We start from the raw sequence: 72089 nt of genomic DNA, 5'->3' as shown, positions 1-72089 counted from the left end.
AGGCGCTAGTCAACATATCTGTAATACGATGCAGGGACTAGTAGGGAGCAAGTCACTGAGCAATGGGGAGATGATTGTGCGAGTTGGGAACGGCACTAAAATCTCAGCAAAAGCAATAGGCACCTACATGCTTAACCTACCCTCTGGGGAAGTCCTGGAACTTAAAAATTGTTTATATTTTCCTTCATGTATAAAGAATTTGATTTCCATCTCTAAGCTTTTACGAGATGGGCACTCAGTATTGTTTGACAAAATGAGTTGCACTTTATACTTGAACGGTCGTATTATCTCTCATGGTAATATGATAGAGGGACTTTTTCACCTAGAGACGAATAGTGGGTTGCACTGTATTGAAAGCGGGAATACCTCAAAACCCAAAAGGGCTAGAGAAGAAGTTAACCAAGAAAAGATGTGGCATCTCAAACTTGGACATGTGAACCTTGATAAGATTCGCAAGATGTCGAAAGACGGATATTTCCGCCCATTAGGTGATGACCGGATGGGTACTTGTGAATGTTGCTTGAAAGGGAAAATGACCAAATCTCCATTTACTGGAAAAGGAGAGCGTGCCACTGAAATTCTAGGGTTAATCCACACTGACGTATGTGGACCTATGTCTACTACGTCGAGAGGAGGCTTCTCCTACTATATCACATTCACCGACGATCACTCTCGGTTTGGCTATGTGTATCTTATGAAGTACAAGTCAGAATCCTTTGAAAAGTTCAAAGAATTCAAGAATGAAGTTGAGAAGCAAACTGGGAAACAGATAAAGACCCTAAGATCAGATCGAGGGGGTGAATATCTGAGTAATGAGTTCCTAGATTATCTCAAAGAGTGTGGAATAATATCACAGTGGACTCCTCCAGGAACTCCACAACTTAATGGAGTTTCTGAAAGGAGAAATCGAACCTTGATGAACATGGTTCGTTCTATGATGAGTTATGCTGATCTACCAGTAACATTCTGGGGATATGCTCTATATACAGTAGCTTACTTGCTTAATAGAGTACCTTCCAAGTCAGTTCCACAAACGCCCTATGAGATATGGCATGGAAGAAAGCCAAGTCTTAAACACATTAAGATTTGGGGTTGTGAAGCATATGTCAAGAAGCTTGAAGCTACTAAGCTTGAAGCGAGATCAGTAAGATGTTATTTTGTGGGATATCCTAAAGAAACTATGGGATATGAGTTCTACCATCCTGACGACCAGAAAGTCTTTGTCGCCAGAAATGCTATGTTTCTTGAAGAACAATTTGTTCTCAAAGGAACTATAAGCAAACAGATGGAAATTAATGAGATTAATAATGAACCACAAACAAGCACTCGACATATTGACAACCCTGTTCCTGAACCCCTAGCTCCACGTAGATCTGAACGGGTTAGTAAGCCACCTAAGAGGTATGGCTTAGACAATGACTTTGATGAATTGTACCTTCTAGGTGACAATGAAACAAAGGAGGACCCTAGAGACTACAATGAAGCAATGTCCGACATTGATTCAAAGAGATGGCAAGAGGCCATGAAATCCGAGATGGATTCCATGTATCAAAATCAAGTCTGGACTCTTGTAGACCCTCCAGAAGGTATTGTACCTGTTGGAAACAAATGGGTCTTCAAGAGGAAGATAGGCGTTGATGGGAACGTGGAGACTTATAAGGCTAGACTAGTAGCCAAGGGTTACAGGCAAAGAGAAGGGATTGACTATGAAGAAACCTTCTCTCTTGTAGCCATGATTAAGTCCATTCGGATTTTGCTTGCGATAGCTGCGTACCATGATTATGAGATCTGGCAAATGGACGTGAAGACGGCCTTTCTGAACGGCTACCTAGAGGAAGAGCTCTATATGACTCAACCCGAAGGTTTCATGTCCAAGTCTGAAAAGACTAAGGTATGCAAGCTTCAAAGGTCCATTTATGGACTTAAGCAAGCCTCCAGGAGCTGGAACATTCGTTTCGACACTGAAATCAAAACGTTTGGTTTTAATCAAAACGAAGACGACAATTGTGTTTATCAAAAGGTCGTTGGGGAAGCAGTAGTATTCCTAGTGTTATATGTAGATGACATATTACTATTCGGGAATGACACTGCAGTACTTTCTTCTGTAAAAGTGTGGTTGTCCAAAACCTTCCACATGAAAGATTTAGGAGATGCATCTTATGTACTTGGGATAAAGCTCTATCGTGATAGATCCAGAAAATTAATTGGATTATCCCAATCTATGTACATTGATAAGGTGCTAAGTAGGTTCGAGATGGAACAATCTAAGAAAGGCTTTCTTCCTGTAAGACATGGAATTCACCTTTCTAAGTCCATGGAACCTAAGACTCCTGAAGAGATAGGGCATATGAGTAGGATTCCTTATGCTTCCGCCATAGGAAGTCTCATGTATGCCATGATATGCACAAGGCCTGATATCGCATATGCTGTGAGCATTACTAGTCGATATCAATCTAACCCAGGATTAGAACACTGGGCAGCTGTCAAGACGGTCCTTAAATACTTAAGAAGAACTAAGGACATGTTCCTCGTATATGGAGGAGCAGCAGAGTTACGAGTGGAAGGCTATACAGACGTAGATTTCCAATCTGACGTCGATGATAGAAGTTCCAACTCCGGATATGTATTCACTCTGAATGGTGGGGCTGTCAGTTGGAAGAGCAAGAAACAAAGTGTAATTGCTGATTCCACAACAGAGGCTGAATATGTCGCTGCAGCTGAAGCCGGCAAAGAAGCGTTCTGGATGAAGAAGTTCATCACTAAACTTGGGGTGGTTCCAACCATTACATCACCAGTAACTTTGTACTGTGATAATAGTGGGGCGATAGCTCAAGCCAAGGAACCCAGGGCACATCAAAAGAACAAGCATATTGACAGATGCTTTAATATCATTAGAAGATATGTTGCCGAGGGGAAAATCAACATCCTCAAAGTTGCTTCAGCCGATAACGTAGCAGATCCACTGACAAAGCCAATGTCTCAGATCCAGCTTGACCGTCATATGGAAAAGATGGGTATTAGATACATGGGAAGGTGGCTTTGAGTGCAAGTGGGAGATTGTTGGAAGTATGCCCACAAATCCACTCATTTGATGTAATAGCTTTTGGAATACTTATTGTATTAAACTTTTATATGTTTAATGAAGGGCAAAGCTTATTGTTAATCACTATTTATTGTATCATGTGTTTAAGCAATAAGGGAATCCAAGGAATGTATTTGATCTAAGAGACAAGTGATCTAAGTGAGTTAGATTATCGAGACCATTCTCTTATGTTCATTCCTAAAACGTTCCTAGCCATAGGATTGCCAATTGGGCATTGACAATCCGCTAAGGTTAGTATGTGTTATGTTGACTCAAACGTGAGTATGAACTAGTCTCAAGTCATTTGGTGTTGGACACTAAGACAAACACATAGGTGCTCGAAAAAGGTAATCGAGTACACTGAACGACGATCAAAAGAGAGTTCGAACATACATGTCATGTATGAACTCTAAAGTTGCAATATGCAAAGTAGTCCTTTGACCTGAGGCATCATAGATGTCTAATGGTTAGGTCCTTGATCTTTCATCATGTCAATGACATTCTTTCGGATTGTCCACGGCATTGTTGGGGTCAAGCTATCTAGTCATGTAGGCATATGAATGCACAACAAGGGATCTCTAACCTTCCATGGTGGAAGGAGAATACTCTAAGATATGATTCTAAAGTCTTTGGCCAAAGCATATGAATATGACTTAGGAAGTTTGTTCCAAATCATATTCAAAGGAATCATATAGGAAAGTATCACATTGGATAGTAGACATGAAACAAACTATCACTTAAACAATGTGATTAAGAGCATTGTATTAGAGAAGGACCGTATTGCATTGTAGTTGTAACTGGATAGGTTCTCCAACCAATTCTACTTAGCTTGGGTAACCATGATATGCTGCTAGGTGTCACTCATGGTTTGTGGAAGCCCTAAAGATTAGCAAACACTAATCTTAAGGGAGAATTGAAATGTGGTTTCAATTCACAATCGATCGTTAAGAGTAACATCGCCCACTGCCTCGCTAATTGGAACCTAATGGATCGCACACCACATAAGGATGTTAGTGAAGAAATTATATGAAATGGATAAGCAATTAAATGGTTTAATTGAAGAATGGTCAAAGTTAATTAATTAGTTAATTAATTATACGAAAGGTTCGTATTGGGCTTTTAAGTTAGTTTGGGCTTCGGGGTCCAAAATTGTTTTGGTCCACTAGGCCCATTATGTTTAAGTTGTATGACAACTAAAACAAATATGGGTATTAAGCCCAATAACAAAAGGAGGCCGGCCATAGTAAGGGTAGTGGGAATTTTTGCTTAATTGCAAGTTTGCCACTAACCTAAGAGATGAAGTATAAAGTCATCTTTATAGCTTTGTTTCTAATTAGGGGTTTTCTAATAGAAATTGGGTGAAACATTTTCTCTCATTTTCTACATAGAGGCCGGCCACTTAGAGGATTTTTACTAGCATCTAAAATCTTTCTAAGTCATCCATATCATCTTCACAATATACATCTTTGGTGAAGAGACTTAGAGACATCAAGCTTTTGATGTTTTGGAGAACAAATCTTTTTTCCTCAAATCATCAAAGGAGCACTAAAGGGAGGAAAACACAAGGAGGATTCAAAGAGCTTGGAGGTGACTTGAAGGCCCTCCACTTGGGTGAATCCCTTGTGTAATCAAGGATGAGCTTCAAGGGTAAAGAATCACTTAATCTTTACTTCTCTTTAATGTTGTTAAAGAGTTTATTTTGGTTCACCATATACTAGGCTTTGAAAGTCATGGGTTTTTATGAATTGTTTTTGGATGCATGCCTACTTTAAAGTGTTAATAGGTTGCATGTGTATTCAAATGTTCATACTTGTTCTTAGCTAGGACAAAATTTTTCCTTCATATTGAGGCTCCGAATAATCACCCTATGATGCCTCCTCTTTCTGGGGCTCTGCCGACTGCTGAGACTTCTCCTGAGCAACCTTTGTGAAGGCTCCCTCTTGTTTGTTTATTTTGATTCATGTATATGTACATATTTGTAACTTATCGGAGATATCAATAAACAAGTTTTGCTTCATTTCAACGTATTCTTTTAAATACACCAAGGCCTTCTTCACTAAGTTCTTTGAATTTTTCCTTTTGTTGAAGCTTGTATGTTGAAGCTTTGTTAGTGAAGCATGTAGGTTGAGGCAGTGCTCCCTTAATTTCCTGAGTGAGGAAAACTTCTCGATTGGAGACTTGAAAAAATCCAAGTCACTGAGTGGTCGTGAGACTTCCAAGTATCAAGGTGCAGTAGCATATGGTAGGAGTCCCCCAAGTCTCCAGTCGAGGGAGTTGACGAATGAGGTGTCTTGCTAGTAGCCAAGTTTCCAAAGTAACAAAACTTCACCATATTCCTTTCTAAGTGGTAGCCCAAAACTCCTCCTTCATATATATTTGTTATGAAAGTTATTAGGCCCAAAGAAGAGGAGGCCTAGGCAATTGTTTTTTTTTTTTTCAATTTTTGAATTTTCTAATTTTCGAATTTCTGAATTTTTGAATTTCCAAAAATATATATATTTTAAGCTTTATAGGTGAAGCTTTGAGGTTGAAGCCTTGTTGGGTATTATGAATTGATTTTGCTTCACACTATCTTGATCAAGATAGTGTGAAGCTTTTGTGTTGAAGCTTTTGTGGGTGAAGCTTTTATGGTGGGTGAAGCTTTTGTTCGTGAAGCTTTTGTGGGTGAAGCTTTTGTTGTGGATGAAGCCTTTGTTGGTGAAGCTTTTGTGGGTGAAGCTTTTGTGGTGGGCGAAGCTTTTGTAGGGGAAGCTTTTGTGGTGGGGAAAGTGATAGGAGTATATTTATACAACTGAGTTAGCTTGTTCTCATGCATTTATGTTGTTATTTCTTAGTTAATTATGTATTTTAAGCTATTTTCGTCTGTTTGTAGGTCCATAGGCCTTATAAAGCAATAAGATGCATTTTGGTGCATTTTGGAGCAGTTTTGGGCTTGGAATGAATAGCACATGCATGGAGGAAGGTGGATGGACGAAATTGAAGGCTAAAGAGGCTAGGAATGTGTTAAAGAGAAAGAAGAATTAATGTAAAAATGACAAAGAGCTCAGCCACAAAGGGGTGTCACTCCACCATTCACCTTTCCATCATTGCTGTGCACCACCATTGCACTCCTTTTGGATTCCTATGTCGTGCATCATCATCCATGTTCCCTCCATTGACTCATTTGTTGCATCATTCCACTTCCTTTCCTTTGTCTACCATGTGCACAATATCCTTTCACCTCCTTGCACTCAATGATTCACCACTTACTCACCTTTCCACCCATGCCATGCATAATCACCCTTGTCCCCTCCATCATTTCAGATTTCATCCATCATTACATTGAATCATTGCACTCAATTGCTACACCATTCCTTGTTCCCTCCATCATTTCAGATTCATGCATCATTACATTGAATCATTGCACTCAATTGCTACACCATTCCTTGTTTCCTCCATCATTTCAGATTTCATGAATCATTACATTGCATCATTGCACTCAATTGCTACACCACTCCATGTTCCCCTCCATTGCCACGGACTTCCTCTATAAAAGGAAGTGTGTGTAACATAAATTTAGTTCATACTGGGTTAGATCATTCACACCCATTTCAGCACAACCTTCATCCAAACACATCCATTCATCCATACAAACAAACCTTCAAACACTCACCAACACCTTGTGCCGTAGCAAAGGAAGGGAAGGAAAGTGCTTAGATGTGCTTGCTGTCCAACTTGGATCGTTGGAGCGTTTAGGTGTTTTCCTTCTTTTGTTTCTAATGTTTAAATTCATTTCCTTTCGTTTTGTTGTAAATATGAGTGGCTAAACCCTTCTTGGCTAGGGGTGATTTCAAAGCCATGATTATGTGTGCAATATAATTTGATAAATTCCAGTTATGAACTCTTGAATCGTGAATGCAATTGGCTTAACTATTTGATTGATAACTTATTTGTATTTGTTAATTAAGGGTCGACACTTAATTGGCATGCATAAATCCGTTGCTAGAATATAAGGAAGTTTCACATAATTGTTACAAACTTATATTCACATGTAGTGAAGGTCGCTTATAAACGATCGCGTTAAGTTCAATTCCTAGCATGAGTGACATGATGTCATAGTTGCAAGTGCTTTGTCAATGCTTATGATTTTCATTAAACGTAATGATCTTTGAATGTATCTCTATTATGATGTCATGCAGGGAACTTTAGAAGAATGTTTTGGGTTGTCGAATGATGTCATCCAATCCAATAAAACAAGGAAAATCTGAGAGTTAACTAGTGATGTCACGATTAATTTGGAGCATTGTCGTTCATAATTCAATGAAGTAGTAACTGGAAATTAAGTTAGTTGCATACATGTCATGTGTGGAGAAAAAGCCTCTAGCTATCCCATCCATCATCTTATTTCTCACATTCGTTTTACAATCTGTCTAGTTGTTCATACTTGTTTGTTTGTTACAACTTCATCCAAATCAAAACCCCCCTTTTAGTTTCTTGTTTCAAAGTGTTTCAAATATGTTTTAGTTTGTGTTTTTAAGTGTTTTGATTCAAGTAAAAGTCAATTTTCGTCCAAAGTCATTCCTAGTGTCTGGTTTAAGTTTATTTGGTTGTTTTAAGCTATTTTGAGTATTTTAAGTTTGCTTTGAGTCTTGTGAATCTTGTTAAGTGTTTTTAAGTTTAGTTTTATGTTTGTGAGTCAGTTTAGAGGTTACTAGCAAGCCCTCCTAATCCCCGGTCCAGAACGATCCTTACTTATACTTATACTACAATTGTCAAAAGAGGGTTAAATTTGTGTGTTAAGTTAATTTTCGCATCAAGTTTTTCGCACCATTGTCGGGGATTACAACGTTGCTAATCCCTCGTTATTTCTTTTTCGTGTCTTTTGTTTTAGTTACTGACTTTGTTTCTGTTTGTGTCTTTTATTTTTACTTTTGATAGTTGATTTAGTTTTGTTGATTTCAGGTACTAGAGAAGCAAGACATGGATTTTACTACCATTCAAGCTCAATTGGCGGAACTTACTTCTCAATTGTCACAATATGCCGAAAGGACCACAATGCAAAGTGTCCCTACATGTGGTGTGTCATATGGGCAAGGATATCCAACTCAGCAATATTCTCAATTTGCTGCGAATGAAGATGCTTGGGGTTATCAAGGCCATAGCCAATCATGGGACAACATGTTTTCCAACGCTTACAATTCAGAAAGCAGTCTGTTATCTTTAGGAGTGACAAGGTTCCGGGCCACCACCGCAACGGTCATATCATTCTTCATCACCGAATCCCTAATGGTAAGAGGACCAGTAGGGGATATGAAGGATGGCCGCCATATGTTGTCTGGAGAAGGCATGGCTGCCTCTTCACCAAGGTTCAAGTCAAAACGACGGTCGGAGGGGCCGAACATTTTCAAAGGTGTTGAAGAAAGAAGATGTCGGACAAGTCAAGATCGTAGAAGTGCAAGAAGGGAGTTTCTACAGGCAGAAATTCAAGTGTGCTTTGAAATGTATTGCGCGCCTCTATAAAAACCAGCACTTGATGGGATTTCAGAGATCGAAGAGGCGAGCTCAGAAATCGAAGAGGCCAATTCAAAAATCGAAGAGGCGCTAGCTTTCTCAAAAGCTGGGCTTGCTCAGAAACCACGGGCCAATCTTCTTTTCTAGATTTGTCCGCACTTGTCACATGCAACCTCTGCACTCGACAGAGCTCAGAAATCGAAGAGGCGAGCTCATAACTCAAAGAGGCAAGCTCAGAAATCGGAGAGGCGTCTGCTTTTCCAGACGTGTCAGCATTTGTCACATACACACTCATCTTTGCGAAAATCACGGGCAGTTTGTCGAAGCGCTGATTCCAGATATCGAAGAGGCACTTGCTTTTCCAAACGTGTCAGCGCCTGTCACATGCACACTCAGTCTTGTGGAAATTACAAGCAATATGTCGAAGATTTCTTGTGAAGTAGAAGGCACGTGAAGTTTACTATTAAATCCTCCAACAGTTGCCGACAAGAGTGAAAGAATAGTACCGGTTATTAATTCCTATAAATGTCAACCTTCACCCTCCATTGCAAGGCAGACATACATAACCTTTCTTCATCTCCGAGAATGCCTTCCCAACGAAGCCTCTCGAGTCACTCAGTGTTCCGTATTCCTTCGGGTACCTCTGCAAACAACTCATCCAAAGCAAAAGTATTTCATATCATGAAGGTTGAAAGCAAGAGTATCTCATATCATGCTTTCTCCCTGTCCTTCTCCTTGTCGTTGTTTTCATCTGCAGGACAAGGAAAAAGAGAGCAATCAGCCAGCACTTGGTATCAATCTTCCGATCTGGAACCGACTGCTTGAAACCCCTTCCTGATTGCTTGCCTAGCCTTGCTCTCGGGTACTCATCTTCAACATCTTATGCTTCCTCTTCGTCTACCACATCTGCCTGGGGAACAAATAAGGGAAGTGAAAATGATACCTCGAAGCATGTGGAGACAATATGCTAATTCATCATCAGCTAGGGACAAGGAGAAAGAAAGCAAATGGTGGGCACTTGGAAAGATTGAAGAAAGAAACAGACCATCACCTCTACCTTGTGGCTGCCTGCCGTGCAGAAGAAACAAGCAGAGAAGAATGCAGACTGCACAATCAAATCAACCTAGCAGAAGGAGTCTGATTTGAAACCAAGGAACTCTGATATTCCTCGCTCAGAATTCCAAACCAGTTCGAGATCAAAGCTGTGGAAAGTCAACAAGATCATCTATCTCCAAAACCAGATTTGCGTTCTTAAACTCTACTCTGTCTGGTTTTTACTTTGCCATACTTGTCATGTTTATTCGTTGTTTGTTTGTTTGCTTGTTTTTGTGTGAGTTTATGCTTGAAACATTGAGGACAATGTTTGATTTAAGTGTGGGGGGGGTAACCAAGTTGTTTTGCATGAAATACGTAGGAGTTTATCACCCATTATTTCTAGTGTTGTTCCTTGCTGTATTTAAGTGTTTTTAAGCTGTTTTGGAGTGTTTTTGTGTGTTTTGACATAAAAATCCGAAAATCTCATAAAAATTTGAAAAATTGTTTTGAGAAACCCAAAAAGAGTTGTTTTTGTGTGTTTATTTGTGTCTTAGGGTACCTTCTATCAAAATGATGAGGATTTGGTTTTTAATTACATGACTATTAAAGAGAGTTATAAACATGGATGAAAATTTGATTTACTCTTTGGTGTATGCTTGGTTGTGGTTATAATTTATGAATTCACATGCAATCATAAAGGAAAAATCAGTTTTTGTAACATGCTTGAAGGAAGGAACTCAAATGAACACTACAACCTTGTGAGACTTGAGCCTAAACGTTTATTTGGAGAGTTAATAATCTGTTCACCATTGTTTTCTAAAGTCGTTGCATGATCTCATTATTCTTTGCTTGGTTGCTAATTAGAAGGCGTTTCATCATTTAGTTCCAAATGGTAGAACTCATGCCTATTTCATTCAAAGCATGCTATTGATTTGCATAACACATATTCAAGATGAAGTTGTGTAGTGACCACCAAAGCCAAATTGCCATGCCCCTATTTCATTATGTGTTTAAGTTTAACCCTGTTGAACCTGTTGAACCTTGTTAAGCCTATGTTCTTTGTTAACCCACACTATCCTTATCTCGCCTAGTTTTAGGACCATCCATACCCTTATTCTTGAAGCATAGTAAAGCGTGACTTAAAATAAACTCCTTTTTTACCAATGTATTGGAGAAAGCAAGTGTGGGGAGAGTGATTCTTGTGTGTGTGTGTGTGTGTGCCAAAGTCCTTAATAAGGCACGGGTAGAAAAGAAAAAAAAAAGAGTGAAAAGAAAAAAAGAATTGAAAAGAGTATGAAAAAGAGCCCTAAGTTTTGCATGAATCTTCCTTTTGTATTTAAAAGTTGATTCTTCATTCTAAAGTGAATTCCAAGTGTCTATTTCATTGCTTTGCTTGCTATCGCTTTAAGAACGTTTGTTATTCCTATCCTTTCTTTATTAGCCATTACCCCCAAGCCCTATTACAACCCTTGACTTCAATCTTGAGTGTTGTGTGTTTCAATTTGTGGAGTTCGAAATTGGTATGAGCATATGGTGTCACTGGTTCTCACATCTAAGTAGTAGCATTCCATTCATGAGATCATATCTAAACATGCTTAATAACTCCAGAAAATTGATTTCTTTGTTATAACATATGTGAGTCCTAGTCTTTCGTGTTTACATCAATCTTCTCACATATACTTGTGTAGGGTGTGTAGTCAGAAAATGTGTGTGAAAATAGAGAGTATCTTGTAAGGAATTGAGCAAATTCTCTAAGGCATGTTACTACATTCAAAACATTGTTTTAATTAGTTAATTGTGAACTAGTAAGTGGTGACTGTGATTAAGTATGTGCTCAAGTGTAAAGATGACCAAAATCTGTGGGAATGATGATTTTTAACATGTCATGTTTCATTAAAAATCCTTGAGGCAAATGTTGGAAGATCTAGGTTGTGTTTTGTTTGTTTTGTTTGTTTTGTTTTGCTCGAGGACTAGCAAAAGCTAAGTGTGGGGGAATTTGATAGGAGCATATTTATGCAACTGAGTTAGCTTGTTCTCATGCATTTATGTTGTTATTTCTTAGTTAATTACGTATTTTAAGCTATTTTCGTGTGTTTGTAGGTCCATAGGCCTTATAAAGCAATAAGATGCATTTTGGTGCATTTTGGAGCAGTTTTGGGCTTGGAATGAATAGCACATGCATGGAGCAAGGTGGATGGACGAAATTGAAGACTAAAGAGGCTAGGAATGTGTTAAAGAGAAAGAAGAATTAATGTAAAAATGACAATGAGTTTTCACATATAGGGATTTCAAAATGACTAACATGCATATACAAATCAAATTTAATATACGAAAGCAGCGGAAGCAATTATAACAAATTATCAAAGCTATAGTCATGCAAATCCCCTTCAAGGTTCATAGGTTTATATATAATGCATAAAAAACATTTAACTTTAGAACAAAGACAAGGAATAGATCTATACCTCTTGATCTTGATTTTAGACCAAGGATGGACCACCTCCAAGCCCTTTGCTCCTTGAAGTCCTTGAGCCTAGCCTCCCTCCTTGCCTCCTCCACTTTGTTAGTAAGAGTGCTCCTAGGTTCTCTCCAAGTTTTCAAAGTAGAAAACCTCTAAAGATCCACACCCACTAGTGTAGTGAGATGGATGGAGGAATAACCAAAAGGGTGAAAAATGTGTTAGTAAAAACACCCCTAAGGTGGCCGGCCTTTGTAGTGTTTTAGAGAGATATTTCTTTTGCCTCTTTGTTGTTTTAAACACACAAAAAACCCTAATGAACAATATCTCTATAAAGTTCCTTATATAGACAAAAGAAACCTAGTCAACAACTTGACTAAATATCTCACCCTCTTCACCTTAAAGTGGCCGGCCCTCTTTGTGTTGTTTGGGCTTTGGACTTTCATTTATTTCAAGTCATCCAATGCTTGAATAAAAGCCCAATGGGTTTAGGCCCAATGGGCCCAATTAAACCCGAACGTTTCTTTAAGCCCAAAACGATCTTTATCGCTTTTATGATTTCTTTAGACTTTCTAAATTAATCACAACACTTAATTAATCCAATTAATTATTTCCATCATCCATTAATTACTCATTACAAGAGTGTATCGGTGTACAATCATTTTAGGTTCTAATTAGCAAGGCAGTGAGGTGATTGGCATCAATCCAATTGATTATATTTAATTCAATCACTTAGTGAATTAAAACTTCATTTTAATTCACCTTTCTTCTTTGATGACTACATTTAATCATCTAGAAAAACTCACAAGCTATGAGTGACATCTAACCATATGTCATAGCTACCCAAGCTAATGTAGAAGTTGTTCGGAGAACCTATTCATTTGGAATTACAATGTAATTCGATCCTTCTCTAAAACAATACTCTCAATCACATTACTAGGGTATGGATATATTATGTCAAACCCCTAATGTGATTATTCCTTCTTATATGATTCAATTGAGTCGTATAGGAACGCTTTCCTTTATTACGCTCGATACTTCGGCCGAAGATTCCCGAATCATATCTTAGAGTATTCTTCCTCTCTTATCGAGGATTAGAGATTCCTTGTTGCGCATACACTTGCCTTCATGACTAAGTGGCTTAACCCCAACTATGCCGTTGACATTCTGATAGAGTGACTTTTAACATAATCAAAGATCAAGTACTTAACCACAAGACAACGACGATGCCTCAGGTCAAAGGACTACTTACATTATTCCAACCATTAGAGTTACTTGCTTGACATGTGAGTAGACCTCCATCCAAGTACTCTCGTTCGATTGTGTTCAGTGAACTCATTCCCTTAATGAGCACCTACATACTTGTCTTAGTGTCACCACACGAATGGGATGAGACTTTCCATCCTTCCAATTGAAGCAGACACAGTATGTACCGGTCTAAGCATTGTCGTATCCCTCCGACAATCCAATGACCAGGAACCTTTTGGACATAATGGTTATGTGAAGAAGGTATCTGTTGTCTAACATCATTAGATTACTTCTTCAATCAATCCATTGTCCATGGATTCACTATTTAGGACATATATCGTTTATGGAGATAGTCCTAATTAGTATCTTTGCCATTTGATGTATAAGAGTCATCTATACATCGATTCATTTGTCCTGAAAGGTTTCTTCCAAAGATTGACTTTCAGGGCATATTTCCAACAATCTCCCACTTGCACTAAAGTCAATCACTAGTGTATCTTATACATGGTAGTTGAGAGAGCTTATGCTCGTAGGTTAACTTGGTTATGTATTAATCCTTTTTATTTCAAAGGGATTTTCTTATCAAATGTTTCCAAAACATTTGATGATGTCTCTTTATTGTGTTCGAATACTTTGATGAGACCTTGATTCCATGGCTTGAGCTATCGCCCCATTACGTCGTAGTATCCTACTAACGACCTTATGGTTTGGATTCAATCATTGGTTCTATAAGAACCCCTTCATTCAAAACACCTTTTTGAAGCAGTTTCTAAAACAATATATCGTCATATATTTCGTTTGTATACTTTATACAAACTTTGCTCCAACCTTGAGACCATTGTAGTACAATACTAACAATTCATTCATATGATTAGTACTTCATCCATTATGAAGTTCCATTTGTTAAAATGGCTTATTTTTCACTTTGGTTAATAACCTAAGTGAATGCACGCTTCCAGAGTCCCACTCTGATGTTTCTTTCTTAAAGGCAATAATACTCTATCAGTTGCTTTGGTTCTGATCCTGAGATATAGTAATATCTTAAAGTGACAACCATGTGGTTCTTCACCTTTGGATATCTACTTCACAAGTCTATACATGTGTCCCTTTTGTGATTTTATGACATATTCATTATAAGGGTTATGAAAGTGATTTTCTATCACATAGGAAAAAGCTTTCTTAAATCTACAACATTTGAGATTTAATTCCCATATAACATCATTGAGATAGCCTTGCTATATCAATAAGTCCAATTTCAAGTCTATACTTCAAAATTGACCATGTCATGTTTTGTCATTTTTCGAGTAACATTTATGTTTTATCAAGTCTATCAAATAGACTTTATTCACATCATGTTGCTCAAATTATAACATCACTCCCACTGGCCTTGTTGTAACTTAGGATTCATTCAAAAATAACAATTATATTTTCTTGATTTGAATGCATATTGCTCCCACTAACTTAAATGAATCACACACAAGAATTCCTTCTCAAGTAATTCCATTTGAAATGTGTGACTTGTTCCATTAAGTCTATTCATTTAAATTATATGGTGTCATACACCATACTTCAAGTTTTAGTCATACTAAGAACTTTAATGTAGTTATATAAGAATTATCCAAGTCTTTAGTGGAAGCATGGCTCCTACTAAGGATATAGAAACGCAACCATTCCTTCTAGGTGGTTGATATAATTCTTTATCAAAACTACATAGAGCAATATTGTTACATGAGATGTTGAATTTGGTTTGTCTTGTTGTTAAACCATATGTTGTGACTCATTTTGAAACTTATTCCCCTTTGTTTTATCAACTTGTCCATATGCTTGGTTATTTAGCTTGTTCTCATAAAAGAGAATGATGGACAACTCCCAACATATAACCATTTTATGCTAGGTTGACGAAACCAACATTCAAAGACTATTCTTTAGAATGTCACACAACATAGAATTTTAACGTTTTAAGAGCTTGAGTCTTTTAACAATTAAAATTACAAACTCTTAATAATAGTCAAGTACTATTATTCTTTAGACAACTATAAACCAATCATATTTAAGTTTATATCCATTTTCACACCTCCCACTATTTCTCATGACTTTAATGAGAAATCATTTCATACATTCAAAATGTATAAAAGTGGAGTATTTTGGTAGAAGACATTGTGTAGTAGCTTTAAAACATTTCAAGCTTATTTGTTTCAATCTTCACTAAGTTTAATGTCTTGTTATTAAGTGAATAAAGTCTTTAAACATTTTATAGATTTAGACACTTCTTTCTTGGTTTAATCACTAACACAATTGACATTTTAAAACCTTTTAAAGAATGCCCAATTAGTTGTTCAAAACTACTAATTGAATCAAGAGTGATCTTGATCATTGTGTTTCAAGTGATAACCATATAAGAAACGTTTTTCTTATTACTTATATCATTATAATGTGATCTTCCTTTTCATCAAGAAATGATTCTCTAGACTTTTGTCAATTCATATAGAACTCATAGGTAGACAAATGGAACCAAATCTAAAGATTCATTGTATCCTTTTATGTCCTACATGTGAGATCTATCCATAATTGATAAATCTAAAGTTTGGTTATCACATTACAATAAGTGATATAACTCTTGTATCTCATCTAGGATACAACAAGACAATTTTCAATTCATAACATTACTTTAAGGAAATAGTATATTAAAAAGGCATTCTTCACATTACATTAATATGATAGTTCAAACATTCATAATGTTTAATACAGAAAGTATTAGCTCTATACATTTAGAGACTTATTAAATACCTTTATACATTTAGGCATTAATAGTGGTCTTCCATCATATGAAGCCACATAATAAGTTCTTATCAAAATAAGAAAGTTTAAAGACAATCTTTAATGCCTAACAAACTTCCTAAGTAGTGAGCAAAAAACATAGTGGTCGAACCCTTCTCCACCTTTTCCTTGCTTGTTCCTCTTCTACTTGGCTCCTCCACCTATATACAATTATACAAGTGATTAGCCCTTTATATCAAATATAAATATTTAGAAGATCTAACATTTAGAATTGAAGATAAGAACATAAACCATACCTTGTGGCTTGTCCTTAAGAGTTGCAAGGTATAACCTGCAATTCCTCTTCCAATGCCCCTCCTTTCCACAGTGGTGGCAAGTCCCCTTGGGCTCCATTGCCTTCTTTTTCTTCACTCCTCATTTCGGTTTAGGAGTGGGTGACTTCTTCTCTTTCCCTTTGCCTTTGCCTTGCGGCTTGGCCTTGGAAGAGGATGGCTTGTTGTAGACTACTGCAGAAGTCCCTACAACGTTCTCTTTCTTCATAGTCTTCTCGGCAGTTACTAACATATTTAGTAACTCAGAGAGAGTACTATCCATCTTATTCATATTGTAGTTCATTACGAACTGCGCGAATGAATCAGAAAGAGAAGCCAATACGAAGTCCTGGGCCAATTCCCCGTCAAGTGGAGTACCAAGGTTCTCCAATTGTTCAATGAATCCTATCATCTTCAGTACATGTTGATGCACTGGAGCCCCCTTGACCATCTTGGTCTTCACAAGTTCACAAACACTGCTAAAGCGACGGTTGCGCGTCCCTTCACCATATAACTCCGTAAGATGGAGTATTATGGAAGATGCACTGTCCATGCCCTCGTGCTGTCTCTGTAGCTCCTCATTCATGGAAGCCAACAGATAGCACTTGGCTTGTGTGTCATCCTCAACGTGCTTGTCAAACTTAGCACGTTCATCCTCAGTAGCCTCAGGGCCAAGAGGTATGTGAGGTGGAGCCTTGTCTAGTACGTAAACAATCTTCTCCAATGTTAGGAGAATCTTGACATTACGATACCATGATGGGAAATTATGCCCCTCTAGGCAATGTTTGTCGAGTATTTTCGCGAGTGTGCTTCCAACCATATCTATATACATAAACAATAAAATAATTAGTTTGATTGTTGATTAAGTCAAACGATTCGGGTCTTTAAACTGAATGACATCACCCACCATTTTTGGCAAATTCCATATCCCCCAAGATGGAATCCGGGAGATTTCAAAGAAAGCTCCTAGCGGGTTATGGGAGGCTCACTATTACCAAGCCCACCTCACGATTATACGATGTTGGCTAGCAAAAATAATAATGAGAGGGTACACTTACCCATTCACAACAACCTCTTGTGATTACCCATCTTTTTGGCCTCTAGAGAACAATGCCTCACGATTATACGATGTTGGCACCATTTCTCTTAGTTAAGTTCTTTCCCACCATGCCGGTTTAGATAGGGGTTCAAGTATGACCTCACGATTATACGATGTTGGCCACACTTGTTGCCTACCTTAACCTCATCAAATGTTTTAAATAAACTCCTCCTGAATATAAGCATGCACTTTGCACTCCCCCATTATAGGGTGAAGGCGGTGTACAAGTCATAAACGATTGGAGCCTACCACGGTGGAAGGCCACGAAAAAGTGTTCAAAGCACTCTTACGCTTACAACTTAATATTGTTTGGTTGAGGGATTTTAAGATCTCATCAATTTTATTTATTTAATCACATTCAAATAAATAATGTCCTATTACAACTACTAGTCCAAAGTTTAATGAATTTAGTAGCATATAATATCCCCACTATTCGTTTTCATAAAACAAATCAATATCAAAACATTTTTCAAAATATTGGAGATATATATAACTACTAATTGTATTCATTATAGTTTAGTAGCATATGATACTCCCACTATTTGTTTTAAGAAAAACAAATCAATATCAAAAAACTAATTTTTCAAATATTGGAAGTAACTAATACTACTAAGGTTTTTGCATTCCTTTGAATTTGGACTTTATAGTTATCTTAGGTTCTTGGATGACCATAGACTTATTAGGTTATTGCAACAATGAGCCAACATTGTTGAATATAAACTCGGGGAGGTTGTGTCAATTTAATTACGTGCTTATCGATCCAATTAAAACATTTTCATTGAGCCATTAGAAATGAAAGACAATCATTCATTGCTAATTAGGGCATTGGACCCATTTAATCTTTAATCTCATGTCAAAACCCTCTTTTAGTTATGTCTCCTTACCAATAGTTAAAGAAACTCTAGTCTAGCACTAGAGGGAATCAACTAACGAATAGAGAATAAGAAGTAATAAGAATTACAAACCGATTTGTACAAATTCCTATAAATTACACATACTAAAATGGGAGAGATAGATTAACGTCAAACGTGACAAGGTCCAATTAAACAGTAATTAAAACACATTCCCAAGGTTCAAACAATTTGATTTTAGCGCCTTATCTCATAGCTCAATTATCGTTTAAGGCATAAGTCCAAAGTCATCCTTTTTCTAACTACTTAATCATATTAAATAATCAAAATGGAATGCAACATGAACATTTAGATTTAGGGCATATGGGCATAATAGTATTATGAGTTTAAACAACTAACAAAATTAAAATCAAATATTTTAACTTTCTAGTTAGTAGGGGCCTAAATGCAAATATGAAAAAGTTAGGGGTCAAACTGTAAATACTCAAAAGTAAATATCAACTTTTCAAAGATTACAAAATAGCCCCACAAGTGGATAAATCCACTAGGGAGGCCGGCCACATTAAGGGGATGGGAGGTTTCTTACACACTCTTACACAACACGCATCAAAAACCACATTATGTAGAAAAAATTAAATTTTGCTTGTCACTTGGTTTTGCTTCAAAGACTTTAGTGAAAAGGGTGATGGAAATCCTCCTAGTCAAGTCTAGGATTTTATAAATTTATGATATGGTTATGGATGGTATGAACATCATCCAAAACCACAAAACAATGCATGAAAACCAAATAAAACCATTTTCACCTAAAACCAAACCATGAACACCAAGAACAAAACCATGAACACATTTTCAAGATTTGTATATTCTTGGTGATTTTTCAAACCCAAAAACAAAAGTGACAAGAACACTTCTTTCTAGCTTTAAAAGGATGTGAGAGTGGTTTACAATAAAACACAAACACAACCCAAAATCACCCCCAAAACCGTGCCCTCCCTTTGGTTCAAAACCCCAAATTTTTGTTCATGACTTATTCTTCATTCATGCATACAAAACAACTTTTACATGCATGTCTTTTTCAACTCTTGATTTATATTTTTCAACCATTGAAAAACAAAAGATAAACATACTTTAAATGAAGAAATAATATGTCAAACTAGTTCTAAACTCATTTTTCATTCATGCATACAAAACATCTTTTGCATACATATCTTTCTCAACTTTTGACTAACATTTTTCAACTATTGAAAAACAAAAGATAAACTCATTTTGAATGAAGCAATAATCATGTCATACATAATATTAATACCCATATGTATAAAATCCAAAAGGACACATTATACATAAACCTTTGGCTCTGATTCCACTTGAAGGGAAAAATTATGAGTTTTCATATGGGATTTCGAAAATGACTATCATGCATATACAAATCAAATTTTATATACGAAAGCAGCGGAAGCATTTAACACATAATATTAATGCTATAGTCATGCAAATCCCCTTCAAGGTTCATAGGTTTATATATAATGCATAAAAAACATTTAACTTTAGAACAAAGACAAGGAATAGATCTATACCTCTTGATCTTGATTTTAGACCAAGGATGGACCACCTCCAAGCCCTTTGCTCCTTGAAGTCCTTGAGCCTAGCCTCCCTCCTTGCCTCCTCCACTTTGTTAGTAAGAGTGCTCCTAGGTTCTCTCCAAGTTTCCAAAGTAGAAAACCTCTAAAGATCCACACCCACTAGTGTAGTGAGATGGATGGAGGAATAACCAAAAGGGTGAAAAATGTGTTAGTAAAAACACCCCTAAGGTGGCCGGCCTTTGTAGTGTTTTAGAGAGATATTTCTTTTGCCTCTTTGTTGTTTTAAACACACAAAAAACCCTAATGAACAATATCTCTATAAAGTTCCTTATATAGACAAAAGAAACCTAGTCAACAACTTGACTAAATATCTCACCCTCTTCACCTTAAAGTGGCCGGCCCTCTTTGTGTTGTTTGGGCTTTGGGCTTTCATTTATTTCAAGTCATCCAATGCTTGAATAAAAGCCCAATGGGTTTAGGCCCAATGGGTCCAATTAAACCCGAACGTTTCTTTAAGCCCAAAACGATCTTTATCGCTTTTATGATTTCTTTAGACTTTCTAAATTAATCACAACACTTAATTAATCCAATTAATTATTTCCATCATCCATTAATTACTCATTACAAGAGTGTATCGGTGTACAATCATTTTAGGTTCTAATTAGCAAGGCAGTGAGGTGATTGGCATCAATCCAATTGATTATATTTAATTCAATCACTTAGTGAATTAAAACTTCATTTTAATTCACCTTTCTTCTTTGATGACTACATTTAATCATCTAGAAAAACTCACAAGCTATGAGTGACATCTAACCATATGTCATAGCTACCCAAGCTAATGTAGAAGTTGTTCGGAGAACCTATTCATTTGGAATTACAATGTAATTCGATCCTTCTCTAAAACAATACTCTCAATCACATTACTAGGGTATGGATATATTATGTCAAACCCCTAATGTGATTATTCCTTCTTATATGATTCAATTGAGTCATATAGGAACGCTTTCCTTTATTACGCTCGATACTTCGGCCGAAGATTCCCGAATCATATCTTAGAGTATTCTTCCTCTCTTATCGAGGATTAGAGATTCCTTGTTGCGCATACACTTGCCTTCATGACTAAGTGGCTTAACCCAAACTATGCCGTCGACATTCTGATAGAGTGACTTTTAACATAATCAAAGATCAAGTACTTAACCACAAGACAACGACGATGCCTCAGGTCAAAGGACTACTTACATTATTCCAACCATTAGAGTTACTTGCTTGACATGTGAGTAGACCTCCATGCAAGTACTCTCGTTCAATTGTGTTCAGTGAACTCATTCCCTTAATGAGCACCTACATACTTGTCTTAGTGTCACCACACGAATGGGATGAGACTTTCCATCCTTCCAATTGAAGCAGACACAGTATGTACCAGTCTAAGCATTGTCGTATCCCTCCGACAATCCAATGACCAGGAACCTTTTGGACATAATGGTTATGTGAAGAAGGTCTCTGTAGTCTAACATCATTAGATTACTTCTTCAATCAATCCATTGTCCATGGATTCACTATTTAGGACATATATCGTTTATTGAGATAGTCCTAATTAGTATCTTTGCCATTTGATGTATAAGAGTCATCTATACATCGATTCATTTGTCCTGAAAGGTTTCTTCCAAAGATTGACTTTCAGGGCATATTTCCAACAAAAGGGGTGTCACTCCACCATTCACCTTTCCATCATTGATGTGCACCACCATTGCACTCCCTTTGGATTCCTATGACGTGCATCATCATCCATGTTCCCTCCATTGACTCATTTGTTGCATCATTCCACTTCCTTTCCTTTGTCTACCATGTGCACAATATCCTTTCACCTTCTTGCACTCATTGATTCACCACTTACTCACCTTTCCGCCCATGCCATGCATAATCACCCTTTTCCCCTCCATCATTTCAGATTTCATGCATCATTACATTGAATCATTGCACTCAATCGATACACCATTCCTAGTTCCCTCCATCATTTCAGATTTCATGCATCATTACATTGAATCGTTGCACTCAATTGCTACACCATTCCTTGTTTCCTCCATTATTTCAAATTTCATGCATCATTACATTGCATCATTGCACTCAATTGCTACACCACTCCATGTTCCCCTCCATTGCCATGCACTTCCTCTATAAAAGGAAGTGTGTGTAACATAAATTTAGTTCATACTGGGTTAGATCATTCACTCTCATTTCAACACAACCTTCATCCAAACACATCCATTCATCCATACAAACAAACCTTCAAACACTCACCAACACCTTGTGCCGTAGCGAAGGAAGGGAAGGAAAGTGCTTAAGTGCTTGCTGTCCAACTTGGATCGTTGGAGCGTTTAGGTGTTTTCTTTCTTTTGTTTCTAATGTTTAAATTCATTTCCTTTCATTTTGTTGTAAATATGAGTGGCTAAACCCCTCTTGGCTAGGGGTGATTTCAAAGCCATGATTATGTGTGCAATATAATTTGATAAATTCCAGTTATGAACTCTTGAATCGTGAATGCAATTGGCTTAACTATTTGATTGATAACTTATTTGTATTTGTTAATTAAGGGTCGACACTTAATTGGCATGCATAAATCTGTTGCTAGAATATAAGGAAGTTTCACATAATTGTTACAAACTTATATTCACACGTAGTGAAGGTCGCTTATAAACGATCGCGTTAAGTTCAATTCCTAGCATGAGTGACATGATGTCATAGTTGCAAGTGCTTTGTCAATGCTTATGATTTTCATTAAACGTAATGATCTTTGAATGTATCTCTATTATGATGTCATGTAGGGAACTTTAGAAGAATGTTTTGGGTTGTCGAATGATGTCATCCAATCCAATAAAACAAGGAAAATCTAAGAGTTAACTAGTGATGTCACGGTTAATTTGGAGCATTGTCGTTCATAATTCAACGAAGTAGTAACTGGAAATTAAGTTATTTGCATACATGTCATGTGTGGAGAAAAAGCCTCTAGCTATCCCATCCATCATCTTATTTCTCACATTTGTTTTACAATTTGTCTAGTTGTTCATACTTGTTTGTTTGTTACAACTTCATCCAAATCAAAACCCTCCTTTTAGTTTCTTGTTTCAAAGTGTTTCGAATATGTTTTAGTTTGTGTTTTTAAGTGTTTTGATTCAAGTAAAAGTCAATTTTCGTCCAAAGTCATTCCTAGTGTCTAGTTTAAGTTTATTTGGTTGTTTTAAGTTGTTTTGAGTATTTTAAGTTTTCTTTGAGTCTTGTGAATCTTGTTAAGTGTTTTTAAGTTTAGTTTTATGTTTGTGAGTCAGTTTAGAGGTTATTAGCAAGCCCTCCTAATCCCCGGTCCAGAACGATCCCTACTTATACTTATACTACAATTGTGAAAAGAGAGTTAAATTTGTGTGTTAAGTTAATTTTCGCATCATAAATCTTTTGTGGGTGAAGCTTTTGTGGTGGGGGAAGCTTTTGTGGGTGAAGATTTTGTTGGTGAAGCTTTTGTGGGTGAAGCTTTTGTAGGTGAAGCTTTTGTGGTGGGTGAAGCTTTTGTGGGTGAAGCTTTTATGATGGGTGAAGCTTTTGTGGGTGAAGCTTTTGTTGGTGAAGCTTTTATGGGAGAAGCTTTTGTAGGTGAAGCTATTGTGGGTCAAGCTTTTGTGGTGGGTGAAGCTTTTGTGGGTGAAGCTTTTGTGGTGGGTGAAGCTTTTATAGGTGAAGCTATTGTGGGTGAGGCTTTTGTGGGTGAAGCTTTTGTGGGTGAAGCTTTTGTGGTGGGTGAAGCTTTTGTGGGTGAAGCTTTTATGGGTGAAGCTTTTGTAGGTGAAGCTTTTATGGGCGAAGCTTTTGTAGGTGAAGCTATTGTGGGTGAAGCTTTTGTGGGTGAAGCTTTTGTGGTGGTGAAGCTTTTGTGGGTAAAGCTTTTATGGGTGAAGCTTTTGTAGGTGAAGCTTTTATGGGTGAAGCTTTTGTAGGTGAAGCTATTGTGGGTGAAGCTTTTGTGGGTGAAGCTTTTGTGGTGGGTGAAGCTTTTGTGGGTGAAGCTATTGTGGGTGAAGCTTTTGTGGTGGGTGAAGCTTTTGTGGGTGAAGCTTTTATGGGTGAAGCTTTTATGGGTGAAGCTTTTGTAGGTGAAGCTTTGGAGTTGAAGCTTTGTAGGTGAAGCTTTTGTTGGGGACCATGAATTGATTTTGCTTCACACGATCTTGATCGAGATAGTGTGAAGTTTTTGAGAATTTGTAGTTGTCCCCTCCATTGATGAAGCTTTGTTGAAAATGTGAAAATGTAGGAGAGACAACATATACAAATTTTGCTTCCACACTGTTAAGCAAGAGATTGTAATGTAAGCCACACCTTGTAGTAGTTGAAGGTTTGGATGAACCATATAAATTGAATTTGCTTCGAACAGTCTTGAATTTGCTTCAAAGGTTTGAGAATTGTAGTTGCCCTCCATTGATGAAGCTTTTGTTGGCACCATAAATTAGTTTTGCTTCCCACTGTCTTGATCAAGAGTGTGTGAAGTTTTTTAGAATTGTGGTTGCCCTCCATTGATGAAGCTCTTGTTGTCAATATAAATTGGTTTTGCTTCACACTGTCTTGATCAATAGTGTGTGAAGCTTTGGAGAATTATGGTTGAACTCCTTTGATGAAGCTTTTGTTGGCATCATAAATTGGTTTTTGCTTCACACTGTCTTGATCAAGAGTGTGTAAAGCTTTTGAGAATTGTGGTTGCCCTCTATTGATGAAGCTCTTGTTGGCACCATAAATTTGTTTTGCTTCACACTGTCTTGATCAAGAGTGTGTGAAGCTTTTGAGAATTGTGGTTGAACTCCTTTGATGAAGCTTTTGTTGGCACTATAAATTGGTTTTGTTTCACACTGTCTTGATCAAGAGTTTGAAGCTTTCTACAAGTTGTAGTGTTTGCATTGTTACAGAGGGGAAATGTCTGAAGCAGATGCAACAGGGTTGAATAGCTTGATCTTCGTATGCCATGAACTAAAGTTGTTGTTAGCTTGCAATAAGACTTTGTTGGTGATCATAACTCTTGTTGGGCATAAGTGCTCCCCTAGTTGAGTTGTCAAGCTTGAGGGTTTTTGATTATTTGTGAATGCTAGGAGTCCACATGTACAAGTTGTACCACTCGTCTTCTGGTAGGTGGAATGAATGGTGAGTTGCTTTCATCACTTGGTTGGTGGTACGAAGGTAAGTTCCTTCATCACCTTTCATCACATTTAATCACCTGGTTGGTGGAACGAGGATGAGTTTCTTCTTCACCTGGTTGGTGGAATGAATGGCAAGTTGCCAAATGATATTAGAGTACGGGTTGTACATTTCATCACCTGGTTGGTGGCATGAAAGAGAGTATGGGTTGTACATTTCATCACCTGGTTGGTGGCTTGAATGAGAGTATCGGTTATACGTTTCATCACCTGGTTGGTGGCATGAATGGCAAGTTGCCAAATGATATTAGAGTACGGGTTGTACATTTCATCACTTGGTTAGTGCCATGAAGGAGAGTACGGGTTGTACATTTCATCACCTGGTTGGTGGCATGAAGATGAGTTCCTTCTTCACCTGGTTGGTGGCAAGAGTGGCAAGTTGCCAAATGATATTAGAGTACGGGTTGTACATTTCATCATCTGGTTGGTGGCATGAAGGAGAGTACGAGTTGTACATTTCATCACCTAGTTGGTGGCATGAAGGAGAGTACGGGTTGTACATTTCACCACCTGGTTGGTGGCATGAAAATGAGTTCCTTCTTCACATTTCATCACTTGGTTGGTGAGAATAAGGGCAAGGTGTCTAGGCACATTGTAGCAAGTGTCGAATGACACAAAGGATGTTAAACCCTTTCAAAGCACAGTTGGCTTATGTATGAATGTGTTGGAATGTATGATTGAACGAATATACTGTGAAGCTATTCGTTTATTTGTATAGTCTTGTTGACATATACTTAGACTTTATTTCATGTTGGAAGCATTCATGTTGAAGCTTTGAACCCGAGTGTTTCATTGCTAGGAATGTAAGAGGATTAGGACAGAGTTGTCTAAATCACCTCTTTATTGAATTCATGCGAAATAGTCTTCGTTACATAGGATGCCGAACGGCTAAAGCTTAACACTTGTACAATGTAAGTTTACTTGTAATAGTACTTCAAGTGATCAACGTTCCATGTATGGCCGAGGGTCTTGCCATCAGAGCTTCTAAGCTTGTAGGAGCCAGGGTGACTGATGCCAACAACTTCAAACGATCCATCCCAGTTTGGACTAAGTGTTCCTTCACTCGAGACTCTATCGCAAAGTAATCTTTTCTTCAATACCCAGTCAACCACTTTGAAAGAACAAGGTTTGACCCTTGAGTAATAGTAATTGGAGATGCACTGCTTGTAGGTGACACTCCTCAAGTGAGCCTGGTTTTTGTGTTCCTTGACTAGATCTAAGTTGAGGGTAAGTTATTTGTCATTTTCGCTTTACACGTAGTTCTGGACTCGGAACGTTGCTTGCTCAAGCTCAACTAGGACAACTACCTCTGTACCAAAGGCAAGTGAGAATGGGGTTTCTCCTGTTGATGTCCGATACGAAGTGCGGTATGACCAAAGAACTTGAGGTACAAATTCTGGCCAACAACCTTTAGCCTTGTCCAAGCTGGTTTTCAAAGTTCGCTTGATTATTTTGTTGATGGCTTCAACTTGTCCATTAGACTGGGGATGAGCTGGGGAGGCAAAACATAAGTTGATATTGAACTTAGAGCAGAACATCCTGAACTTATTGTTGTCGAACTATTGCCCGTTGTCAATGACTATCGCATTGGGAATGCTGAATCTGCAAAGGATGTTCTTCCATACGAAGTCTTCTATTTTTGCCTCAGTAATGGTTGCCAAGGGTTCTACTTCGACCCACTTTGTGAAGTAGTCGACTGCAATGATTGCATAGTGAACCTTGCCCTTCCCTGCAGGCATTGGGCCGATCAAATCAAGTCCCCATTAGGCGAAGGGGCAAGAGCTGATCATAGAAGTGAGTGGCTCGGGAGGGGAGTGAGGAATAATTGCGTAGCGTTGACACTTATCACATGAGCGAAATATTCTGATGGCATCTTGGTGGAGTGTTGGCCAGTAATATCCTTGGCGAAAAGCCTTGTGTACTAGGGATCAAGATCCAGCATGATCTCCGCAGACTCCTTCATGTATTTCCCAAAGGACAGTTTCCGCCTCTGTGGGCGTAAGGCTTCTTAGGTATGGGAGGTTAAAACCCCGCTTGTAGAGTTGGTCATTAATGATCAAGTAGCGAGTACCCTTGTATCGAATTTGCTTAGCTTGGACTTTATCATTTGGAAGGGTGCCATGAGCAAGGAATCTATAAATCGGGGTAATCTAACTATCCCCCTGTTGTAAGTTGCACACTTCTGCAACCATGGTGCTAGGTGCTGCAAACAATTCGACCTGAATTTTTCTCCCAATCTTGTCTTCCACCGCTAAGGCGAGGCGAGCCAAAGCATCTGCATGACTGTTTTCCGCTCAAGGAATTTGGGTGATGTGGTAGTGGAAGTGCTTCAGCAACAATTGTGTTTGTGCCAGATATGCTGCCATGGACCTATCCTTAGCGTCAAATTTGTTGGTGACCTGGTTAACCACCAATTGAGAGTCACTGAATATATCAATTCGTTTAATCCCAAGGTGTTTGGCCAAACGTAAGCCTACTAGGAGGGCTTCATATTCGGCCTCATTGTTCGACGCCTTGAATTTGCAACGAAGAGCATACTCCATCGCCACTTTGTCAAGGGTCGTAAGGACTAGTCCTACTCCACAACCCTATTGGTTGGATTAGCCATCAACATATAGACTCCATGTTGGGGCTGTTGGTTTTATTTTATGAGTTTCCAATTGGTTGGATGAGCCATCAACATATAGACTCCAAACATTGAATCACCATTTAGTTGCAGCCAACAATCTTTGAATTAATTGAAACCAAGACTACGTCAAAGATGGTTTCTTCCAAGTCAACCAATCTCTTTGATTGTAGTCACCTTAAGCAACCAATTAGCTATTAAAGGTTTCACTATTTCGGGTCAAATGGTACTTTACCATTTCCTTGAGTATATGTCGTATGTACACTCAATGTAGTCATAAGGATTTTCATTCTTATTTCTTTCGAATTAAGAGGTGTAACTCTATGACATAGTCATAAAGTTCAAACCATTCAACTGAGACGGTTTATAAATCCTTCTCGACTACCTTGGAGCTTGTGGTGCATGAACTAGTTTGTTATATTTGTTGATTATCATCTTCTCTCTCAAAGAACCTATTCTTTGAGTTCTATCTCTTGTTCATTTGCGCTTAGGCAAATCATATTGTAGGATTACAATGAACTACCCAACAAAACAACATTTGTTAGTTGGTTTATAGAAGTGATATCCAAAGGTTAATTTAAGGATATCCACAAGATAATTCTCAAACAAATATTGCTTATTAGCACACAACCCCAAATCTTAACACGATTAAGACTTATCTTTCTTTCCAACTACATCCTATGGAGTCATGAAAATTTTGGAAGGTCTTCTAATTGACAATCATATTGTCTTAGAAGTATATATCCTATATATGGGTAATTGATAACATCCAACAAACTAAATCTTATTCAAGTTCGTTCTTCTCCAAATGGAGAAATCCATTATCTTATGATGCTTCGTTCCTTGATATCTTTCAAGGAAACTGTTCTAAAGTGTTACCTTTCCTTGGATCAAATCTAAGGAGGTAAATACTTTAGACGTCTTACTCATTAACTTACATTCTTGAATTCTTTGAAACCTTTTGCAAAGTATTCGGACTTGTGTTTTTTCAAAATAAACGATAGTCCAACCGAGAGCGATCTTCGGTCAATGTCATACAACATGAGTAGTATTATGTTGTGGACAAGTGCCACTAACATCTAAGTGAATTAACCTGAACAACTTTGTGATTCTTTCTTCCTTTCCCAAAGAATAAAGATTCAAACATTTTGCCTCCATACAATTTTAACAAGAAGGCATTGGATCCGAATCTAACGATCCAAAGCATCCATCTATGACCAACTCGTAATTTATGTTTTAGAGGTATCACAACTCAGTTGGGATTAGTCATTACCTTGCAACCTTTTGGGTTTTAAGCATCGTTATATTCTAAACAGTTAACACTACCATATCATCTCTACTATAGAGATAATTAATTAGATTACAATAATCTAATCATTCATTAATAAAGAACTAAGTTTTGTCAAACAAAACATTCATCCATTTCTCATACGGAATTAAGTTCCTTTATTCAAATTGGAATGTAAAGACAATCTTTATTTTTCCATTTGCTTTGGTAGTTCATATGAGGAAGTAAGTACTACCTGCTTTTGCAGAGATCTACATTTGATTCACGTTCCGAATGTGAAGTACTTTCTCTTCTCTCATTAATCTTCTACTTCTTATTAGCCACACTTTTACAACGATTGTAAAACATAGTTACTAATACGGAATTAAGCATTCAAGTAGAAGAACCAACTATTTTGAACTTTTCAAGAACAATTTACAACACCTTCGAAAGGTGTGTTCTTGACACTTGCAAGACATTTCTTGCAAATACCCCTTCCAATGTCCATCCTTTCATAAAGAAAGTTTGTTCCTTTGGAGTTATTTCGCCTTCTTCATTTGACTTCTCCTTTCACTACAATAGTCATGGTCCCTAAACTCCCACTATCACTCTTGAAATTTATTTCAATTGTGTTATATACATCAAACAATTTGGAGAGCGCGTGGTTATTGTTCACTATATAGTTTACAATAAACTTAGTGAACCATTTGGATAGGGACACGAAAGTGAAGTCCTTCCCTAGTTTCCATATCTAGAAGTGGTTTAACACTTCAACACTCAATGATTCAAAATCATCATAAGTCCTTGTTGATGGACTATTTTTGTCAACCAACCATTATGTTCTAAACACAATTGCAAACTTTCAAGAGTTGTTCAAGGCAACTCTCATTTCTTCATATAACAATTTGTAAGTGAAGAATCATGGCACATAAAGTGTCCATGCCCTTGTGCTTACTTCTCAAGTTCCTTGTTCATGTAACAAAGAAACGAGCACTAATGTTTGCGTTAACTAAGAGTTGTTCAAAGCAACTCTTACTTCTTCATACAACAATTTGTAATTGAAGAATTATGACATTAAAAGTGTTGTCCTCTTTATGATAGACTTATCTAACATGTTCTTCCAATGATACATTATTTACATTATCAATAGGAAGATTGCGAGGATGAGACAACTTAGGTACATATACAAGCCATTAAAGACAATCTATGGGATTGTAGTACCAAGTCTGGAAACTAAAGCTTTCGGCTTTTTCTTTGTCAAGTTTTGTAAAGCGTTTGCAAATATATTGGTAAATAAATACATAACAAATATAAATTGATTGATTTTAAACCATTTGATCCGGGTCTTTAAATCAAATAGCACCACCCACTATTTTTGGCAAATTCCATATCCCTCATCGGAATTCGAGAGTTTTGGAGGAAACTCTTAGTAGGGTATGGGAGACTCATCGTTACCAAGCCCACCTCACAATGATATGATGTTGGCTAGCATCAATAATAATAAGAGAGTACGCTTACTCATTTGCATCTCTTGCAAGTACCCATCTTATTTGGCCTCTAGAGAATGAAGATATGATGTTGGCTCCATTGCACTTAGTTAAGTCATTCCCACCATGCAAGTTCGAGTAGAGGTTCAAGAACAACCTCACAATGATATGATGTTGATCATTCTCGTTGCCTACCTTCACAACATCATGTATGCATATCGAACTCCTCCTGAGTGTAAGCACGCACTTTGTACTCCCCCATGATAGGGTGAAGTCGGTGTACGAGTCACAAACGATAGGAGCCTACCACGGTGGAAGGCCACGAAAGAGTGTTCAAAGCACTCTCACGCTTATCAACTTAATAATGGTTTGGTTGAGGGTTTTAGGTCTCATCACATATAAGCATGTATTTTAATCTTATTAAAACAATTTGGTCCTATTACAACTATTGGTGCATGTGATTGATTTAGTTGTATATGATACTCCCACTATGCTTGTAAAACAGTTTTTCAAGCAAGAGTATATGGTACTACTAACATAAGGTTTGCATTCATTGATGGACTATATAGTTGCCTTAGGGCCTTAGGATGACTATGAACCTTTGATTCGATCCAGCACGAGCCTAGTGTTGAATCTCGGTCTAGGGATGGTGATTGATTTTAGTTACGTGTTTAATCACATTAAGGCGGGTTTTCTTTACTTTGAAGTACTTCTTTTATAACATTTGATCAAAAACAAATTACTTTAAAGTAAAGAAGAGCTTTTGCTCTTTTACAATTTTGATCATATCAAATTACAACCAAAATCTAATCTACACATTCCCATGGTTCAAACAAATTTGAGACGGCCTTTCACATAGCTCAATTATCGTAGGCTTAGGTTCATAATCACCCTTTCTTTAATTAATTAACGCTTTAACTAATTAAACTTGAATGCAACATTTTCATTTGGTTTTTGTATCCATAGAATTGATTTAAATGGAGCTAAATGAAATGAAAATCCAATTCTCATTTAAAGATACAAAACTATTTTGTTCTCAACTAATTTGGGCCGAAAAACAATAACCTCAATTATTGGGCTATATTGCAAAACACAAACTTTTGAGGTCACTTTGTAAAAACACAAAAGTCCACTACTTCATGTAATTACAACTAGAACCCAAAAATTTCATCAAAATACAAAAACTTCATTAAAGGAGCAAAACATTTTGTCCTTTAGTGATTTCGGTCAAAGTACAAATACACAAAAGTATCAAAACTTTATGTAATTGCATAAAAGCCCCAATAGTACCCCCATTTAATAGGGTGGCCGGTTTTGGATGAGAAAAAGGTGTCATAAAACTTTTGAATCTTTCAACAAAAGTGAAAGGTGGTGGGTAGGTTTGAAAAAGTGATTTCCATAAAACATGGTTCCTTGAAACAAGGTATGGGTATTGATTGAAAATTCAAACCATCCATTACTAACAAAAACTTTATGTAAACAACCAAAAACTTTGAATCAAAATACCCAACCTTTTTGTTCTTGCCAAAAACATAACAAGAACAATGAAGAACATCCATGAAAGCCCATAAGAGCTCCATGAACATTTTTCACCCAAAGACACCCCAAAAACTATTAAACTTAAGGGAAAAAACATATTAGCATACTAGGGTACTTAGGGGTTCCTAATGTCACTTTAAAACACTTTTAACAAGACAAACATGAACCCAAAAAAAATACCCTTTGGATTTGGCCGAATTTCCCCAAAAACATGGCACCAAATTTTAGGTCCAAAATTCATGCTCATATGAACCGCATCTACAACATTTGAGATGGCAAATTTTCTAACAAAATTTACATTCAAAGAAGCAAGAATAAAGCTTGTAACAATTACAACATTCAAATCATAAACTATGAAAATACAAAACCCAAAAGGATTCACCAACTACTAGACCTAGGCTCTTGATGCCACTTGAAGGAAATTTTGTGAAAAACATGTTCATTTGAGCAACATCTATGACATGCAATTAACAATTAAAGGCGGAATCATGCTTGTATGCACTCAAAACAAAACATTACCCATGAAATTCAAAGCCTAGTAGTTATGTGAACCAAGACTCAACTCAAGAACAAAGTGAGTTGAGAAATTTTATACCTTTGTTGATTCCTCTTTGCATAAGCCAAGGCTAATCACCCAAGGAGAAGGCCTTCATTCCTTGCTTTTTAGCTCCATGGATTTCTTGGATGAGGATGGTTGAAAGGATTCTCCAAGTTCCCAAAGTTGAGAACCTCTAAGTCCCCACACCAAGGTAGGACTTGAAGAAGAGATGAATGACCTAGAGGAACTAAGATTGCTAGCTAAAATCCTCTAGGGTGGCCAGCCTCTTAGAGAGAAAAGGGAGCTTGTGTTCTCATCTTTTCTCCAAAACAAACCCTAAGGATGAAATGGCTATAAAGTTGCCTTTATACCACCTCACAATTGAGTGGCAAACTTGCAATTAAGCCAAGTTCACTACCCCTCTCTATATGGCTGGCCATTAAGGGTTCATTGGGCTTTCAAGTCCTTTATGGTTTCAAGTTGTCATACAACTTGAGTTAATGGGCTTGACATTCAAATCCCATTGGGCCTTGCGGCCCAAAACTAACCCGAGGTCTATAACGAACTTATTCGTTTGATTAATTAACATATTAATTAATCCTAGCCATAAATAATTAAACCATTTAATTATCCTTACTCATCTCTGTTGTTTCTTCAATCTCTACCTTACACGGTGTACGATCCATTAGGTTCCTTTTAGCGAGGCAGTGGGCGATTAGAACTCTTTCAAATCAATTGTGAATTGAAATTTAGGTGAAGAACCTAACCTAATCAAAAGAGGTGGAGAACCTATTCAGTTTAGGATTACAATGCAATACGGTCTTTCTCTAATACAAGACTCTTGACCACATTGTTTGGTTTGATAGTTTATTCATGTCTACTATCCAATGTGATCATTTACTTATATGATTACCTTGAATGTGATTTGGAACAACTTCCTAAATCTCATTCATACTCTGGCTAGAGATTCTTAATCATATCATAGAGGCTTAACCCCAACTATGTCATGGACACCCTCGGATGGAGTGACTTTGACATAGTCAAAGATCAAGGACCTAACCATAAGACAACTATGATGCCTCAGGTCAAATGACTACTTTGCATTATCCCAACCATGAGTTCTCATGTGACATGAGTATGAGAACTCCTTGTTGATCGCGTTCAGTGAACTCATTCTTTATGGAGCACCTACGTACTTGTCTTGGTGTCAAGCACACCAATGACTTGAGACCAATCACTCTCCCTAAGAGAAGACATAGCACATACTGATCTTAACGGACTGTCAATTCCCAATTGGCAATCCTATGATCAGGGACGTTTACGATATGTATACGAAAGAGAATGGTCTCATGAATCTAACTTCTTTAGATCGCATTCTCCCAATTACATATTCCTTGGACTTATCATTTAAGCGTATAACATTTATATGAGACGGCTTCAAAAAATAACCTTTGCCCTTAAATTAAACTATATTAGTTTAACATGTGAAATGTCCGTAAAGTATCATCATATGATTGGTTTTAAGGCACATTTCCAACAGGTAGAGGGGAAGATAAGACATCGATCTCCATCGGTGTGCATATGGTATGCCATGGTGGACTCGAAAAGGTTAAAGTGTTCAATCGAGTCCTCATTTCCAGTATAGAGTTGCATGCCAAGCTTCTGCTTTGTCTTTACTTGGAGGGGGATGTCGAGGATCCTCCTTGTAAAAGGGCCAGGCCTAGGTTGGTTCCAATCAGGTATGTCAACTTGTCGTCCGGCCTTCAACTTGTTTACTTCCTTAAGAAGCTGTAGGACAAGAAGGTCCTGAGTGGAGTCATGTACCACTGGAGCTTTCTTTCGTAAATCTCCATCTTCTCTTGGAAGTATGAAGGTTTGATCAAGAGCATGTGGTTTTTCCTTGGATTTTCCGTACTGACTTCCAAGGTATGTTTGTCGGAACATCTCTGAGTCCCCTATACCTTCATGTTTCTCTAGGACTTGTTGCCTCTTCCCCAAATTGGTAGCTGGCCTGGGACATGGGAGGGGACTGAGTCTTTTAAAGACCCTTAGGTCATTGATCTTCGAGCTTACATGGATAGGATTGTCTTGACGTTGCTTTAGAAAATCTCGACAGTCGCGAAAGACGGCTTTCGATCCTTCCACTCCTTTTGTAAGGAGGTGTCTTCCTCCACTTCTCCTGCTTCGGGTCGAAGCTGCTGGGTTGAGAGAAATCTCATGTTGATCAATGTTCTAATGATTAGCTTGCTCCTCATCAGGGATACCCATGTCGAAGGAAGGTAACCTTCTGTGTTGGGGGGCACCCAGATGATGGTTGATCTCCACAAGGGTAACGAGCTCGCGTGTTTGAGTATGCCTAGTTTCGTGAAGCGTCTCAAAGAGCTTCTCATACTGCTCTTGGAGGACCTCATTCTTCATTGCTATCTTGTTGTTCTGAGCTTCTAGCTCATCGACTTTAGCTTGAAGAGCAACCATTTTTCCTTCCTTCTTTCGTTGCCTCGCACCAAGTGCAAGAGGGGTGTCATTCTGCATGTTGTGGCTTCCTTCGCTCTCCATGTTGTAAAGGGATGCCTAGTCAAAAGAGAGCGTACGAATGGTGGAAACCACCGTAACAAAGCTGAAGCGAGTGGGAATAAGTGTTGTTCCCACAGACGGCGCCAAATGTTGATGCACAAAATCAGTGGGGACTTTGGTACAACAGAAAATGTCATGTTTGTGACCTTCGCTAGATTGCTCCGGTCACTAGTGTGAATAAGTATGTAAATGGATAGAGACAGGAAATCTAACACAAGATATACGTGGTTCACCCAGATTGGCTACGTCCACGGAGTAGAAGAGTTCTCATTAATTGTGAAGGGTTTACACAAATACATAGGTTCAAGCTCTCCTTTAGTGAGTACTAGTGAATGATTTAGTACAAATGACATTAGGAAATATTGTGAAAGAATGATCTCTATTTATAGAAGAGAGTTTCTAGTTTCATTCTGACATTGACACGTGTCGTGTTGTGATTGGCTTCTGATATTGACATGTGTTGTGCTATGATTGGCTTCTGATGTCGACACATGTCGCGCTGTGATTGGCCTCCTGGTTGGAGGGAAACTCTTCTGGGTCCTTGATAGTATAACGTTGACCGGTGTTCAGTAATTTTGGGATTGGTCAAGTATGGTGCAAACAGTTTTCACAATGAATTTTGAGAACAAGCATTTCAATGGGACCGTTTCCCCTGCTTTTGCCAATCTGACATCGTTGAAAAATTTGGTGTTGAGTCGTAACAATTTGGTTGGGTCGATACCAGATAGCTTGCTAAGCTTGGCTCAACTTCAGCTTCTTGATGTTTCCAACAACAATCTAAGTGGGGCAATTCCAAAATTTCCATCTACGGTGAAGTTAATTACAAATGGTAATGTGTTGATTGGGACAACTCCGAGCACTGGAGGGGGAGGAGGCACTCCGTCGGGTTCTGGTTCTAATGGAACTATTCCTAGTGGGAGTACAGCTCTGGTATCGAATGGTTCTTCAGTATTGCCTGCTATGATTGCTGGTATAGTTATTGCTGTTATAATTTTCATTGTGGTGGTATTGTTTGTGTCCTTCAAATGCTATACTAGTAAAAAGCATAGGAAATTTGGAAGGGTGGATAATCCATCAAATGGGACAGAAATTGCTAAGAGTGATGTTATGAGTAGCGCAAATGGGTACAATGGAGTTACAAGTGAACTGCAAAGCCAGAGCAGCGGTGACCTTCACGTTTTTTAGGGTGGAAATGTTGCGATTTCGATCCAAGTTCTTAGACAAGTGACAAACAATTTTAGCGAGGACAACATATTAGGCAGAGGAGGATTTGGAGTTGTTTATAAAGGCGAATTGCATGATGGGACTAAAATTGCCGTCAAATGGATGGAATCTGTGGCAGTAGGAACTAAGGGATTGAACGAGTTTCAGGCAGAAATTGCGGTCCTTACTAAGGTCAGGCATCACTACTACAATATAGGCTATCACCGGTGGACCAAAAACCGACAAGAAACCTGATTTCTGTCGGAAATTTGGCAAAAATCCGACATAAAACACTGCAATGTCGGATTGGAATAGCGACGCCATTGCTACCGTCACTAAAGGGTTTCAGTGTCGCTTTGTTCGCTTAATCCGCCACTAAGCAGCGTCGGTTTAAAGCGACGCTGATGTTAACGTCGGTTTAAAGCGACGTTACATAACAATTAAATAAATAAAATATGCAAACTAGTGACGGTTTAAAGCGACGTTAGAGAACAATTAAATAAATAAAATATGCAAACTAGTGACGGTTTAAAGCGACACCACCTTTGGTAATAATAATAAAAAAAAAGCCAAAATCTGTTTCTGTATTTGTTCTCAAATATTATAACTCAAAAAAATTATATAATCGAAATAATAAATTTCAATTTTAGGCCAAAACAAACAATAATAAAAATAATTCAAAAGAAAAATAGTGCCATAATATACAAATGTTTTACATCTAACATTCCATATAATTTACAAAAATTCATCCTCCACATTTATTTAAAATTAGATACAATTCTTCAAAATGGACAATACATTCAAATTCTTGCCACTGCGGAAGCAGAGATTGTAGACAACCCAACTGCGGAATCGGCCTGAAATTCAAAAATATCGGAAAAAAATGTCAAGAGCTTTGCTTATTTGAGGAAAAACCCAATTGAGAAAACGACCTGAAATCCAAAAATTCGACAATGACCAATTGAAAATTTCCCAAAGACTGAGAATTTTACAGGTTTGAAGAGCTTTGCGTACCTTGAGAGATTGATTGACAGGCGGGTGGAGGGGAGAGAAGACATGGGAGTGGCCTTGAACGCTGGTTTGTTGACGGCAGATTTGAGAAGAGAGAAAGCCGGCTTCGAGAAAGATTTGCAGCGAGAGGCCATTGGAGCACTGGGCGGAGAAATAGCGGAGTTAGGATTTTGGGGTTAACAGTCACAGCAGTTGGAAGTTGGAGAGGCAGGGGTATGGCTAAAATGGAACACTTGGAACAGTTGGTCATCGTTTACTGCCCTTGGCTGGAAATTGATGAAGCGGGGAGCGTTACCAGAACTGGTTGACTTTCGATTTCCTGTTTTGTTGAAGCTTAAAGGACCTACCATCGATTCTTCAGTCTTTGTTCTCTTCCAAAAATTACTTAAGCTGCTGTTAAGTTGGAGATCTTTGCTCGTACCAAACCCAGGCACAATACTCAAAACCCAAAAGAGAGCTCTGCATGAAAAGACCTTTCTGCGCACCAATATCACTCTATGAACGGCCGTGTCTGCTTGCCCCGGAGCTCACATTTCGAATTCGAATTCCCGGGTTTTCTCAGAACTGAGATTTACAGGTAGTGAAGCAGAAATCTCGTGAGGATCAGGCTGTTGTTATCGCCGGTCAGCTCCCGGACGGCGAGGAAAATTGCGAAACCTGTTGTCGCGGTTGAGGATCCCAGAAGGTAGCGTGTAATAGACGGGTTCCATTTGTGATTATACAAGTTGAGGGAAAGAGTAAGGCTGAAATGGGAGAAAGAGAAGGAGAAGGAGTAAACCAGAGGAGAAATATAAGAGAGAAATGGAAGCGCAGAAGTACGGGGAAAGACGAGGTTTAAATATGGATAAAAACTTAGTGTCGGTTAATACCGACAGTAGCTACAACTTGTGTTGAACAATGAACACCCTACGTCGGTCAAAACCGGAGTAATATCTGACAAATGATAAAAATTGCTTGTGTCGAAATATGATGACTTTGCGTCGGTTCAAACCAACACTAGCTCTGACACACTTTTGAATGAAAGGTCTAACATTTTTTTACTGACAGGGTTGTGTCGGATAAAACCGACGTTAGCTTGATAGATTTGTGTAGCGTCGAAATAATGAGAGTTTGCGTCGGTTAAAACCGACGCCAACTCTGACACAGTCTGCAAGAGCTCGTCCAACCCATTTCCCCGTGCAAAAAAAACCGGGAAAATTCTTTAAATTTGAATTTTTAAAATTTGAATCTTCAAATACCTTTATCTACCCGTTTTCTAATTAAAAACACATTATTACTAATCTTACCAATTTATCAAAAAATCAAAAGAAACATTGCCAGAGGTAGATAAAAAATTTGTGATGTAGGTAGAATTTATGATAGAGGTAGATTGTGAACAAAAACCTATTGTATAGATAGATAATACAAAATAATTTGTGATACATATAGACTATGAACAAAAACATATTGTATAGGTAGATAACACAATTAATTTGTGATAAATAGGTAGATAACACAATTAATCTTAGATAGATTATCAACAAAATATGTTATATATATAGGTAGATAAATACAATTATTCATGATACATGCACACAGTATAATATAAAAAGATTTAAAAAATGACCAGTGATATAGGTAGATACAAACAAAACAAAAAATCGTGAAGAAAAATGATATTGAGGGAGGAAACACTAGAGAAAATGCTAATTCGATAGAACTTCAAAGTTCAAAAAAATATAAAAGGAGAATGAAGCCAAAAAAAAAAATGAGACGAAGAACCCAAAACACAAGATTGACTAATGCAATTTCTTTAAAAAAATAATAATAATAAAAAACCAATCAAATGTATATTGATCATCCTTATGGAAGGAGGAGGAGAAGAAAAATATTATGGAAGAACATTACTGGGCAAAATAACGCAGGAAGAGAAAGATATTGTGAGGGAGAAACAAGAAAGAGAATTGAAACAAGAAAAGAGAATGAACGGTTTGGGGAAGAAGAAGAAAAAAAAAAGGATAATCCTATAATTAAGGATAAGATTAACATTAATCACAAACTTAACAAACAGTAATTACTTAATTGGTCAATTTAAGGGTAAATTTGGCAAGAGAATACAAATAAGCTTATGTGGACAATGAATCACTAGACCTAACCCATAAATTAAACAAAATTGGATTATAACTAATAATGGCTCATAAAATTGGACTAATATTAAGTTTCTCCTAAAATATAATCAGTTATTCATTGTAGATCGAATTCATTCATTGTATTCATATAGGGTCAAGGAGTGTAGCTGTAAAAAATCATCAAAATCGGAGTTAAAATAACCGTTAAATCGTGATTTTTTGTTTATAACCGTCGAAAAGCTTTGTCCTGTTACTTGATCTCTGAATGTTTGTTTTTTTTCATTTTTTGCTGATGTGATCTCGAAGCATATGTAAACAAGTTTGACGGTTGGGATCGTTGAAATTAGTTTCGGAGAATTCGTATCCCATCAAAACAATAGATTGACTAACAATTAGAGTTTATTTATACTTTCATTAAGTATAACATAAGAATTTGTGGTATCCACTTGTGTAAATATTTTAATTTGAAGATCGAATTCATTCATTGTATTCATATAGGGTCAAGGAGTGTAGCTGTAAAAAATCATCAAAATCGGAGTTAAAATAACCGTTAAATCGTGATTTTTCGTTTATAACCGTCGAAAAGCTTTGTCCCGTTACTTGATCTCTGAATGTTTTTTTTTTGTGATTTTTTGCTGATGTAATCTCGAAGCATATGCAAACAAGTTTGACGGTTGGGATCGTTGAAATTAGTTTCGGAGAATTCGTATCCCATCAAAACAATAGATTGACTAACACTTGAAGTTTATTTATACTTTTATTAAGTATAACATAAGATTTTGTGGTATCCACTTGTGTAAATATTTTAATTTGAAGATCGAATTCATGCATTGTATTCATATAGGGTCAAGGAGTGTAGCTGTAAAAAATCATCAAAATCGGAGTTAAAATAACCGTTAAATCGTGATTTTTCGTTTATAACCGTCGAAAAGCTTTGTCCTGTTACTTCATCTCTGAATGTTTGTTTTTTGTGATTTTTTGCTGATGTGATCTCGAAGCATATGCAAACAAGTTTGACGGTTGGGATCGTTGAAATTTGTTTCGGAGAATTCGTATCCCATCAAAACAATAGATTGACTAACACTTGGAGTTTATTTATACTTTTATTAAGTATAACATAAGATTTTGTGGTATCCACTTGTGTAAATATTTTAATTTGAAGATTGAATTCATTCATTGTATTCATATAGGGCCAAGGAGTGTAGCTGTAAAAAATCATCAAAATCGGAGTTAAAATAACCGTTAAATCGTGATTTTTCGTTTATAACCGTCGAAAAGCTTTGTCCCGTTACTTGATCTCTGAATGTTTGTTTTTTGTGATTTTTTGCTGATGTAATCTCGAAGCATATGCAAACAAGTTTGACGGTTGAGATCGTTGAAATTAGTTTCGGAGAATTCGTATCCCATCAAAACAATAGATTGACTAACACTTAGAGTTTATTTATACTTTCATTAAGTATAACATAAGATTTTGTGGTATCCACTTGTGTAAATATTTTAATTTGAAGATCGAATCCATTCATTGTATTCATATAGGGTCAAGGAGTGTAGCTGTAAAAAATCATCAAAATCGGAGTTAAAATAACCGTTAAATCATGATTTTTCGTTTATAACTGTCGAAATTAGTTTCATAGAATTCGTATTCAATCAAGTTCAATGGTGTGTGTATATATATATATATATATTAAGTAGATTTAAATTTATTTATTTTGTATGTATAACACTTAAGAAATTGAATCGTATGTATATTTAAGCCAATCCAATGATCACCACAACAACAACAACAACAACAACAAAGCCTTTTCCCACTAAGTGGGGTCGGCTATATGAATCCTAGAACGCCATTGCGCTCGGTTTTGTGTCATGTCCTCCATTAGATCCAAGTACTCTAAGCCTTTTCTTAGAGTCTCTTCCAAAGTTTTCCTAGGTCTTCCTCTACCCCTTCGGCCCTGAACCTCTGTCCCGTAGTCACATCTTCGAACCGGAGCGTCAGTCGGCCTTCTTTGCACATGTCCAAATCACCGGAACCGATTTTCTCTCATCTTTCCTTCAATTTCGGCTACTCCTACTTTACCTCGGATATCCTCATTCTCAATCTTATCCTTTCTCGTGTGCCCACACATCCCACGAAGCATCCTCATCTCTGCTACACCCATTTTGTGTACGTATTGATGTTTCACCGCCCAACATTCTGTGCCATACAACATCGCTGGCCTTATTGCCGTCTTATAAAATTTTCCCTTGAGCTTCAGTGGCCTACGACGGTCACACAACATGCTGGATGCACTCTTACACTTCATCCATCCAGCTCGTATTCTATGGTTGAGATCTCCATCTAATTCTCCGTTCTCTTGTAAGATAGATCCTAGGTAGCGAAAACGGTCGCTTTTTGTGATCTTCGCTAAATTGCTCCGGTCATTAGTGTGGATAAGTATATAAATGGATAGAGATAGGAAAGCAAACACAAGATGTACGTGGTTCACCCAGATTGGCTACGTCCACGGAATAGAAGAGTTCTCATTAATTGTGAAGGGTTTACACAAGTACATAGGTTCAAGCTCTCCTTTAGTGAGTACAAGTGAATGATTTAGTACAAATGACATTAGAGTACAAATGACATTGGGAAATATTGTGGGAGAATGATCTCGTAATCACGAAACTTCTAAGTATCGGAGTGTGGTATCATCTTGACTTGCCTTATCTGTCTCATAGGTAGATGTGGCAGCTTCTCTGGAAGTACTCTTCCTCCATCCAGGGGTGGTATCTTTAACTGGTGGAGATGCACAAGGTAATGTATCAATTTCACTTGAAGCTTACTTGTAGTTTCAGGCTTGGTCAAGCGCGATACAAACCATGTAGTAGGAGTCCCCCAAGTCGCCGAGCTAGGGGATTTGCTGAAAGAGGTGACAGACAAGGTAAGCAATCAGAGCTCCGGCTGATTGTTCACCTTCTCCCCATCTTGCAGCAGCATGAAGGATAAAGAGAAGAAAAATGAGAAGAGATGATATGGGATACTTTTGCTTTTGAAGAAGTAACTTTCCACAGGCTTATTCTTGAACTGAGCTGGAGGGTTTTCTGGTTTCCTCCAGAGTACAAGGCCGACTGAAGAATTTGAGGGTCAAAACAAGTCCATCAAATCTAGAGTACGTTCGACCCTGCTGATATGGGATACTTTTGCTTTTGACAGAGTAATGGATGGATCGGCATGTGTGCTGTTACGCTTGTCTCCACATGCTTCCTTGTATCCTTCGCACTTGCCCTATCTGTTCCTCAAGCAGATGCGGTATCTTCCCTGGCAACATAAGATGTTGAAGATGAGTACTCGAGAGCAATGCCAGGTAAGTAATCAGGTAAGGGGTTCCAGGCTGTCAGTTCCTGGCTGGGAGCTTGATTTCAAGTGCTGACTGATTGCTCTTTTTCTCCTTGTCTTGCAGGTAAAAACAAGGCCAAAGGAAAAGACAGGGAAAAAGCATGATATGGGATACTCTTGCTTTTAACCCTGATGATATGAGATATTCTTGCTCTAGTATAGCTTGTTTGCAGAGGTATTATCGGGGGGAAAGAAAGCTGAATATTTCGAAAGGCTTCGTTGGGAGTGCCCTCTCAGATATGAGGAAGGGTTGAGCATTTTTGCAGGTCTGCCTGTCCGTTGGGGATGGAGGTCGACATATATAGGAGTCTCCCTAACAACAAGTAGTAATGCTATTCCTTTACCCTGCTTGGTCATAGCACGGTAGTGGGAGCTGCCAGCTTCACATGTTTTAACTCTGTCAGAGCACTTTGAAAAAGTGGTATGTGGTATCTGGCTCTCGAGATTCGGAGAACGATGCTTCTTCGATTTTTGAGAAAGCAATCATGGTGGGGGTCTGGCTCTCGAGATTCGGGGAGCAGTGTCTCTTCAATTTTTGAGAAAGTAATTGTTTATACCATATTTAGGGCCTCGTATTTAGATCTCGTACAAATACTTGGGGGACTTAAATGTAATTATGGGATAAAAGAAGGGGCAAATATGTAATTAGGTGAGGAGCCCTTATTCTATAAAAGGGCCTCCTCACCCTCACAATTGGGGGGGGCCTCATTCTCACCCTCAGAGGCCAATTCCTAGGCCTGAGATCCCCTCTCTCACCCTCAGAAACTCTCAGAAGCTCTCACCCTCTCCCTCTCTATTCCCTCAAATAAATACATAATCAGTGTGGACGTAGCCCAAACCTTGGGGTGAACCACGATAACTCTTGTGTCATTTACATTTTATGCAGATTCACGGTCGGATTTACGTTGTTCCAAGACCATCCGGTTTTGTGCATCAACATTTGGCGCCGTCTGTGGGAAACGATACGAAAAGTTATGTCGGTTCTCTATCATTTTTTCATCTCCGTCGTGAATCTGCAAAAATCCAGAAACTGAAAAGATCTAAATCTCAAACAGACACAGAGTTCTCTCTCTCTCTGACCATGTTTCATCAAATGAATTCCACTCTGTTAGAAAACAAGCGTCTCTCAACAAGACTGATGAGACTGAAAGTTGGAGGTCAGTCCCTTGCTCTCTTCCTCAGCAGCAAGCATGCACCGCCAGAAGCAGTAGCACGATCCACGAGACTGACGAAGGCCCGTCGGATTCAGGCCCTCTTTTCACTTCAAGATCACTTCAGAAGCTACCAGGTGCATCAACCAGAGCCCTGTTTTGGTCTATTCATCGACGATGACGACGAGCCTGCCGTGGGTGACGAGAATAACTTGTCCGATCTGCACATATCTCTTGAACGATAATTTTTTCGTACAATCTGAAAAAATCGACGCAGAGGAATCGGATAAGATGAGCGAGAGGTAAAAGATTCGCCACCATCTCCAATTGCTTGGATCTGGAGATTATGTACCTGGTTAAGACTCCTAAGTGCATCAATGTAAACTTGCCGCCATACCCAAGTGCTTCAGTGAGCGTCGTGGTCCTTGCGACACGTCGGCAAAACCCAAAAGACCGTCTCCGGAGAGTACCGTCTCGACCGCCGACTGGCACACTTGTCCAATTCCACTTTTCCCAAAAGACAACCACCATCCTCACACAATTTTGGCGAGACGGTTCTCGACAGAAGTGGAGTACCCACCTCAAGACTCTCCGCCGTCTGATCATTCTCTGGAGCTCACTGTGCTCACCTGAAACAACACCGTCACCAAGATCGAGCACCACAGTTTCTCTCTCATCCACCCCTCGTCTAAAGAGAGAGAGAGAGAGAGCAAGAAGGTCAGAGAATATCGCAGAAAACCGTATCAATTATGGCTGCGAGTGCTGTGACGGAGAATGAAGCACTGACCACACAAGCTCCATATGCTCCTGTCATTTTTTAGAGGAGAGTCAGGAGTGACTTGGAAACCAAACTTCTTAAACCATATATGCCCAGAGCATTGGTTGCTCCAGACACAGACCATCCAACGGGAACAGTCAGCCATCAGCACCGTGACATGAGTGCTCTTCAGCAGCGAGCAGCCGGAGCAGCCCATTTCAGTTCCCGTTTTGCCCTCCGACACTCTGACCATGGTTTTCCAGGCAGATGGAATAATACGGATGCAACCGGAGTAAGGGTAGCAAGCTCTCGGGGAAGAAAATGGCCGAAAGAGCCAGGCATGCTGTTTATCTTTTGACTCAGTGGGGAAGAAAGTCTCCAACAACATCATTTCCATACCCATCTGTGTTTTTCCACTCATGATAATTTTGAAAAAGATAAGATAAGGGAAGAGCCCTGTCGGTCAGATCCACACGTGAAAAAAGATAAGTCATTCACCTAATTCAATTGTTTTTATTATTTAATATTTATCAAATGGTACAGGTTATTGTGTGATGGTGGAACAATGATGATATCTTTTTATTATTTAATATTTATCAAATGGTACAGGTTATTGTGTGATGGTGGAACAATGATGATATCTTTATTTTATTTTTTGAATGTTTTCCACTAACTGATGGTGGGTTTACAACAGATGCTGAAAGTGGATGTGGGTTGCCACACCCATGCATTTTAAATTATGTTGAAATTATCAGCTCAAATCCAAAAGAACTAATCCACTTTTATAACCTAAAACTATGCTATAATACGCATGGCAAGGTTTTACACTTATAAGAAATATACATATTAAATAATTGTTGTTACCATATTTCTTTTACGTATTTATTATATTTATTCATTATACGCTCATGATTATACTGTCATTTATTGTCAGGAATTATTGAGCAACTAGGTCCACTGATCAACATTGTTGCTGATTAACGAGGTCTACCAACTTATAGACTGATGAGCCACGTGCTTGTGGTGATCTCTTGTCTGACCGGACACCCACTTGCTCGGACATTCGCTTATTGGGACACCTATGTGCCTGGACCCAACTCGATGACCCTACAGATAGTCCCAACTCGATGCCCCTACGTATGGCCCCGATTCAAAGATCCGACTTGCGGACCCGATCCGCGGATCCGACACATAGACCCAATATGCGAACCCGACAAGCAGACCCGAGTCATGTCGAGAATCAACTCATACTGAGTGCATGTCGACATAAAGTAGATACTTGCAATGAGGAATACCACGAGCCGAGCCGTCTCGCAACGAGCATAGCCTCTAGCCGAGCAGCCTCGCAACGAATATCGCCTCCAGCCGAGCAGTCTCGTAACGTGTGATACCTCTAGCCGAGTATTGCTTTATGTTGAGCATTACCTTGGGTTGATACTGGTTCAAGACATCTAGCCACTTCGGCCCGTACATGGATTGGATTTGAAGTCTCCAGCCAAAAGACTCCTTTGACTGAAGACTTGGGGGACTCCTGTTGGTACCATATATTGGGCCTCGTATATTTGGGCCTCACACTAAAGCCCATACTTTGTAAAAGAGGAGGAACCCCTTATTCTATAAAAGGGGACTCCTCCCCTCATTCTAAAGGAGGCAAATAGCCAAGCCATCCTACAAGGCTCAAAGCTCTCATACTTTTAGAGAGAGAGAACTCATACAATTCAAGAGGCTCTCATTCCTTCTCCCTCACCCTCCTTTCTCCGGGGGACTTCCCCCAAACACTTGTATCCATACACATACAGAGAAACACAATCAACTACAGTGTGGACGTAGCCCAAACATTGGGGTGAACCACGATAAAATCCTTGTGTTCTTTGTGTTCTTCGTGTTCTTGAGCGTTTGTGCAGATTCACGGTCGGATTTACGTTGTTCCAAGACCATCCGGTTTTGTGCATCAACATTTGGCGCCGTCTGTGGGAATCGACACGAAAAGCTATGTCGGTTTTCTCTCAAATTTTCACCTCCACTGTGAATCTACAAAATCTGCAAGAAACCCAAAAAACCTCACTGGGCTTTTCCAGAAAAGAAGATCCAAAACCCAAATCCGTAAAAAGCTTTGTGTGAATCCATGGGAATGAGAAGCTAGCTGAAATGGTTTCGTTGGAAAGGGGGTCCCATTGAAGAGGGACCCACTTCTACGGTCTTCATCGAACTGAGACCCAGATCGAAGAGGCTGGATTACCTCCAACGGATTTGCTCGATCTCTTTGTCCCCAAGAAGCATCCCGGCTTTCCATTTGGCGAGTTGGTTTTCCTCCATTACTCCGGCAGCAAATCCTCCAAACTCTCCACCAAGCTCCACATTTCGGTTCCCGGTTCGTTTCGCTCACTACCAGCCAGATTCAGCTCATCGCGATGTTGATCGAGGACAACGGGGAGGACAGCGAGACACGCGGATTGGCGCCGACCGTTGATCTCAGCGCGTCGAACGGAGAGCTGGCCCGCGACGGGAGCATGGCGGAGGTGTGAAGTTCTGGCAAGCACGCGGTGATCAGCCACAGCAATAAGACTTCAAGCAGATCCATGAAAGCTCCACTCCATGAAATTAATGGGGATGGTGGTTAATCATGTTCTTGGATTTACTAGAGACCTCTCTCTGAGGGGGAGCATCTGTCTTTGTCCGGAATGTGGTGAGATTTTCATGAAAGCTGAGAACTTGGAGCTTTACCAGGCTGTTAGACATGCAGTTTCTGAATTGGGTCCTGAAGATACTAGCAAGAACATTGTGGAGATCATATTCCAGTCCTTAAGATGATGCTCAACTGCGGTGATTAGGCGGCGGATCTGACCCGGCCGTGGACTGCGACAGTGCCACTGTCTTTCTCTCTTTCTCTATGGAAGAGCTATGAAGTTGTTGAAATGAGAGGTGGGATCTCTGATTCTCTACGCAGCTGCTTTCTACGCCTTCATCATCCATCGATCCCTCCAAATCTCTAGCGATCAGAACCTCATCGAAGACGCCACGTTCCTGTTTTCTGCTTTTGGGTTCTCTGAGGAATTTGATCAGCTCAAAATCATTGAGGACGCAGGCGATGGAAATGGCGGTATCAATTTCGACGCCTACGAAGACATCCCGGTGGAGGTGAGCGACGAGGACATTCCACCACCGGTGGACACATTTGTCGAGATCGATTTGGCCGGTGCAAGTACGTGAAGCCCACGCCGATTCAGCGCCACGCTATTCCGATAGCCATGGCTGGCCGCGACTTGATAGCATGTGCTCAGACTGGGTCCGGTTAAACGGTTGTGTTTTGCTTCCCTAGTATCAGTGGGGTCTTAAAGAACGGTGTGGAGTTGTCGCCCGCTCGCGTCGTGGATGAAAATGAAAAGAAAACAGTGAGGTCTTAAAAGAACAGTAGAATGGGTATGAAACTGAAAAGAAACCCATTTTTCCCAAAAATACTGTGGATTCAAAGGAGCCAATTCCTAGGCAAGTTCCAGGAGATGGAGATCAGGACCAGATACCTCCACCAAATGGAAAGTGCGATCTTTTCTCCGCGGCAGTTCCTGTTCCACGTCCATGGCTCCACCGCTGGTGACATCTGACTGGAAAAGCAGTGAAGATCCCAGCATGCCGAAAGCAAAAGAAAAGAGAAAGCAAAAAACAAAAGCAGTGGGAACAAAAGTAGAAAAGAAAAAGGAAAAGGAGGAAAGGGTCTGAAGAAGTTTGTGGAGATGGCATGCGCCAATTGCACACCAGTGTGAAGCAATCCAGCCATCATGTCACTAAGAAAGCAAAAGAAAAAGAAAAAGAAAAAGAAAATGGAGGCTCTCCTCGAGAGCACATGGAGACAGAGGTGCAAAAGAAAAAGAAAAAGAAAATGGAGGCCCTCCTCGAGAGCACATGGGAGACAATGCAAAAGAAAAAGAAAAAAGTGGTGCAGTCATGGAGGGGTCATGTGCTCACAAAGAAGAAAGCAAAAGACAGAGAGTGCGGTAGAAAGTTAAGGCAGAGCAGAAAAACACTGCAAAAGCAAGGAATAAACACCTCACCCGAATGATGTAATTTATTTTTATTATCTTTCGGAAACATCTGTATAAACCCCATCAGAGGGTAATATATATAAACCCCATCAGAGGGTCAAAAAAAAAAAAAAAAAGAAAAAAAAAAAAAAAAAAAAAAAAAAAAAAGGAAAAGCCCAAAATAAATGGGCTGGCATGTTGTGGAGAGCGAAGGCCCATAAGCCCAAAATAGCACCAACTAGGTGATCAAAAGTACGCCTAGTACTCCAAATTATACATAAGCACTACTCATGTCATTCATACATAAACATTCATGAGCATCACTCATGATAATCATACATAAACATTCATGACCATCATTCATGTCAACATTCATAAGCATCACTCATGTTAAACATTCATAAGCATCACTCATGACAACATCCATGAGCATCACTCATGTCAATCAACATAAACATTCATGAGCATCACTCATGTCAATCAGCTTCAAAAGCTTCATTTACAAGAGCTCTAGCTTCAAAAACTTCATTTACAGAGCTCTAGCTTCAAAAGCTTCATTTACAGAGCTCTAGCTTCAAAAGCTTCATTTACAAACGCTCTAGCTTTAAAAGCTTCATTTACAGAGCTCTAGCTTCAAAGCTTCACTTGCAAAGCTTCACCTACAAAGCTTCACCTACAAAGCTTCAGTGCAAGGTATACAAATATCGCCTCCTAACAACCGCCACTTCGGCCCATACATGGATTCAATTTGAAGTCTTCAGCCAACAGACTCTATTGACCGAAGACTTGGGGGACTACATTATGTACCATATATTGGGCCTCAAGAGAGCCCTCATAAAAAATACTTGGGGGACTCTAGCCCATCACTTATGTATTGAGGAGTGAGCCCTTATTCTATAAAAAGGGACTCCCTCACCTTCATTAGAGAGAAACGCCGCCAGCTGAGCAACCGCCTCGCCGCGAGCATCAACTCTAGCCCATCACTTATGTATTGAGGAGCGAGCCCTTATTCTATAAAAGGGACTCCTTCACTTTTAGAGAGCACTCATGAAAAATACTTGGGGGACTCTAGCCCATCACTTATGTATTGAGGAGTGAGCCCTTATCCTATAAAAGGGACTCCCTCACCTTCAACACCACAAGCCGAGCCAACCAAGGCAACTCAAGCTACAAGCAAAGCGGCCTCGCAGCATGTGCTACTTATAGTTGAGCATCATTTCACTTTGAGCACCGCCTCATATCAAGTACCAGTTCAGGACGACATCTAGTTACTTCGGCCCACACATGGACTGAATTTCAAGTCTCCAGCCAAAAGACTCTCTTGACTGAAGACTTGGGGGACTACTGTTTATACCATATTTAGGGCCTCGTATTTAGATCTCGTACAAATACTTGGGGGACTTAAATGTAATTATGGGATAAAAGAAGGGGCAAATATGTAATTAGGTGAGGAGCCCTTATTCTATAAAAGGGCCTCCTCACCCTCACAATTGGGGGGGGCCTCATTCTCACCCTCAGAGGCCAATTCCTAGGCCTGAGATCCCCTCTCTCACCCTCAGAAACTCTCAGAAGCTCTCACCCTCTCCCTCTCTATTCCCTCAAATAAATACATAATCAGTGTGGACGTAGCCCAAACCTTGGGGTGAACCACGATAACTCTTGTGTCATTTACATTTTATGCAGATTCACGGTCGGATTTACGTTGTTCCAAGACCATCCGGTTTTGTGCATCAACAGTAATCATGTTGGGAGTCTGGCTCTCGAGATTCGGAAGGCGGTGCCTCTTCGATTTTGGAGTAAGCAATCTTGTTGGGAGTGTTTTCTCGGATGTGAGTAAAGGTTGGGCATGTTTGCTAGTCTACCTTGCCACGAAGCACGGAGGTTGACACACAGGGACTTTCCAATTATCCAGCAGTGGTACTGTTCCTTTACCCTTGTGGGTAATAATATGGTAGCTAGACCTTCAAAATTTATGTGTCTAAACTTTGTTAGTGCTGTTTCTTTGCTATTCTTTTACCTTTCTTGGTCAGAGCGATGTAGTGGGAGCTGCAAGCTTCACGTGGTCAACTTTGGCAGAGACTTTGACAAAGTTATCTGTGGTACCCATCAGCTATTGTTGCGTGTGGGAAGTGGGTGATTGAACAGTAAGATTCATGTGCTTTCTACTTCACCAGAAGTCTTCGACAGAATGCCCATAATTTCCGCAAAGCTGAGTGCGTGTGACAGGTGCTGACAAGGCTAGAAAAGAAGGTGCCTCTTCGATTTCTGAGATCGGCCCTCGTGATCTCTGAGCAGCCCAGCTTTTGAGAAAGCGAGCGCCTCTTCGATTGATTCGGAGAACGATGCCTCTTCGATTTTTGAGAAAGCAATCATGCTGGGGGTCTGGCTCTCGAGATTCGGGGAGCAGTGTCTCTTCGATTTTTGAGAAAGTAATCATGTTGGGAGTCTGGCTCTCGAGATTCGGAGGGCGGTGCCTCTTCGATTTTGGAGCAAGCAATCTTGTTGGGAGTGTTTTCTCGAATGTGAGTAAAGGTTGGGCATGTTTGCTAGTCTACCTTACCACGAAGCACAGAGGTTGACACACAGGGACTTTCCAATTATCCAGCAATGGTACTGTTCCTTTACCCTCTCTTTGATTTTTGAGAAAGTAGTCATGTTGGGAGTCTGGCTCTCGAGATTCGGAGGACGGTGCCTCTTCGATTTTGGAGCAAGCAATCTTATTGAGAGTGTTTTCTCGAATGTGAGTAAAGGTTGGGCATGTTTGCTAGTCTACCTTGCCACGAGGCACAGAGGTTGACACACAGGGACTTTCCAATTATCCAACAGTGGTACTGTTCCTTTACCCTTGTGGGTAATAATATGGTAGCTAGACCTTCAAAATTTATGGGTCTAAACTTTGTTAGTGCTGTTTCTTTGCTATTCTTTTACCCTTCTTGGTCAGAGCGATGTAGTGGGAGCTGCAAGCTTCACGTGCTCAACTTTGGCAGAGAACTTTGGCAAAGTTATCTGCGGTACCCATGAGCTATTGCTGCGTGTGGGAAGTGGGTGATTGGACAGTAAGATTCATGTGTTTTCTACTTCCCCAGAAGTCTTCGACAGAATACCCATAATTTCCGCAAAGCTGAGTGTGCGTGTGACAGGTGCTGACAAAGCTGGAAAAGTAGGTGCCTCTTCGATTTCTGAGATCGGCCCTCGTGGTATCTGAGGAGCCCAGCTTTTGAGGAAGCGAGCGCCTCTTCGATTTCTGAGATCGGCTTTCGTGGTCTTTGAGCAGCCCAACTTTTGAGAAAGCAAACACCTCTTCGATTTATGAGATCAACCCTCGTGGTCTCTAAGCAGCCCAGCTTTTGAGAAAGCAAACGCTCTTCGATTTCTGAGCAGGCGCCTCTTCGATGTCTGAAGCTCCGTCGAGTGCAGCTTTTTATAGGGGCTGGCATTAAGTTCCAAAGCACACTTGAATCTCCACCAGTAGAAGCTCCATTCTTGCACTTCTAAGATCTTGATTTGTCCGACCTCTTCTCTCTTCAATACCTTTGAAAATGTCTGGCCCCTCCGACCGTCGTTTTGACTTGAACCTTGTTGAAGAGGCAGCCCCGCCTTCTCCAGACAACATATGGCGCCCATCCTTCGTCTCCCCTACTGGTCCTCTTACCGTTGGGGATTCCGTGATGAAGAATGATATGACCGCTGCGGTGGTGGCCAGGAACCTTCTCACTCCCAAAGATAACAGACTACTTTCCAAACGGTCTGATGAGTTAGCTGTTAAGGATTCACTGGCTCTCAGTGTTCAGTGTGCAGGTTCTGTGTCTAATATGGCCCAACGCCTATTTGCTCGAACCCGCCAAGTTGAATCATTGGCGGCCGAAGTGATGAGTCTCAAACAGGAGATTAGAGGGCTCAAGCATGAGAATAAACAGTTGCACCGGCTCGCACATGACTATGCTACAAACATGAAGAGGAAGCTTGACCAGATGAAGGAAACTGATGGTCAGGTTTTACTTGATCATCAGAGATTTGTGGGTTTGTTCCAAAGGCATTTATTGCCTTCGTCTTCTGGGGCTGTACCGCGTAATGAAGCTCCAAATGATCAACCTCTGATGCCTCCTCCTTCTAGGGTTCTGTCCAGTACTGAGGCTCCGAATGATCCCCCTCCGATGCCTTCTCTTTCTGGGGCTCTACCGACTGCTGAGACTTCTCCCAAGCAACCTTTGTGAAGGCTCCATCTTGTTTGTTTATTTTGACTCATGTATATGTACATATTTGTAGCTTATCGGGGATATCAATAAATAAGTTTTCCTTCATTTCAACGTATTGTGTTAAATACACCAAAGCCTTCTTCGCTAAGTTCTTTGAATTTTCTTTTGTTGAAGCTTGTATGTTGAAGCTTTCTGAGTGGAGCATGTAGGTTGGTGTAGTGTTCCCTTAATTTTTCGAGTGAGGAAAACTTCTCGGTTGGAGACTTGGAAAATCCAAGTCACTGAGTGGGATCGGCTATATGAATCTTAGAACGCCATTGTGCTCGGTCCTGTGTCATGTCCTTCGTTAGATCCAAGTACTCTAAGTCTTTTCTTAGAGTCTCTTCCAAAGTTTTCCTAGGTCTGCCTCTACCCCTTCGGCCCTGAACCTCTGTCCCATAGTCTCATCTTCTAATCGGAGCGTCAGTAGGCCTTCTTTGCACATGTCCAAACCACCGTAACCGATTTTCTCTCATCTTTCCTTCAATTTCGGCTACTCCTACTTTACCCCGGATATCCTCATTCCTAATCTTATCCTTTCTCGTGTGCCCACACATCCAACGAAGCATCCTCATCTCCGCTACACCCATTTTGTGTACGTGTTGATGCTTCACCGCCCAACATTCTGTGCCATACAGCATCGCCGGCCTTATTGCCGTCCTATAAAATTTTCCCTTGAGCTTCAGTGGCATACGGCGGTCACACAACACGCCAGATGCACTCTTCCACTTCATCCATCCAGCTTGTATTCTATGGTTGAGATCTCCATCTAATTCTCCGTTCTTTTGCAAGATAGATCCTAGGTAACGAAAACGGTCGCTCTTTGGTATTTCTTGATCTCCGATCCTCACCCCTAAGTCGTTTTGGCCTCCATCTGCACTGAACTTGCACTCCATATATTCTGTCTTTGATCGGCTTAGACGAAGACCTTTAGATTCCAACACTTCTCTCCAAAGGTTAAGCTTTACATTTACCCCTTCCTGAGTTTCATCTATCAGCACTATATCGTCTGCGAAAAGCATACACCAAGGAATATCATCTTGAATATGTCCTGTTAACTCATCCATTACCAACGCAAAAAGGTAAGGACTTAAGGATGAGCCTTGATGTAATCCTACAGTTATGGGAAAGCTTTCGGTTTGTCCTTCATGAGTTCTTACGGCAGTCTTTGCTCCTTCATACATATCCTTTATAGCTTGGATATATGCTACTCGTACTCCTTTCTTCTCTAAGATCCTCCAAAGAATGTCTCTTGGGACCCTATCATACGCTTTTTCCAAATCTATAAAGACCATGTGTAAATCCTTTTTCCCATCTCTATATCTTTCCATCAATCTTCGTAAGAGATAGATTGCCTCCATGGTTGAGCACCCTGGCATGAACCCGAATTGGTTGTCCGAAACCCGTGTCTCTTGCCTCAATCTATGCTCAATGACTCTCTCCCAGAGCTTCATTGTATGACTCATTAACTTAATACCCCTATAGTTCATGCAATTTTGTACGTCGCCCTTATTCTTGTAGATAGGCACCAAAGTGCTCGTTCGCCACTCATTTGGCATCTTCTTCGTTTTCAAAATCCTATTGAAAAGGTCAGTGAGCCATGTTATACCTGTCTCTCCCAAAACTTTCCACACTTCGATTGGTATATCGTCTGGGCCTATTGCTTTTCTATGCTTCATCTTCTTCAAAGCTACAACCACTTCTTCCTTCCGGATTCGACGATAAAAAGAGTAGTTTCTACACTCTTCTGAGTTACTCAACTCCCCTAAAGAAGCACTCCTTTCATGTCCTTCATTGAAAAGATTATGAAAATAACCTCTCCATCTGTCTTTAACCGCGTTCTCTGTAGCAAGAACCTTTCCATCCTCATCCTTGATGCACCTCACTTGGTTTAGGTCCCTTGTCTTCTTTTCCCTTGCTCTAGCTAGTTTATAGATATCCAACTCTCCTTCTTTGGTATCTAGTCGTTTATACATATCGTCGTAAGCCGCTAACTTAGCTTCTCTGACCGCTTTCTTCGCCTCTTGCTTCGCTTTTCTATACCTTTCACCATTTTCATCGGTCCTCTCCTTGTATAAGGCTTTACAACATTCCTTCTTAGCCTTCACCTTTGTTTGTACCTCCTCATTCCACCACCAAGATTCCTTTTGGTGTGGGGCAAAGCCCTTGGACTCTCCTAATACCTCTTTTGCTACTTTTCGGATACAACTAGCCATGGAATCCCAATCCAATGATCACCAATTTTTTAAAATCAAATTTAATATATATATATATATATATTTATATAATTATTATCGTTTTTAGGGATATAAAATTTAATTTAATATATATATATATATAATTTATGTTGCTTAAAAGCGACACTAGTATTTAAAAAATACTTTATGTCGCTTAAAAGCGACACTATTATTTAAAAATTATTAAAATAATGTTTACGTCGGTTTAAAAGCGACACTAGTATTTAAAAATTATTAAAATGTATGTTTACGTCGGTTTAAAAGCGACATAAACATTTTATGACGCTTATAAGCGACAGTAAATCCGACGTCATGTTCAATTAGTGTTGCAACTGCCTAATTCGCCACTATATTAGATTAAAGCGACACCACCCTACGACACTATAACCCCCTTTTGTAGTAGTGCATAGGCATCTGGTTGCGCTTTTGGGATCCTGTATCAATGGCAACGAGAGACTTTTGGTTTATGAGTACATGCCACAAGGGACTTTAACACAACATTTATTTGAATGGCGTGAGACTGGAGTGTCTCCACTAACTTGGAAGCAGAGGGTAACAATAGCATTGGATGTGGCACGAGGAGTGGAATATTTGCACAGCTTGGCTCAACAAAGTTTTATTCACAGAGATTTAAAGCCCTCAAACATAATATTGGGCGATGACATGAGGGCCAAGGTTTCTGACTTTGGTTTGGTTAAAAATGCCCCCGACGGGAAGTATTCTGTTGAGACAAGGTTGGCTGGGACATTTAGATTTTCATCTATGAATTGAAGGAATCGTGCATTTGCCTAGCTTCAATCATTCCAGACTTCCATCATTAAGCTAACTTATATATGTATGCAAACCTGCAAAGTTAATATTGCCACTCAATTGCATCAAACATGTCATCTAATTCTTTCGGAGGAGAAAATAGTATTTGTCTCCTGCATGTTTTGTTTTAACTAAATTTTAGAACCTCAAACGAGGAAGGAAAAGAGACAATATAATACCCTTCAGTAATTTGTTGAACTGGACTTTTGAATTCACTGAGAACTGCTACTATTAAAGAGTTTTGTCAATTTGTTGTCACTTTAAAATTGTGAATTTACGTTTTTGTCTGTGATTTAATTGTAGTTATGTCGTTATGCTACAACATTGATGTGATTTGTGTTCCTATAATCAGCTACTGGCAGAGTCACTACAAAAGTAGATGTTTATGCTTTCGGAGTGGTTTTGATGGAGTTAATGAGTGGTAGAAAAGCTCTAGACTCATTTGGTCTCATGGTTCCGCAGAGTCCTTGTCAACAAAGAAAACATTCCAAAGGCTATTGACCAAACTCTTGACCCCGATGAGGAGACAATGGAGAGCCTATACAAAGTTGCTGAGCTGGCAGGAAACTGCACTGCTCGTGAGCCATACCAGAGACCAGACATGGGACATGCTGTCAACATCCTGGGTCCTCTTGTTGAGCACTGGAAACCGACCACCCATGAAGAAGAAGAAAACTCTGGCATCAACCTGCACATGAGCCTTCCGCAAGCGTTACAAAGATGGCAAGCCAATGAAGGTACTTCTAGGATGTTTGAGGATATGTCCTTCTCTCAAACTCAATCAAGCATCCCTTCAAAACCTTCCGGATTTGCTGACTCGTTTGATTCAATGGATTGTCGATGATAAAAAAAAGAAATAGAGACCATAACATTGTGGAACCTAGAAAAAGAAACCCGAAAGGGTTGGGATGAGGAAGATATGATCGAGTAAAGCAGCAGGTATCACAAGTTTATTGTATTTATTGGTTTTTTTTTTTCGTTCTTTCCACGATCTTTGTCAGTAGACCTCAAGAACCTCTAAAAACTTTCTGTTATTGATTCTTGGATTGCTAGCATATTGATTGAGATGCTACTGATCATGAGAAAGAAAAAAATGAAAAAAATGAAAGAAATGAAAGAAATTTTGTTGTACGATATTTTTATAACACTCATTAGTGAATTGTTTAATGATATTCCTTTTTCCATTTTTCTTTCTTCTTTTGACTATTCATTCATTCATTATCTTTGAAGTGTCTGCTTAGATGATGCCCCAAGCTGTATAACAACATGGCTGCTTAGGATTCTGGTTATTATGCTGTGCAAGATTTAATCATAAAAATAAAATAAAAAAAAAAGAAACAAAGATTTAGGTTGATATGATTGGATGTAAAGCTGGAAGAGAGAGAGAGAATTCCACATGGGAAGACAGCATGTTAGAAGGAAACATGTTAGGTTGCATGTTAGAAGGAAACATGTTAGGTTGGTTGTAAGGGTGGATGTTGTTGGAAAATATTAGGATTTTAGTTTATTTGAATATTTGGTTTTTTGGGCTTAGCCCGTTAGCATTTGGATTTTGATTTCTTACCTTTTAGGATTAGAGTTAGTTTATTATAAATAGCGTGCTTCTTATTCATTTGAGAACAAGTCATTCACAATGTAGCCTCTTGGAGTTTTGTAGCCATTCCGACATTCTTATTTGTTTAATAATATTCCTATTATTTTGTTAGTCTCGTTCGTTGCGCACTCTGATATTCAACTTGGTATCAGAGCAAGTTTCATCCTTTGGGATTTAATATGTTTTAGGTTGGTATCCGTTTGCTTGTGTCTGTTGTCGTTCATGTTCAGATTGTCTAGTTGTTGTTGACAGTTTGCAGGGAAAAAAAGTGTGTTAATTTTTTCAATTGTGTTGATGGCCTGCTGCTTCCCCACCAGAATCTGCCCCATTGCCTGCTGCTCTCGCCCACATCAGACCTGCTACGCAACACCACCATCCTCCATCGATAGTTGTTGCACCTTGCCATATGTTGAATCCGTTGGAATCTCTGCCTAGAAAGAAAGAAACAAACAAAAACAAGAAGTTGAAAGGCAGGAGAAAAGAAAGAAAAAAAAAAGAAAAAAGGAAAAAGAAAATTTGGCTGTTTGTTTTAGGCCCACACGGCCAAAGGAAAAAAACATGATTAAGTTTGTGTTTAGGCCACACGAGTTGTTGGCTTGTTTGAGATTGTTTTGTGACCGTCATTCGAGTGCTTGGAATTGTGACCACGCGAGTGATAGTGTTTGTGTTTGTTCATTCGTTGCTTCAATTGAGATATAGAAATCTCGTCTGTTTAGTGACAGGTTCTTTTCATACTTTCAACACTTATCAGAATCAGTTTGAACCAGAATTAGTATGCCAGAAAGAATCTAGAGTCAAGAATCAAGAATCGAATCAAGTCAAGTTTGCATGCCTGCCAGTCCGCCTAACAAAGCCAGTCCGCCTAACAAAGCCAGTCCGCATTTACTTGTTTGCAAACTCATGTCATATACCGCCAAGAGTTTGACCTCCGGGGGGTGGGTGTTAGAAAATATTAGGATTTTAGATTATTTGAATATTTATTTTTCTAGGCTTAGCCCGTTAGAATTAGGGTTTTGATTTCTTACCTTTTAGGATTAGAGTTAGTTTATTATAAATAGCGTGATTGTTATTCATTTGAGAACAAGTCATTCACAATGTAGCCTCTTGGAGTTTTGTAGCCGTTCCGGCATTCTTGTTTGTTTAATAATATTCCTATTATTTTGTTATTCTCGTTCGTTGCGCATTCTGATATTCAACTGACCTTTTGTTTGAAGATGACTTTTGTAGTGCTGCACATGTTGTAGGACCTTACACACAGACACATAATGAATTTGGATCCTCTTCAGACCCTAGTGTTTGGAACCAAAGAATCAGAAAATCGAAGCCCTTGGTTTGTGTGAAGTGGACCATCACAAAGAGTTTGAATGGTCCAAATTGCCTGGAACTTAAGTTCTGAACAGTAAGATCTGAATTATATATATGGTTAAAGAAAGAGGAGACGGAGATGATTGTTAATAATTTGGAGACATAAGAAAGAGGGAGATGATTGATTGTTTATGTGGAATGATAGTGACAAGGATCTTATATATGGTTAAATGTCAAGGCCACAATAGGTTAAATTACGTATGTGGAATAAAATAGTTGAATTTGTATTACCGTCTGAGGGCGAAAAGCGAAAACAAATCGGCGAATTTAACATATCTGCTGAAGTTGCAATCCTTAGCTCCATCAATGCAACGCCTCCAAAAGAACCAACCAAAGCGATGAATCTAATTGGAAAACTCTCAGGGCACGTTTACATACCGGTAACATGAATTCATTTACAGAATTAGATTCCGATTACAGGATACACCTTTATTTACGTAATCTTGAGGAATCAAAATACATGTGGGGTCCACACCAATTGGGGAATCCCTCTCCTTATTTTGGATGAATTGGACTCCATACATGAGGGAGGTATTTCAATTCCTGGACACCTGAGGAATCCGGAATGGATTTTTTCTACCAATTATGCCCTCACTTGTTTCTGATTATCCCAATATTGCCCTTCATTTGACACTTAACCAGCACTGCTCATTCTCCATCTCTGTTTACACCACACCCTCCGCCGTGAAGGGCCGCATCACATACCTAGCCTAATCTCTATTCATTTCACCGAATTGCTGGGCTCTTACCTAAATTCGATCGTTGCACTCTTAATCGAGGATCAAGATCGAGACAGCAACAAGACTGCTTTGCGCTGGACCATGAATGGCCTAGCTATGGGGCGATGGCTATGCAGGAAAAAAGGGTGGAAGATAGAGACAGGGCAATGAAAGGTAGGAGTGGGTGGAAGGCAATGCAACTGTACATTCAGGATGAAAGGGAGGCGTGGGAAAGATGGAGATGTGAGAGATGGATGGAAATTATCATCTTTTAATAAATAAATAAAACCTATTTATATTTTTTTATTATATAAATTTAATTAATTAGTATGAAAATAATTTATTTATGTAAGGGCAATTAAGTAATCAACCTAGTTTTAATTATGATTGAAGTGAATTAGTAAATAACTTATATGGACTCAACATCATCCCTACTTCGATTCCAAACAATTTTAGTAAACAACTTTAACATGAATCTGATTCTGATTTCACCTCATTTCAATCCCTCCTCAATCCAATTCATCCTCAATTTAATTCTTCTCAATCTGATTACGGATTAGTAAACATGCCCTCGAAAGGGTGGGTATTGGGGTTTAAGGGTAATTTGGTAACAAAATGTCACGTTTAGTGTTTTTCAAAAAAGTTCAAATTTAAAATGTTTTTGTTGGGTACAAATAAAAATTAGTGTGAACTTATTAGATGAATGGTTATGTGTAAATATAAAGGGCAATACTATCCATACTCTCTTTTACTTTCCACATATACTTCTTAATTTTTCGGCCATTAAATTGAATAAATTAAAAGTGATTGTTGGAACCAAATTCGCGCACTGCTGTAGGAGTTGGAGGTGAAGATGCACAAATCCATGTAACTTGTAAAGAGTACACAACCATGCCAAAGACTAGAGAAAAGGGGGGTGTGTGCTGGTCAAAAGCTCTCCACGATCAAGTTAGTAAGCAATATAAGACTCAAGCAATGAGCAAGAGAATAAATATGCATTAATTGTGTTACCCGATGATATCTAGGAAGATGATATTGCATCCTCTTACAAGTGTAATTACTTGCGGCGCATGTCAATCCTTAGATTGTAAGGACTCCAAGATTATAGGAAACCTGCTGATTCCGTGTTGATTAGGTTTCCGTATCTTGTGGACCAAGCATGGTCAATCTCAGCGAAACCTTCCATTGATTCTGGAACAGGATGGTGACCCATTTATTCAGCTTTGTTGCGTAGGATGTTGAGTCCTTGACCAGACTTCTGAAATATGTGTAATTCGATCCGCCTTACTCCGTTCATAGAAAATCATGGGCCCATAAGGATCAAATGACATAAATTAATAGAAGTGCGTGAGAAGTAAAAAAAAAGTGTGTAGATAGCACCACCCAATATAAAAACTTCTATAGAATTATTTTGGTTGACTTTTCAATTGGTGCATAGATTAAAAGGCCAAATTTTTTGGTGATTCCTGTGGTGGTACTATACGTTTAATCTAACCCTTGTGGTATAAAAGTTATTAAATAAACTTTTGTGTTGAACTCCATTAGCAATTACAGTCCAGATATATATTTCAGTTAGTCTTATGTTAAAAAGAGGTTAATTTTGTTGTGGCCTAGCTGTCGCAAAGAGAGAAAGTGGAGATGGTAGAATGCTTAGGGAGTCTTGTGTGTATTTCTCCTTATGCAGTGCTTTTATGTATAACAAAACGTCATTGCATACCAATTCCTTGAACAAGCTTCTAGAAAATAGTCTTCGACAGTGATTTGGTGATTTGGTGAAGAGGTCAGCCAGGTTGTCCTGGGAACGGATTTGCTTGACTTCAATCTTCTGATGTTGTTGTTGCTGATGAGAGAAGCAGAACTTCGGCGCAACATGCTTGGTGTTGTCTCCTTTGATGTATCCCTTCTTAAGATGTTTGATACATGTTGTGTTACCTTTATAGGTCGTTGTAGGAACACCAACAACGAAAGAAAGTTCACAGGTGCTTTGAAGATGTTCCATTACTACTCTCAACCAAAAGCATTCATGCACAGCTTTATGTAGGACTAGAATTTCAGTATGGTTCGAAGAAGTTGCAACTGAAGGAAGATTTGTGAAAAACTAAGTTCATTAAGCAACATAATACATGCATTTAACAATTAAATGGTGGAAGCATGTTTCTATGCACTTTAAAACAAAACTTAAACCATGAAATTAAAAGCCTAGTAGTTGGGGTGAACCAGTTCTCAACTCAAATCTTAAAGAAATGTGTTGAGAAACTTTTATACCTTCGAAGCACCTCTTTGCTTAGCAAAGTATATTCACCCATGGGAGTGCCTTCTTTCCTTTGTCTCCTTGCTATGTGGATGGTGGAACTTTGTTTCTTGGCTCCATGACTTCTTTGATATGGATGGAGGAATGGGTTCTCCAAAAGTCCCCAAGTTGGAGACCTCTAAGTTTCAACACCAAAGATGGTTGAAGAAGAAGATGAGTAACCATGGAAGAACAAAATGCTAGCAATGTTCTCCCATGGTGGCTGGCCTCTCTGTTGGAAATGTGCCCTAAAACCAATCATATGATGATACTTTACGGACATTTCACATGTTAAACTAATCTAGTTTAATATCAAGGGCAAAGATTATTGTTTGAGCCGTCTCATATAAATGTTATATGCTTAAACGATAAGTCCAAGGAATATGTGATTGGGAGAATGCAATCTAAAGAAGTTAGATTCATGAGACCATTCTTTCGTAGACACATCTTAAACGTTCCTGATCATAGGATTGCCAATTGGGCATTGACAGTCTGTTAAGATCAGTACGTGCTGTGTCTTCTCTCAGGGAGAGTGACTAGTCTCGAGTCATTGGTGTGTGTGACATCAAGACAAGTACGTAGGTGCTCAATAGAGAATGAGTTCACTGAACACGATCAACGAAGAGTTCTCATATTCATGTCACATGAGAACTCATGGTTGGGATAATGCAAAGTAGTCCTTTGACCTGAGGCATCATAGTTGTCTTGTGGTTAAGTCCTTGATCTTTGATTATGTCAAAGTCACTCCATCAGGAGGGTGTCCACGGCATAGTTGGGGTTAAGCCACTTAGCTATGGAGGCAAGTGAATGCGCAACAAGGGATCTCTAACCTTCAAACCGTTTGAGGGAGAATACTCTATGATATGATTAAGAATCTCTGGCCAGAGTATGAATGAGATTTAGGAAAGTCGTTCCAAATCACATTCAAGGTAATCATATAAGCACACGAATTACATTGGATAGTAGACATGAATAAACTATCAAACCAAACAATGTGGTCAAGAGTTTTGTATTAGAGAAAGACCGTATTGCATTTGTAATCCTAAACTGAATAGGTTCTCTACCTCTTCTGATTAGCTTGGGTAACCATGATATGCTGCTAGGTGTCACTCTTGGTTTGTGGAAGCCCTAAACGTGTATAAACACTAAAGGGAGAATTGAAAGTAAGTTTCAATTCACAATCGATTTGAAAGAGTTTTAATCGCCCACTGCCTCGCTAAAAGGAACCTAATGGATCGTACACCGTGTAAGGTAGAGATTGAAGAAACAACGGAGATGAGTAAGAATAATTAAATGGTTTAATTATTTATGGCAAGGATTAATTAATATGTTAATTAATCAAACGAATAAGTTCGTTAAAGACCTCGGGATAGTTTTGGACCTTAAGGCCCAATGGGCTTCGAACGTCAAAGCCCATGGACTTAAGTTGTATGACAACTTAATGAATAAAGATTCACAAGGGCCCAAAAGCCCAAATCCCTTAAAGTGGCCGGCCATGTTAGAAGAATGGCTTTTTGGTTCTTTAGGTCACTTATTTGAAGGGACTATATAAAGGACTTTATAGCCTAAATTCATTAAGTGTTTCTTTTAGGAAATTGGAGAGAACACAAAGCTCTCTTTTCTCTCTAGGAGGCCGGCCCCCTTGGAGGGTGTATCTAGCAATCCTACCACTCCAAGGTCACTCATTTCTTCTCCAATCTAACCTTGGTGAAGATACTTTGAGGTTCTCAATTTTGGGAACTTGGAGAAACCTATTCTTCCATCCAAATCCATAGATTTTAGATGCAAGGAATGAAGGCCCTCTCTTTGGGTGATTAGCCTTTGCTTATGCAAAGAGGAATCTACAAAGGTATATATTTCTCAACTCACTTTGATTTGAGTTGAGTCTTGGTTCACCAATCTACTAGGCTTTGAATTTCATGGGTAATGTTTTGTTTTTGAATGCATGCAAGCATGATTCCGCCTTTTAATTGTTAAATGCATGCTATAGATGTTATTCAAATGAACATGTTTTCACAAAATCATCCTTCAAGTGGTATCAGAGCCTAGGTCTAGTAGTTGGTGAATCCTTTTGGGTTTTGTGGTTCATAGTTTGTGATTTAAAAGTAGTAATATGTTACAAGCTTTATTCTTGTTTCTTTGAATGTAAATTTTGTTAGAAAATTTGCCATCTCAAATGTTGTAGATGTAGTTCTTATGAGCATGAATATTGGAGCTAAAATTTGGTGCCATGTTTTTGGGAATTTTCGGCCAAATCCAAAGGGTGGATTTTTGGGTTCTTGTTTGACTTGTTAAAAGTGTTTTCAAGTAACTTTTGGAACCCCTATGTACCCTGGTTTGGTTTTATGTTATTTCCCTAAAGTTTGAATGGTTTTGGGATGTTTTTTGGAGTAAAAATGTTCATGGAAATGTTTTGGGTTTTTCATGAATGTTCTTCATTGTTCTTGACATTTTTGCCAAGAACAAAAAGTTTTGTGTTTTGATTCAAAGTTTTGATTTATTTCATAAAGTTTATGTTTTATGTTTTTTCAAATGATTTAATGTGTTAGATATTTGTTTAAATGGTGTAAGAAATATTGGTGGGTGTGTAAGGATTAATTTCCTTTCACACACACCACTTGCATGACATTTATGTCATGCACCACTTGCATGCTTTATGTCAAAACTCACAAATCAACACACACATCACTCTAATCCTTCTCCAAAACCGGCCCTCCCTCAAGTGGGAGTACTTTTGGGGCTTTTATGCAATTACATAAAGTTTTGATACTTTTGTGTATTTGCACTTTGGCCCAAAAGTTTACGTTTAGGTTCAAAAACGCTAAAGGACAAATTGTTTTGTTCCTTTAATGAAGCTTTTGCATTGTTTAAATTTTGGGTTCTAGTTGTAATTACATGAAGTAGTGGACTTTTGTGTTTTTACAAAGTGACCCCAAAAGTTTATGTTTTTGCAATATAGCCCAAAGGTTGTGGTAATTGCATATTGGCCCAAATTAGGTTGAGAACAAAATTGTTTTGTCTCTTTAAATGAGAATTGGATTTTCATTTTGTTTAGCTCCATTTAAATCAATTTTATGGATACAAAAACCAAATGAAAATGTTGCATTCAAATTAATTAGTTAAAGTGTTAATTAATTAGAGGATGATTATGAACCTAAGCCTACGATAATTGAGCTATGTGATAGGCCGTTTCAAATTTGTTTGAACCATGGGAATGTGTAGATTAGATTTTGGTTGTAATTTGATTTGATCAAATGTTGTAAAAGAGCTTAAGCTCTTCTTTACTTTAAAGTAATTTGTATTATGCAAATGTTGTAATGAGCATAAGCTCACCTTTACTTTGAAGTACTTCTTTCTTGCTTTATTTGACATGCATGAAAATGAAGTAGTTGGGTCCAACGCCCCTAAGACAACACGCCTTAATGTGATTTAACGCGTAACTAAAATCAATCACCATCCCTAGACATAGATTCAACACAAGGCTCGTGTTGGATCTAATTAAAAGGTTCATAATCATCCTAAGGCCCTAAGGCAACTATATAGTCCATCAATGAATGCAAACCTTATGTTAGTAGTATCATATACTCTTGCTTTAAAAACCGTTTTATAAGCATAGTGGGAGTATTATATACAACTAAAACAATCAAATGGACCAATAGTTGTAATAGGACCAAAATTGTTTTAATAAGATTAAAATGTATGTTTATATGTGATGAGACCTAAAACCCTCAACCAAACCATTATTAAGTTGATAAGAGTGAGAGTGCTTTGAACACTCTTTCATGGCCTTCCACCATGGTAGCTCCAATCGTTTATGACTTGTACACCGCCTTCACCCTATCATGGGGGAGTGCAAAGTGCATGCTTATACTCAGGAGGAGTCTATATACATACTTGATGAGGTGAGTGTAGGCAACGAGGATGGCCAACATCATATCATTGTGAGGCTATTCTTGAACCCCTTCACAAACTAAGCATGGTGGGAATGACTTAACTAAGTGCAATGGAGCCAACATCATATCATTGTGAGGTGACATTCTCTAGAGGCCAAATAAGATGGGTACTTGCAAGAGATGCAAATGAGTAAGCGTACTCTCTCATTATTATTAATGCTAGCCAACATCATATCATTGTGAGGTGGGCTTGGTAGTAGTGAGTCTCCCATACCCTACTAAGAGTTTCCTCCAAAACTCTCGAATTCCAATGAGGGATATGGAATTTGCCAAAAATAGTGGGTGGTGCTATTTGATTTAAAGACCCGAATCAAATGGCTTAAAATCAATCAATTTATATTCGTTATGTATTTATTTACCAATATATTTGCAAACGCTATCCAACACTTGACAAAGAAAAGCCGAATGCTTTAGTTTCCGGACTTGGTACAACAATCCCAAAGATTGTCTTAAATGGATTGTATATGTACCTAAGTAGTCTCATCCTCACAATCTTCCTATTGATAATGTACCATTGGAAGAAAATGTTAGATAAGTCTATCATAAGGAGGACAACACTTTTAATGTCATAATTCTTCAATTACAAATTGTTGTATGAAGAAATAAGAGTTGCTTTGAACAACCCTTAATCAATGCAGACATTAGTGCTTGTTTCTTTGTTACATGAACAAGGAACTTTAGAAGAAAGCACAAAGGCATGGACACTTAATGTGCCATGATTCTTCACTTACAAATTGTTGTATGAAGAAATGAGAGTTGCCTTGTACAACTCTTGAAAGTTTGTAATTATGTTTAGAACATAATGGTTGGTTGACAAAAATAGTCCATCAACATGGACTTATGATGATTTTGAATCATTGAGTGTTGAAGTGATAAACCACTTAACGAGACGGAAACTAGGCAAGGACTTCACCTTTATGTCCCTATCCTAATGGTTCACTAAGTTTATTGTAAACTGTATGGTGAACAATAAACACATACTCTCCAAAATGTTTGATGTGTATAACACAATTGAAAAAGGTTTCAAGAGAGATAGTGGGAGTTTAGGGACCATGACTAATGTAGTCAAAGGTGAAAGTCAAATAAAGAAGATAAAAATAACTCCAAGGGAACAAACTTTCTTTATGAAAGGATGGACATTGGAAGGGGTATTTGCAAGAAATGTCTTGCAAGTGTCAAGAACAGACCTTTCAAAGGTGTTGTAAATTGTTCTTGAATAGTTCAAAACAGTTGGTTCTTCTACTTGAATGCTTGATTCCGTATTAGTAACTATGTTTTACAATCGTTGTAAAAGTGTGACTAATAAGAAGTAGAAGATATATGAGAGAAGAAAAGGTACTTCACATTCGGAACGTGAATAAAATATAGATCTCTGCGAAGGCAGATAGTACTTACTTCCTCATATGAACTACCAAAGAAATTGGAAAAACCAAAGATTGTCTTTACATTCCAATTTTAAGGAATTTAATTCCGTCACTATAGTAGAGATGGATGAATGTTTTGTTTGACAAAATATTGTTCTTTATTAATCAATGATTGGATTATAGTAATCTAATTGATTGTCTCTATAGAAGAGATGATATGGTATTGTTAACTGTTTAGAATATAATGATGCTTAAAACCCAAAAGGTTGCAAGGTAGTGACTAATCCCAACTAAAGTTGTGATACCTCTAAAACATAAATTACGAGTTGGTCATAGATGGATGCTTTGGATCGTTAGATCCGGATCCAATACCTTCTTGTTAAAATTGTATAGAGGCGAAATGTTCGAATCTTTATTCTTTTGGAAAGAAGAAAGAATCACAAAGTTGTTGAGGTTAATTCATTTAGATGTTAGTGGAACTTGTCCACAACATAATACTACTCATGTTATATGACATTCACCGAAGATCACTCTCGGTTGGACTATAGTTTATTTTGAATAAACACAAGTCCGAATACTTTGCAAAAGTTTTCAAAGAATTCAAGTAATGTAAGTTGATGAGTAAGACGTCTAAAGTATTTACCTCCTTAGATTTGATCCAAGATAAGGTAACACTTTAGAACAGTTTCCTTAAAAGATATCAAGGAAATAAGCATCATAAGATAATAGATTTCTACATAAGGAGAAGAACGAACTCGAATAAGATTTAGTTCGTTAGATGTTATCTATTACCCATATATAGGATATATACTTCTAAAAACAATATGATTGTCAATTAAAAGATCTTCCAAATTTTTCATGACTCCATAAGATGTAGTTGGAAAGAAAGACAAATCTTAAGCATGTTAAGATTTGGGGTTGTGAGCTAATAAGCAATATTTGTTTGATAACAATCTTGTGGGATATCCTTAAATTAACTTTTGGATATCGCTTCTATAAACCAATTAACAAATGTTGTTTTGTTGGGTAGTTCATTGTAATCCTACAATGTGATTTGCCTAAAAGCAAATGAACGAGAGATAGAACTCAAATAATGGGTTCTTTGAGAGACAAGAAAGTAATCAACAAATATAAACAACCTAGTTCCTATACCAAAAGCTCCAAGGTAGTCGAGAAGGATTTATAAACCGTCAAAGTTGAATGGTTTGAACTTTATGACTATGTCATAGAGTTGCACCTCTTAATTCGAAAGAAATAAGAATGAAAATCTTTATGACTACATTGAGTGTATATACGATATATACTCAAGGAAATGGTAAACTACCATTTGACCCGAAATAATGAAACCTTCATAAGCTAATTGGTAGCTTAAGGTAACTACAATCAAAATGATGGTTGACTTTGAAGAAACCATTTTTGACGTAGTCTTGGTTTCAATTAATTCGAAGATAGCTAGCTATAACTAAATGGTGATTCAATGTTTGGACATAATATGGGTTTCCGAAACCATTATTAAGATAGTCTTAATAATATATGTCTAAAACTATGAATCACAAGACATATAAGTTGTAGAGATCCAACCATCATGAATCTTAGCAAGCTAGTGGGAGCTAAAAGGATCAAATCGTTTGATTTCTCATAAAGATGTAAATGAATCTTTTGTTTACTAGGTTTACAAAAGGTTAGTGGGAGTTAATCATGTTCCTAAAATTTAAATATATATGATATATTAATTTTGGAAATGAAAAGAATACTTCTTCTTTAAAGTTATGACTTTCAAACATTATATGAAGATAGAATGTATATGGGAGATATAGTCTATATACATGGGATGGAAATCTATAATGATATATTTCATGATATAATTGGATTATATCAATCCCTAATAATAGACAATAGATGCTAGGAAGTTTCTCATATGATGATAAACTTCAATTAGAAGGACAACTCTAGTGAGACTAAGAAGTTGCTCTTCTCAAAGAGAACGTACTCTTTGACTCCCAAAGAAATAATGCGTAAATAGAATCCTTTATGCATACGCATAAAGGTGATTTATGTATTTCATATTGTATGAAAAACATTGATATGAGTTGTACCTAGAACGGTACAAGACGATATCAGTGCAAGCCCAGGATTAGAACCATGGCAACTGTCAAGTGAGTCCTTAAGTATTTAAGAAATACTAAAGGATAGATTCCTCAAAGAATGAGGAAGAATTAGAGTAACGTAAATGAAGCGTAAATGTATTAGATTATGAATCTAATCCATCATTGGATGTTTCTTCATTATGAATGAAGAGATAATCAGATATCTCTTTATTATGACTAAAGAGATATTTGGATGGAAACATTAAAAGTAATGACTTTAGTGTGTTCCATTATGAATGCAAAATATATTGCCATATAGAAGCTTACAACAATGTTGTTTGGATGGGAAAGTTCATTTATGAACTCTCTATTCGGTTCCAACCAGAAAGTGTATCTAGTGTACTGACACTATGACACTAATGGGGCGATAGCTCAAGCCAGGGAATCAAGGTCTCATCAAGGTCCGAACTCAAATGAGAGACTGAACCACATGATTGAGAATCATGTATGATGGTGACGTCGTTATTCTCAAGGTTGCTTCTATGGATAACATATAGATATCCATTGTCTAGGCCTACTATTCAGCCATTTATGAAATGACTACAGAAGAGGTATCATCACTGATGACCAAGTTGATTGGCTTTAGTGCAAGTGGGAGATTGTTGGAAATGTGCCCTAAAACCAAAAATATGATGATACTTTACGGACATTTCACATGTTAAACTAATCTAGTTTAATATCAAGGGCAAAGATTATTGTTTGAGCCGTCTCATATAAATGTTATATGCTTAAACGATAAGTCCAAGGAATATGTGATTGGGAGAATGCAATCTAAAGAAGTTAGATTCATGAAACCATTCTTTCGTCGACACATCCTAAACGTTCCTGATCATAGGATTGCCAATTGGGCATTGACAGTCCGTTAAGATCAGTACGTGCTGTGTCTTCTCTCAGGGAGAGTGACTAGTCTCGAGTCATTGGTGTGTGTGACATCAAGACAAGTACGTAGGTGCTCAATAGAGAATGAGTTCACTGAACACGATCAACGAAGAGTTCTCATATTCATGTCACATGAGAACTCATGGTTGGGATAATGCAAAGTAGTCCTTTGACCTGAGGCATCATAGTTGTCTTGTGGTTAAGTCCTTGATCTTTGATTATGTCAAAGTCACTCCATCAGGAGGGTGTCCACGGCATAGTTGGGGTTAAGCCACTTAGCTATGGAGGCAAGTGAATGCGCAACAAGGGATCTCTAACCTTCAAACCGTTTGAGGGAGAATACTCTATGATATGATTAAGAATCTCTGGCCAGAGTATGAATGAGATTTAGGAAAGTCGTTCCAAATCACATTCAAGGTAATCATATAAGCACACGAATTACATTGGATAGTAGACATGAATAAACTATCAAACCAAACAATGTGGTCAAGAGTATTGTATTAGAGAAAGACCGTATTGCATTTGTAATTCTAAACTGAATAGGTTCTCTACCTCTTCTGATTAGCTTGGGTAACCATGATATGCTGCTAGGTGTCACTCTTGGTTTGTGGAAGCCCTAAACGTGTATAAACACTAAAGGGAGAATTGAAAGTAAGTTTCAATTCACAATCGATTTGAAAGAGTTTTAATCGCCCACTGCCTCGCTAAAAGGAACCTAATGGATCGTACACCGTGTAAGGTAGAGATTGAAGAAACAACGGAGATGAGTAAGAATAATTAAATGGTTTAATTATTTATGGCAAGGATTAATTAATATGTTAATTAATCAAACGAATAAGTTCGTTAAAGACCTCGGGATAGTTTTGGACCTTAAGGCCCAATGGGCTTCGAACGTCAAAGCCCATGGACTTAAGTTGTATGACAACTTAATGAATAAAGATTCACAAGGGCCCAAAAGCCCAAATCCCTTAAAGTGGCCGGCCATGTTAGAAGAATGGCTTTTTGGTTCTTTAGGTCACTTATTTGAAGGGACTATATAAAGGACTTTATAGCCTAAATTCATTAAGTGTTTCTTTTAGGAAATTGGAGAGAACACAAAGCTCTCTTTTCTCTCTAGGAGGCCGGCCCCCTTGGAGGGTGTATCTAGCAATCCTACCACTCCAAGGTCACTCATTTCTTCTCCAATCTAACCTTGGTGAAGATACTTTGAGGTTCTCAATTTTGGGAACTTGGAGAAACCTATTCTTCCATCCAAATCCATAGATTTTAGATGCAAGGAATGAAGGCCCTCTCTTTGGGTGATTAGCCTTTGCTTATGCAAAGAGGAATCTACAAAGGTATATATTTCTCAACTCACTTTGATTTGAGTTGAGTCTTGGTTCACCAATCTACTAGGCTTTGAATTTCATGGGTAATGTTTTGTTTTTGAATGCATGCAAGCATGATTCCGCCTTTTAATTGTTAAATGCATGCTATAGATGTTATTCAAATGAACATGTTTTCACAAAATCATCCTTCAAGTGGTATCAGAGCCTAGGTCTAGTAGTTGGTGAATCCTTTTGGGTTTTGTGGTTCATAGTTTGTGATTTAAAAGTAGTAATATGTTACAAGCTTTATTCTTGTTTCTTTGAATGTAAATTTTGTTAGAAAATTTGCCATCTCAAATGTTGTAGATGTAGTTCTTATGAG

General features: G+C 38.5%; 2 long non-coding RNA genes and 1 pseudogene across 2 annotated transcripts; 2 read left to right on the top strand and 1 right to left on the bottom strand.

The window, feature by feature from the left end:
- Positions 1-35779: 35779 nt before the first annotated feature.
- Positions 35780-57016, top strand: LOC139190986 (receptor-like kinase TMK4; annotated as a pseudogene).
- Positions 37059-39346, bottom strand: LOC114823493 (uncharacterized). The gene is made up of 2 exons (XR_011574408.1): positions 37406-39346; positions 37059-37248 (listed from the first exon to the last, which is right to left on the bottom strand). It is a non-coding gene; the product is annotated as an uncharacterized lncRNA (long non-coding RNA).
- On the top strand, positions 44215-49014 carry LOC139190523 (uncharacterized). The gene is made up of 2 exons (XR_011574786.1): positions 44215-48924; positions 48983-49014. It is a non-coding gene; the product is annotated as an uncharacterized lncRNA (long non-coding RNA).
- Positions 57017-72089: the final 15073 nt, after the last annotated feature.

Source organism: Malus domestica, chromosome 13 (assembly GCF_042453785.1).
Source record: "Malus domestica chromosome 13, GDT2T_hap1".
In the NCBI taxonomy this organism is placed as follows: Eukaryota; Viridiplantae; Streptophyta; class Magnoliopsida; order Rosales; family Rosaceae; genus Malus; species Malus domestica.
The sequence above is the reverse complement of the archived record's forward strand: the minus strand, read 5'-3'. Positions and strand labels throughout refer to the sequence as shown.